This window comes from Corvus brachyrhynchos, unplaced genomic scaffold, assembly GCF_000691975.1.
Source record: "Corvus brachyrhynchos isolate BGI_N302 unplaced genomic scaffold, ASM69197v1 scaffold94, whole genome shotgun sequence".
Lineage (NCBI taxonomy): Eukaryota > Metazoa > Chordata > Aves > Passeriformes > Corvidae > Corvus > Corvus brachyrhynchos.
In genome coordinates this window covers 11,552,509-11,624,597 of record NW_008238330.1, presented here as the reverse complement: position 1 = coordinate 11,624,597, position 72,089 = coordinate 11,552,509, and the positions used below count along the sequence as shown (strand labels likewise).

Here is a 72,089-nt window from a genome sequence, read left to right as displayed (position 1 = left end):
AAAATTTTCTAAATGCAAAGTGTTCCTCCTCACACTTTTAAAACACTGGTTCTCAGCTTTTTAGGCTGTACTTAGTGGCATATGTTTAGAAACAACAGTCATAGTGACAGGGACTGTAATCCTTACTATGGAAAGAGGTAAGAAAAGAGAGAAATATATCTTGATAACAATATATCAAAATATTTAGCATAGCCCTAGTTAATTTTCTCAGTTTCAAGGACAGAAAAGTTATATAATAGATGCTCAAGTGTGTCCCTGTCATCTGTTGAAAAACATTTTTGTAAAGAAAGCCTTATTCTCTATAGGATACCAAATTTGTTACCAGAAGCAACCCCTAAAGGGCTAGTATTGGCTGATTTTTAATTTCCTTTTGAAGAAAAATTAAAATTCAGACTCTATGGATTGGGTGAGAAGGGCCTTTTTTTAAAGTGTTCCTTTGGTGCTATTTATTTTCTCATTTCTGATGAAGGCATTTTAATTAGCATGAATGATGTTATTTGCAAGAAACTTGAATTTAATCAACCAAGTCCTTTACTGAAACAGCCTGTTATGCTGTCAAATCTGTACTCCCAGGTAACAAAACATTTAAAACTCCAGACACATTCCTCGTTGTGATGGGTTGGCTTCAGCTGGCAGCCAAGCTCTCACACTTCTACCTCCACATCAGGGCAGGGCTGGGGGAGGAACAGAGAAAACAGAAGAACAGGAGTGAGAAGACTCATGAATCAAAATAAAGTCAAGGAAATCATTCACCAGTCACTGTTTACAAACAGACTCCAGCTGGGGAATTTAAATTAATTTATTGTCCATTAACATAAACATTTAGTTAGTGATTTGGGCACTGGGAAACAAAGATAACAAGCATTTCAACACTTTGTGAAAACACTTCTTTTCCCCCTTTTCCAGGCTTCACTTCAGACACCTCTCCTCCCCTCTTGTTACTGGTACAAGTTAAGAGAGGGTGATGTATGATGCAGGAGTTAGGGGTCAGTATGTAGCAGTTTCTCTTTGCTGCTCCTTGTTTCTCTATTCTTCTGCTGCATTTACTTGTGGGCTTTGCTCAGGTGTGGGTTCTCCACTGATTGTAGTCCCTTTGGGGTTGTACCTCCTCCAGCATGGAGTGCCTCCTACTGTGACCCTGTTGCTCTTTTGATACCATACACTGGTCCTCTCAGTCTTCGTTTTTTTGCCCTTTCTTGCGCTTATTTTCAGAGAGGTTTGACAAACTTTGGCTGGCTCAGCTTTAGGCTGTGGTGGGTCCATTGCTGGGTCAGCTGTGTTTGACACAGAGCAGCCCCAAACCTCTTTTCACTGAGGCCACTTCTGCAACCCCACCACCACTACCACAACCCTGTTCTTTATACCCAGTGTACACATAGAGGGATCAGCTTGAAGAGAAATAAGAGATCATTACAAATAAGGATTTTTCCTCCTCAGATTTGTTAACAGGCAACTCAGTAAAATTAAGGCAGTCAGTTGGACTGGATTAGTTACTGCTTGATATTACATATGTAAGGCACAACTGAAAACCTGTTGGAGGGTAACAAGACCCATATAGAGGATACATGGACTTCAAGTTCCCTTTCTAGGGTTACCCTCTTCTATTTGCAGAGGGTGTACCCTGGAGTGCAGTTTATGAGCTGAACTAAAGCCACAGCTGCAGAAGGAAACAATCCCTGCTGCCTCAGCTGATATTGCTGAAGCTGGCAGGGAAGACCTTTGTTGAAGACCCTTGTTGGTGAACAAGGGGACATAGGTCAGAAACTGCTGATACCTCCTGTGGGTTGTCCTTCATGTACAGCTGGTATGTTCTTGTGGCTGCTGTTCTCATGAAGGTTTGGGTATTAGGAGTGCTGCCTTCTCCTGTTGGAAGGAGGTTCGTGTAAGAATGTATTTTTGCCATTTTGCCAGCAAAACTAAGGTTCCAAACTTGATGTATATCAGCTGCACTGTGCCAAGTACTGTGTGACAGCAATTCTAGATAGTGAGATCAGTGAGAAGGTAAAACTGCTTTGTGCATTTTGTCTTTTAGAGGGTAATGTACACGGGGCAACTGTTCATTGAGTTTGCACTTGACCTTCCCAAACAGGAATTTTGATTGCATATTGCACTCTTAATTGAGACTGTACCTTTCAGGTGCTTGATTGGTCACTCTTGACTACCTTTTTCATGCCCTCCCCCACCCCCCCCAAATCTCACATTGTACTCAGGTTCTGATTGCTCTCTCTGATTTGTTAGCAAGTTTAGCACTTCTAATAAATATAGATCTAAATGGGTTAAATTTCAACTTTTGTCTAAGTATGGAAATGGAATGGGGAAAGTTTGAAGAACATTCACATCAGTTGGACTTGATTAAAAAGGTCAGCTCAGTGGACTGTGGGGAGGCTGAGTTTTTTGGCAAATCCTTGGGATCGCAGTAATGGTTTCTGTGGATTATAACTAAGATGGTTTGATACAGGACTGGGTAGTTTATCCTCCTGCCAATACCACTAATAAAATTGGTCTGTAAACATTCTGATTATTTTGCTTGATGTGCTTACTCTAATTAAAAACTAAAATATTGTTTTAATTAAAGTAACGCTTCTCCATTAAAGTACATTCTTGCAGGATTTCATCAAATAACCACACTCTTTATAACTGTCTTCCAGGGTGAGCAAGATATTGGATGCTTGAAGAACCTTTTCCTTCACAAATGAACTTCATTACTGTACTAATGACATCTGACTGAATTTTGGAGATAGCTTTGTGGTAAAAATATTTTCATGTCCTTAAGCTATAAAATCTAGGTGAAAAGAACAAATGTTTATGAAGGAATGTGGAAATGTATATGAAAGGATGAGGAAAAACTGCTCAGAAGAATTGTAATGGGAGGATGGAGTGCAATTGCTCCAAGAGTGTTTAGACCCACCTTGGTAATTGTCACTTTTCTGAGAAAGTTTTTCCTCATGAATTGACACAGAGAACTAATCTGATAGCATTTGAAGTAGATACCAAGTGTTCAGCTTTCCCTATCTTTCCCTGTGTGCATAAATACACTTGTGCTCAGCCAAGACAGTTTTTACTACAGATTTTTTCCATTTTTAAGTCAAATGACATGATTTCATCAATCATCAAATTACATGATTTGTTTTTGTTTTTGAAGGAGGCCAGACACATTATTGTAAGCAGTAAGTAGGCAGGCAGCAGACAGATTCCCCGATGAGTGCTAAAATAATGTCATTTATATTGCATAGGAATGCAGCAGGAAAAAAAGATGACATTGAAGTCCTGAGCACACCAATGTGTATGTAATGGTGGACCTCATTCAGTTATTGCAGATCCTAAATTTTTACTTTACCCTTGAAAATTTCACTAGGATTAAGTTGTTCATGGGCATAAGTGTTTGTACAGCTGGAACAAGAGAAATTATAGGTACACTACATTTGAATCCCTTAACCTAACCATAACTCTCCAGCTATTAATAAAAAAAAAGCATGCAAAAAAAATCTAGTCCGTTTTTCAAATGAAAAACCAACTATTATTTTTTTCTCCTGCAAGTAACCAGAGTCTTCCTTTAGTCCTGTGGGATGGGACCATTATGCAGTATTTAACGGTGTGATAAAATAACACTGAATAAAGTCTAGTATGTAGTAGGTTTTGTAATCTGCATTGTTACAGCATGTCTGCTCTGAGCTAAATGGCCAAGTACAATCAGAAGGAATTAAGAACAGAAAACCATGACCTGGAAATGCCACTTCCGATCTGGCTGTCATATCCTACAACCTTTCCACATGGTAGTGGCTTTGCATGTGACGGTCTCATTTTCATTATGTTTTTACTTATACATTGAATGTTTTAAAGTTAAAAGGAAATAAGGCATTTGATTTTCAAAGAAATTGTGTCTGCCTCAGACAAGTAAACAGAATGATGATATGAAAATGTCCCTCAGAACTAAGACAATTCCTGTGCTTTGTTTATTTTTAAAGTACTGCAGGCAAGGAAGTTGGCAGTGAACACGGTCTGGAAAACAGAACTTGGACCTCCAACAGTATTGGTGAATGAACATTTCTTTGACTGTTTTGCTGCCTAAAAACAAAGAAGCAGTTTAGAACTGGAACTGGAGCAGCCTGGAAGTTATAACCGTTTTGGGCAAAAATCCCCAGTGTTTCTTGCAGGAAATAGTTTTTCTGCTGTGTTTTACAAGTGACATGTGCATATGCTTTTTTTAAAGTGGATCCTGTTGTTAGAGCTGAACTTCAGGCCCTCTGCAACAATCTTTAACTTGAGTTCTAAGAGGAATCCTTGTGTTCTGTATGATGATAAATTTTTCAGATCCTTGGTTTATCAAAATTTTTTCAAATAATTTTTCCACCCTCCCTGGAAGTCTGTGTGAGAGAAGAGTAAAAGGTCACAGCAGAAATGTAGTAATGCTCTAGGATCAGAGAGCTGGGAGCTAAAAGGTGGATTTTTAATGCCTTATGATTTATTTACTATCAATTCATTGCCTCTTTGTGCTTATCTCAAGTCTTAGCAATCCCAAAATCCTGCTGCAAAGCTTTCCACAACTTAAGCACCCAATGCTTGAGCCTCCATTTTGCTTGCTGTGAATCTGCCAGCATCTAGCTTCAGTTGATATCCCGTCCTTTTGTTTAAGAGCCATTGTCTCCAACTTGTTCATGGCTTTATAAACACCCATCATATCTTTACTTAGCCATCTATTTTTTTCCACTAGTCTGGGTAGTCACTTTATACTTAGATGTCTTTCCATACCTTTTATTTATCTTCTTTAGCCTGCTTTGTACTTGGATGAATCTGCAGAGTTATTGCTGATTTCTGAAATCACTATTACTTTACTTCAGTGGGGACATGGGAATTTGATCATATGAGGGAAAAAAGTGCAGGAAAAGAAACACATGGGCTTGAAGGATCTGAGTTGTCCAGTCAAATGCAAACATTGCTTCTTCTTTATGTGTCTCATGTGACACCCTGCAATAAAGTTATGCTCAAAATCTTCAAAATAAAACATTATGGCACAAGAACAGAAGTAAAAACCAAAGAAAATTAATGTTTAGGTGAGAGTAATATGTGTTATGAAGCAATAAAGGGAAATCAAGAGAAATAGTAAAGTTGTGCAACTGTGCGTGTTTTATTAACCTGATCTCATCTTTATGTAGCAGTCAAGTGGAAAGTATTCCAGTTTATAATAGATCTCAATAAACCCTCTATTCTTATGAACATAGCAAAGTTCACTTTGCCAGATGTTCTAATTTCCTTTCTTTTGTATGAAAACTGGTGATTGCCAGAGGAGGAAAGCATATTTCCGTAGAAGATGGGTGTATCTTTGAGGATTTTCTTTATGCGTCGTCTAGTTGAAATCCCAGTAATTGTTGCTAAATATCAAAATTGCCACAGCAAGGTTTGACTTCAGCGATGACCTGTGTCAAAAGCCAGGAGTGTAGAGTTCATGCAGATGCATGAAAAACATGTAAAGTTTATACTATTTCTTTTCAGTGTTAAAGCTTTTGAGGTTTTACTTTTTGCATTTCCTGGTTTGAAATACTCAGACTTTTCAGTATCTGTAGTAGGAAACAAAATTAATCAGTTGGGAGTAGAGCCTATTTAGAGCTCACTGTGTGTTCTTCTAGACAGTGCATGCGTATTCAGATCAATACCCTGAAGACATGATGAAGATTTAAGCCACTGGAGTAAAAAATTAATGATGCAAGGGTGGCATGCTGGGACAGTGGAATTTTTACCATAAGCCTGAGTTTGATCCCTTTAAAAATAATCACACAAAAAATGTATTGTGCTCAAAAACTACCCTCAGCTACAATGAGGTAAGCCTGCCTGTTTCTTTCCCTCCATCTCCCCAGTTTGCTTCCATCTATGAAGTACCTTAATGTTCCCAGCAATGCGAAAATAAAACCAAAACAGGTTCCCAAGAGACCTAGCTTTGCTATTGATAATAAGAAAATAAATTATATAGTAGTTTTCTTTCGACCTGGAGAATTATATTGTGCTCTGAGTTTATTAAGGAATAAAGACTGATCTTGCGTTAAATTCTGAAAAGGTATAGTGATGCAGTGATTGGTTAGACTGGAATGGGTTTAGTCCTCAGTTTTGACTGAGCATTTTTGTTACAGCGGGGATTACTGTAACATGCATATATCAAACCAGGAGTCCCGTGGAAAAGAAATATATATGGATGGATTCTTGGTAGATGTTTCAGAGATGTTTATTTCTCCAGCCGCATGGCCGGAGCTCTGCTGAGGAACTGAGGCAATCACGCGACCCGAGGGTCCTTCCCCAGGCAGGGGAACACAAACCAACCAATGGGGAATGAGGCTGACCAGGGGCAGGGAAACCTCGTGTCTCCCCTCAGGGCCCCTCTCCCAGGTCTACACGGCGGGGGAGGAGACCCCAACACATTTTAGTAGTTTTTCTTCATAAGAAAATCTCAACTTTATTAAGACATGGTATTATTTCACTTCTTGCTGGCTTCTGCAATGCAGGTGTAACGCTCCCTGAAAGGATATTCATGTGGTGGCTCCAGGCTTCATAACGTAAGAGACTGTCTGACTTTTTTTTTTTTTTGCTTGACACAGGTGGCTACCTAAGGCATCAACCTCTTGGCATGATAGCTTGTCTGTGTTAGGAAGGGTAGGAATCAATTTTTCCAGCATCTGCTGCTGCTCCTCTGACCCTGCTCCTTAGCTTCACTAACCCCTGCCTAGTTTCTTGTTCTTTTATTTTCCACATCCATTCCATCCTTTTATTTAAAATGGCATCCTTGACATGGGATGCCAACCTGTGTACAAACAGACATAGGTACCCTTGTTGCTTCCAAGGAGGCCGGGGGTAGACAACCCGGTGTGCCACGACCTTCCAGTAGAGAGACAGGAGCCTTGTATAGCAGTTCCCCAGAGGTAGCCTTCATTGTCCAGCAATCCCTGTGAAGGGGTGGCCAGGGACAAGGCTCCCTGCATCAGGGCTAGGGGGCAGAGGTTATATGGGGTAGGCAGGGGGTGGGGTAGAAACCAACTAGCCAACGGGTATTACCATATAGAAACAAGGCATGCTGGGGGTGGTTCACTTTCTCGACAAGACCCAGAGGAAGGTTGCTTATCTCTGGGGAAGATCGTCTTGCCCTCAGGCCTCTCTTCTCCAAGGGAGAGCAGAGGGCTCCTGTGTCAAGGGTTCCCAGCCCTCTACATGCCCTGTAACAAGCAGCATTTTGTATTAGCTTTATTTGGCAGGATAAATGAATCTGGTGTTACCAACTAATGGGGTTAGATCGTCCCACAGCAATGCCAGCTAGCCAGTTTTCTACATGTAGATACTTGTATTCCTCAGTGTTGTCTGTTTTCTTTGACAGCATGTGTTCGCTTCTGGAGCTACCATGGAGCCATGAGATGTCACTGCAGGGTTGTAAACTGAGCCAAAGATATTTGTAAGAAGTTTAAAAAGTCAGGTTTTTAAAATGTGTTTTTATGAAGAATTCTCACCTTCCTAGGGTGTGAGGATTTTTTATCTGTACAGGGTTAAATACACTACCTGTGTACTGTCATCATGTGAATGTGCTACAGGATCAGGATGATCCAGAAACTTTTTCAGGTATTCTGAAAGTAGGTTTAGTCTGACTGTTGGATCAGGCAAACATTCAGCAGTGTCCATCTCATACTCTGACCAATGGGATCCCTAACCCCCAAATTCAGGAGAGACTAGCAAAACATTACAGTATTTGATGCCTGAAATCAGTTTTTCAATAAAAGGTACAACAAAATAGAATTAAAGCCACTACATCCCTGAAAGCATCCCAAACAGTGCAATTGCCCCATTAGTTGGTGTGATGCAGTCCATACTGTGTAGAGTGCCTTGTAATTGGAGCAGGGATAGATTTGCAGGAATCGTCACTCATGTTATCTCTGTTACAGCATTAGCCTTGCTTATGGTGGCATTATTAGCTCATCCTTCTTTTAGCTTTTACACCTTGCTCAGTTACTGTATTCAGAAGGGATGGACTTTCCTACTAAATTTCTCTTTCACTGGAAATAAAGCAAAAGATCTCTTGTATCTTGAAGCAGTGTGACCTGCAGAGTCACTCTTGCAACAGCTGGTCATTGCCAGTGCTGGACAGTCTAAAGTTCAATAGCTTTCCCTTTTCCTTCTAAGGGAAGAGGGAGAGGTTGGAATGAAAGAGGTTGGAGATGAAAGCCCCATCTGTACACCAGATCCTTATCTACTCTAACCTGTGCTATTGAAGTTGTTGGTACTTTGCTATTTGTATCCCAAGGGATATGTTGAATAGGAAATAAATTGGAAAAAAAAGCAAAGTTGCTGCCTGTCTTTTCTGAGACAGCTGATTGCTATAAAACAGAACAAAAAGCGTGGGGGTTTTTGAGACTGTATGATACATAGAAGATGTTTCCTGGGGAAACAAAAAAAAAAAGGATGACACAGCTGTAGGTTAAAGCAAATTGAAGATAAAATGAAATACTGAAGAGAAAAAGTCAGGGTGCAGGGAGGGAATCAGGAAAGCCAAGGCTCACCTGGGGCTGAACCTGGCTAGAGAAATAAAAAATAACAAACAGGTTTTCTTCAGGTACTTAGGACAACAAAGGAAGAGAAAAAAACTGTACCCTCCCTGATCGGTGGGAAACGGGGGACCTGTCTGCGACTGACATGTACAAGACTGAGATACTCAACAACAATTTTTTGCTTTGGTCTTCACCAGCAAGTGCTCCAGTCATGTTGCCCAGTTCAGAGTCCAAAGGCAGGGACTGGGAAAATGCCCATTTAATACCCATTTAGAGAAGATCAGGTTCAAGACCACCTAAGGGACCTGAATGTGCACAAGTTCCACCTTTGCCAGGTGTCCTTGCCTTCTGTCCCTACCTTCCCAGGTGCCCTTGCACAATAGGTGTGAGGCTCTGCAAGTGGAAGCAAACAAATACAAAGACGATGATTCATCTTGCATGGGGGTGTCACTGAGGTTAAGTCGCTCTACTCCCTGCATCAAAACTGCTTCCATAAAGAAAAGAATATAGGTGAGACTCCCTTCTGAAGGGAACAGAAAAGCCAATATCTCTGATATGGGCAAATGAACTTTCAGCATTTTCTTTCCCATTTAAGTTTGAAACATTTCAAACATTTCTGCGGCATGAAGAAGCATTTTTCTTACCTACAATGACTCCAGATAAATTTGGTAACGTAGTGGTTGCTGTCTCCCTTTCATTGAAGGGAACTTAACTGTCTGTTGAGGCCAGTGTCTCTGGGTGGTGCTTCAACCCAGTTCTCAATTTTCAGACAATCCCAGGAGCTCTGCTTGCAGTGTTTGGAAATAATTAGCATGTTTTAAAAAAGGGACTGAACTGCAGTTAAATTATCTGTATGTCAGCATGTTGTGCAGGACGGCATGCAAGATTCAACTTCTTTTTAGCTTTCCTGACATCAGATGACATAAAAGCATTTGTTTAGAAGCCCTTTTACAGCTGAACGGAACCTACAACCTTTCACAGCAAAATTAGAATGTAGAAACATAATGGCTCATGCAAGAATTCTAATCAGTAAATAATTAGAGGCATATGGTAGTCTTGAACTGAAACATTGTCCAGGAAATGTTAGTAGTGCTCAGGGAGAAAACATTGATACTATACTTGTTTTCTTTTGTATGGTCCTAGAAAAACAGAGGATTCTTTTTGTAGATGATGCTGTAGAGGCCAAATTCTATGAATATTATTAATTGTATATTATCTCAAAATACATTTTCTACATAGGCTATTCAGTGTGCATGAAGTAGATTTCAGTGTGCTTTGTCAATATAAAAAAATGTGGTGAAGGAGTTTATGTGCACAATTCTTGCTGGATTGGAACATCAGGGACAAGGCTTTGAAGGAAGAGAATGCAACACTTTCAGCAGTAGTCTGGAGACCCTCAAGTGATATTCTTTCATCTGCCTAGATAGTCCTATGTAATAATGACTAATCATGTATGACAAAACCTCATTTTGGAGCTCATTTCAGTGTTTAAAAGCTTGGTATTTTAGTATTAAAAAAAAAAAATCAGAGAAAAATTTTTTTTTAGAAAATGCAGCACTTGAGAGATGCCAAATTGTATTCAAATTAATTTACCTTAAGGGAAAAATTGAAATTTTTGGCTTATTTTGGTTCAGTATAAAGCTACATTTTAAAGTTTCTTAGCTCCTCACAAAACTGTTTTTCAAGATCTGCTATAGTGGGATACCATTTCTGAGGATTATTGATGAATGCTTGCATATGCATTGACTTACATTTTATCTAGTGCATTGTGACTTTAGTGCATGGTGAGTGTCACAAAATGTGTTGTCTAAGCTACCTGCATAGGCACACAGACACCTGAGAAAGTGTCAGATTTCCACATGTACTTTCCAGAATTTATTCTGGATTCTTCTCACGATGTGGCAATATATAAAACATGCTGTTTAATTTTCGTTGGTTTCACAACAACTGCAGTTGTAAACTTGATTGCCACAAAGTTACTCAGCTCTAATTCGCCTGCATACAATCATTTACATAATTCTTCCACACATTCAAATCCAAATACAGTATCATTCAGTCAAACAAATATCCTTCATGTCAATGAATAAGAAAAGAGCCTTTGGATAAACAAAATGTATTCCAAATGATTCAAAGTAAAACATGCACCTAGTAATAATATTAGGATGCTTCAGAAATGTATATGTCTCTTTGTTTTGTTCATATTACAAAGATGTTTCATTTGACAAGACGAGGCTTGAACTAATTATGGGCGATACTGTAGTCTTGTGCAGATATTCACAAGCAAAAGTCTTGATTCTTCCTAGCCTCATATTTTCCTGACACCAAAAGTGATAGATTCTGGTAAAAATGCATGACTTTCAGCACTTGAAATGAGAGGATAATTAGGTGGGGTTTTTTAAGCAAGTATGTTAGCAGAAGTTTTACTTCTATTGACTATTGCAAGGTAAGTTTTTCTAACATTAAGTTTTTATAAAGCAAGAATTTGCGTCTTGCCACCACCAGTGAGCTCATATTCTCAGTCTTATCTCAAAGGTATGTCTAGCATATGTTAGTGAATAATTGATGGTTTAAAATTTGTGTCCTCAGTTTTAAATACCCCACTTTGTGGTAGTTCAACATGAGGTGACTTACACTATTTTTATTCTAAACCAAGACTTTTTATAAAATTAATTTGTTCCAGATGAGTTTGAGTACTCCTGTGGACAGGATGATTTCCCACTCAATATTCCTGGAAGTAGGAGAGTCACATCTGCTGGTTTTCTTAAGAACTTTTGGCTTTGAGAAGCTGCTTTCATGAATGAAATGTTTGTGTTTAGTTCACTTAATATCCTTTACTGAATGAGTCAGTGAAGCACATGTGGGTAAGGTTTAGCCTTTATGCTGTTGACATTTGTCTACTTTTCAGTCAAAGGGACTGGCAAGGATATGAAAAATTACTTATATCATCCTCCAGGTTTAGCTGGCCCATTTTACAAGGTCTGTCAAATGGTTTTGATTTCCTGCTTCAATGCTTTTTATTGATCACTTTTACACTGTTTTCTTCATGTAAACAAACTTGATCTGTGGCACTGCCATGATATTTCTTTGATACTGACATGATGCTACAGCAAAGTAGGTCTGAAGCCAGGACAGATAGGAAAGAGAGAGAGGAACAATAACAAATGCATCTCTAGTTCCGTAAGAACTTTCTGATGTGGGAAAACTGCTCCTCCGTATGAAGGATCTCTTTTGGCTTCCTTTACTCCTTCTTAACAAATCCCTTAGTAAAATACATATATGCAGGTTATTGATTACAGTACCAAGTTGTCATATGAGGTCCCCTTCTGCTCTTCTTTTATTGAGGCCAAAGAACAGAGTGTTTAAGAGTTTGAAAGTGAACTAGTTCTGGGTCAAAATGAGTCATTGCTAGGTAAGAACTCATTTAACAAGTAGACTTACTTGTTAGACTCTTCAGTTTCACAGCTCCATTTACCAGGTTCGGTTTTAAAAATTCTTTCCCCCATATGCGATGAAAGGTGAAACGTAACCTTCACCTTGACTTCTTTTTTGAGGAAACTAAACCAGAAGTAAAGTCTAAAGCCATAGTAATGTGCATAGTTATGTTCATGTTTTAATGACAACATGGGATAGTCTAGTTGAATTCATACACATAGAGGAAGATTTAATTAATTTCAACAGAGTATAGCAGTTTAGATTAGGGTGTAATTAGTAAACAGCTAATTACAGAATGTGCAAAGTGAAGAAGTGAAAGCTTTTCAGGCTCTCAGAATAGCTAGCTGTGGTCTTAGGTAGATGTTGTAAGTATTCCAGTTAGATTTAATTTTCAACTAATGAGGTTTTCAGCTGTTTCTTTTATTTTATTCTGTGTTAGAAAATAGCTTTTTGAGGAAAAAACCCCAGACTTTTCACTGAAGATTTCCTGAAAGCAAAGTATTGGGAGTTGGTGCAGGCAACAGAGCAGTGTCAGAAAATTTGTTGCCTGAGTCCTATGGAATTTTTACTTCTGACACCTGGCAGGCAGCAAGGACAGCTCTGCTTGTCTTGCTACCATGCATTATGGAGTTGCAGGCTGGTCATGCTGAGCTAAGGGAAGGTATGTAAAACAGAGAACGTTTTTTAAAGGATGCTGAGAACTTCAGAAGGAATTGTCCTGATCCTGAGGGAATATACATATGTACTTGATACATTCAACGCATTTCACTTCAAGAGAGACTAAAAGGGTATGGTGACTTCAGATACAGAGATGTCATAAATAGTTGGGCTCTCTGACAGAAGATTGGTTTTTGAGGGATCTTCTGGACTGAAGAGAGAAACTACAATTTTTTTTATTAATTTCATGATAGGTTAAGAACTGTTTGTGGCTGCGAGGATACCAGGGTCCATTTATAATTTTTTTTAAATGTGTACTTATAGCTATTTGTGCTGTATAAGCCATCAGGAAGATAGAAGTGTGAATAGTAATGAATGTTTACTTACAGGATCATAACATGCTAATTATTAAGCTTTACTCAGAAATGGAAAACAGCCAATAAGCTTATAAAAGGTGCACCAAATACTGAAATGGAAAATCATTATGTCTCTTCATTCTTTAAAATGAAGTCAGCAAGTAAACATCCATCCATCCCATTTGCTCACAGGTGGGCAGACACTGATTTTAACAGTAAATGAAACTGATTTTTACTGTCAGTCAGTTTTTCCTTGTAAGACTGGGTGTAGACTCCTCATGGGCTGGTTGTGCGCTTGTATGTACTTAGGTCTGACTGTGGGGGTGTTCCTATCCTGGTGGCCACGCCCTTTCCAGCTGTGTCTGCATGCCGTCTAAACAAAACCACTCCTTAAAACATATTGAACCTCATGTTGATCACACTGACTTCGTAAGTCAGGTAAGTCATCCAGGGTCTCCTTGCTTGAATCAGTGCCTGGCCCTGTGATTACACCTGGAATCACTAGGAAACTCCTTTTTTCTCTGAGAAACCTGCAATGAGTAAAGCAGCAACTTTCTTCCTGAGACATTTCAGTGCTAACAAAAAGATAATGTAATTGTAGGAAAAAATAAGTGCCTGTAGAGAAGAGATAACTAACAAAAATATTCCTTCCTTTGTGTAAAGAGCTGACACCTAGAAAGTATTTTGCATTATTTTTACAGCAACATTTATCTCTCTTTTGGTACTCTGATTCTCAGTGTTTGAATTTCAATACATGGATGTATGAGTAGAGTGGTAAGGTGGGAGGGTGGGGATGGACTTCTTCTGTTTTACTGTTTGATGAAACCATAAAATTCCACAGTTGAAAACCAGGCTTTAACTTTGCTTTAGTGAGAGAAAAGGGGATGGTGGAGGAAAGGAATAACCAACTGGGGCATGTAAGCTGAAGCTTTGTGTCTGCTGTATTCCAGGACATGAGCTTATATCAGAAGGAATGAAATCAGCCTGTAGAAGCTGAAGTAATCTAACTGGGGTTCTTCAGTAGGTAGGAGAAAACTACGTGGTCACATTTATTTGCACTGGTAGAGATGGGATTTTAAGTTGTAACAAGAAAGATTGCGTTCCTTCTGTTAGTATATACCAACACGAGAAGGAAAATATCCCCAAATCAGGTGTGCAGGGAGATCCTGTATGCAAGATGGTTATAAATCATAGGTGAAAAAGAGATGTTGCTTCAAGATCTCTGAGCTTTTGACAGTGTGCTTAAGAAGTATATTATCATTAGAGAATGCATTTTGCTCTGGCAGCAAAAATCTACAGAATTACTTTTTTACCTACCTGAAACACTGAAGCAGCTGAAGATAAGATTGGGACATTAATTGGTTAAAAAAAGAAAAGCAGTGGCAAGTAGTTTTTGTCAAGCATTTAAAGGATTCAGGAGTACTGTTGATCTTTTTCTTCCTTTGAGATGTATATTCATATAGGTGTATCTCTGGGAACAGCCAGCATAAGTAAAAATGCTGGCAGTAAAATCAGCTTTAAAATATGTATTATTTTATACTGTTTTCTAAGGACTTCTAATAATTTTCATACTGTTGTCTCCTAAAATAGAATTAAAGTGGAAAGATGTCTTAGGTTTTTGAGAATTGCTGCTTTAGCATCTTGCATAATTATGCTTATATATATATATTTATATAAACAACTACAGATAGTAAGTACCTTATGCTAAGATCTTGTATATACTATTTTATGTTCAAATAAATTTTAGAATTAAGATATTGCTAGTGTAATGCTCTGTAGCACTGCATGTTTCTGAGTGAGTTTATTTAGGCTTTGGTAGTATCTAAGAGCTGCATGACATGAATTTTCCATTAAATTTCTTCTCATTTTGGGTTAGTAAATAATGAAGAATACACATAGAAGGCCTAAAGTACCTCTGTCTATGCAGCTTGTAGTGCATGATTGGAATTTTGTATGTGAAGGCAAAATAAATAGTACAAGTAGGAAAATTAGTCTGCACATATTTCTAAATTGCAGTGTTTCTGTGTATTTGAAGAAGCTGCCTGATGTCAGTAGGGACTAATTAAGGGAAAATCAAAGCAAGTGGTAAATAGGTTCTCATCTACACTCATTGTTTAGGAAGAGTGGGAGAGATTTTTCAGGTCTCGGGTATCTGACCCGATGAGCAGGGAACATTCTTGGGGAATATTCTTGAGTCATGGGGCAGAAAGAAGCTAAAGGAGGCAAACAGAGACCACAGTTGTTAGGAGGCATGGAAATAGTTGCATAGCTAAACAGTCACAGATTATTTTTTATATTATAACAGTAAGAGCTAGATTTTGGTATGAAATCTGAATATTTACATAATTGAGGAAAGTCTAGCCCCCTGCTAAAACACCAGCTGTATTTTACTCATCTGACTGTGGGCAGCTTGGAAGCTTGCTGCTATTGGCCTTGAGTTTTTCACATACTCAGTCATGGAAATTTCTAGAGTGAAACACTGATTAGAGGCTTTGGAAATACTGGCAGCAATCTACTTATCTGCCTTTGAATATGTACATGTCTAGCTGGGTCTATAGATCTGTGAGCAATTTATTAAAACAAGAGAGTTCAAGATGTTAATGCTGCTCTGGCATAATAACTGTGCTATCAAAGCAGAAACTGTGTAACACTGTAATGAAAATTAGTAATCATTATTATTTTTGGGGAGTACCATTAAAATACTTCTCTCAGTATAAAGTTTTAGCTTATTAACATCTAAAAAAGAGGCTCATATAATGAGGTATAAGAGTGAAAATAGATAACAAGATTAAGTCTCTGTCAAAGTGATCAAGGGGAACTCTTAAGAGATTCATTAACTCTCAGGAATATATGCAGAAAAATTAATTAAATCCAAGACAAAATTTAATTGTGAAGATGGCATGTAAAATGGTTGCAAAACAGTTTCCTTTATGTTAGTAATGCTTATTAAAGAAAATTGTTATGTGCAGAGGCATGAAGGAGGTTTCCTCAGTGCACCAACTCCAGCATTGCTTTCTGTCCTTGTTGAGGACTACATAATACCTGGAACCTCTTTGGTTGCGTAGGGACCTCAGTTGCATCTGGAATTTTTGTGTTACTGCAGTTCTAATAAAAGTGAAAAGTACCTGTGTCTGATAAATGTCTTCAAATATAGAAAATGTGGTGCTTTTTCCCCCCAAAGAACTCTTCGAGAGCTTCAGTGCAGCTTGGTGTGGTGATACTTGGAAATGAAATTTTGCTGTTGCCTGAGGTTAGAACATAGATTCAATCATATAATTTCTATTCACTGCCTTTTGTTACTTACAAGACCTAGGGTAATATTACATGGTGTTACCCTAAGAACCTGGAACTGAACCCTGTGCTATAATGTTAGACCAGCTGTAGCCTTTCTACTAAGTTGTCTTTGCCGATCCAAGATACAGAATAAACAGTGTAATGAGTTGTTAAAGGCAGCATCAAGGGTACTTGTATCCTACCATAGAAAGTTATTCAAAACTGCTTTGTTCTCATTTGTTTAGTGTGCTTAAGCTCAATATGCCTTAATTTCATACTTTCTGAGAGATTTTCATTCTCATTATCCACAGCATTGAGTTTTGGCTTTTGGGAAATTTTTATACTTTATTCCATTTTTCTATGACAAGTGTCTTTATTACTGGCCCACTGGCATATTTCATTTGTAAATGAATGCTTGTTCTTATCCATGTGTATCACATATAGATACCACCACCAAACTTTTCTTTTAAATCGATGTGTAGGTGGGAAATTTCAAGGCTAGAAGGGAATCTTAAAAGCATAACTCCCAATAATCTTACGCTGTGAATAGCTTGCTTTTAGCTGAATTTTAGATCATGGTAAATATAGCTGTGTGAATCAGAATAAAGCATGATTGTGAGAGCAAAGCATTGTATAGTTCCTTTTGGTTATATCCTGTACATCAGTGTCAAACTCTAACAGCTCTGCGTTCAAAGCCTGTATGTTAAAAACTGAGGGAAAAAAATGAATTTAAAGTTCTGGTTTAAATTGCATACAGCTAGAAAGCCTCCATGTTGTTAATAAAATGCACTTACCCAGTTCCCCCACAATTAAAAACCTCTTTTTTAGGGAATTATTCTCTGTATTTCTTATATATTTGGTTTTGATTTTTTTTCCCTAGGAAGGTTTTCAGCATGGTTGCCTGGAAACCACTTCTTCTTCTCTACATTTTCACCTTCTCTACAGAGGCACAGGAGACTGGTAATACACTAAAGAAATGACGCTTCAAGTTGATAGCAAAATTGGTTTTTTACATTTATACCCAATGTGAGAGAGAGATGAAGAATTGATGACATTTTTTTCTAACTAGGAATTATAATTAGGGATAATACAGTATGTTTTTATGAAACTTATATTTATAACTACAATAGGAGAGTTTTCCTAAAAAAATGCAAAATTTAATGCAGCAGCTCATTAAATTTGGGTTTGTTCATGCATTCTGAGGTTTCATATGTGCAAAAGCAACGTAAAGCTCTTAAAATTGTAAGACTGCCAAAAGCAAGGTAAGTTACAGTATTTAGCAGTTCCATTTTGGTAGTCAGGTCTTTTGGAAGATCTGTTTAAGAAGTGTTCTGCCCAGTTGCAGGGTATTTTCTGCATGACTGTTGATTTGAGGAAATAATAACTGTTCCATCCATGCTCTGCTAGCTTCTGGAATTTGTGGAAACACATATGTTTAATACTTATAACAGAGAAATATGCTTAGTACTCTTTAAGTTGGAACTGATTTTTTTTCCCCTCAGAAAATAAATATTAATTAGTAATCTATGCATGCAGAATGGAGCTCAAAGGGCATGACTAAATTTTCCTTTGCTCTCTTGAGAGCAGGCCAACACATTCCTATGGTTGTGTTTCACATACAGAAATGTTTAATATGCATTTACTACAGATAAGTTCTGAGCAGACTGTGAATGAAAATTGTGTTGTAGATTTCAGCATCTCTCATTTTCCTATGAATGGTGTTGCAGAAAGATGTATCTTCTGATCCTCTGTATGATAAACAGGGGAAAAGAAGGAACTAGTGGGTGATGACAATTTAGCAGGATAGATGGAAGGGATTTTCTGGAACAGGCCAATAGGTCTTGGATTCTGAAAAGCAATTAGGATTTAAAATTGCTTTTCTATTAGATTACACAACTTTTAGGGGAAAAGTTGCAACATATTCCTTCAGTCTGCAGGAAAGCTTCCATGACAGACATAGTTTTCCTGGTAGATGGATCCTGGAGTACAGGGACAAAGAACTTCAACATCATGCACAATGATCAACGGCAAGACAAAATCTCTGGGTTTTGTGATTCAGCACAACAATGTGACATACACTGAATTCCTGTTGAACACTTGTTATAACAAGAATGACTCCTTACAGAAGATAGAAAAAATTACATTACAAAGAAGGAGGCACCAAAACAGGGCAGAGACTCCAGTTTATACTAGAGAATCACTTAGTAGCAAAAGAGGCTTGTCCAGAGCCTTTTTCAGTGAGTACTCTGCTGACAGGGTACAGGATGTAGCAATGGCTTTGAGGAACAATGGGATCCATGTCTTTGAAGCTGACATAGGGATGATAAAATCCCCTTTGAGAGCTGTTTTTAATAGCTGATGACACAGGGAGAGTTCACAGTGGAAACCTTGATGCACTGAAAATCATCAAAAAGAATGTCAATCGGGTCTGTTAATCCAAACATCTCCCTGGTCAGGGTAAGGAACAAACTTTTTGTTGAGTGTATAATGACAAATATCCACATGGCTTTCTGCAGTCGCTGATAAAAGTACCTGAGCTGGCTGGACTGCAGTGCAATTGTTTTACTAGAGAATACTGCCCATGTTACTCAGTTTGTGACTCACAATTTGTACTTTGCTTCAGTCAAGAGCCACTACAGTCTTTGCTATGGTAAATAGCTTCTGAGGTAAGACAATGCTTCACATCAAGCCTTCATATGCATAGTTCCTCAGTGTCTGAAAGGAACCACAGCAGATACTCCATCAGGTATCTTAATAAAAAGAGGGAAACAGACAATTCAGTGATATTTTAAAAAGAACCTCCTAGAAACATAACTTTGCCATCTCCAGCTGACCATTCTGCTTCAGTGGGACTGTCAGCACCCACTGTCTGTCAACAAGACTGAAGAGTCACAGAGGCACTGTGCAGAGGGGGGGTGTAAGGAAATCCATCCTTGGATATGTGGGAGGTATTGGCAAGATGTGAACAGCAATTCTGAAGTAATTCTGAAGTGCTACCCAAAAGCTTTTCCTAGATGAGAAACAGAAAGTGCTATCCCTTACTATATCTTTTGGATGTCAACAGTGGCTTGAATGCCACACAGCCTGAGAGGCTGCCAACCCCAAAGAAAATAAACATTCAGTAATGCTTTTAGTTAGCATAGCAACTTTTATCAGATGTCACATGCTGGTTTTGGGTCTGTTTTTTCTGACTTGATGCTGCATTATCAGTTGCCTTATCATGGGGGAATAGTGACGTACAGAGCATACACAGTTGCTCTTTAACATTGCGTATTCATGCCAGCTATGCATTTAGGTAATACTGTAGATGTGGTTCTTAAGTTGCAAAAAGAAAAATGGAGTGCATGACAAATCAAAAAGCTGATATCTTCTGACTGTGGTGTAAGTGCATGGCATTGATTGGGGATGGCAGGAAGAGACGGTTCTGGAGCGTTTCTTCTCTCTGTGCTTATCCTTATAGGGACTGTGACTGTCCTTTAAAGCTCCTTGTTGTCTTCCTGGTATTTTCACCATAGAGGTGGTATTTTACATGTGTTGGATACATGCTCTTTGTTCTGCCATAAAACTGATCCAATGCAGTTCTCCAGGGTTCATTCCCTTTGTGATCAGAAACCTTCTGAGAGAAAGGAACACCAGGATGACCACACTACTTTTTGTAACAACCGCTGAGCCTCTCATGCATCCTAGGCTAGTGAGATCTTGAACACCCCAAAACTGGCTGGTGTTTGCCAGGGTGTTGGGGGCCAAAATGAAGAGCTGAGCCTTTCTTCCCTGAGACAGAAGCAATTCTGTGTGAATTATATCCGCTCAGGTAATTTGCAGGGAGAACAGCTGGGCCTGATTCAGTATGAGCTCTGCACTCCCACCCACTCTTTTTCCCATCAAGAGCTGAGCAGAGTCCCAGATGAAAAAACATTCCTCGGCTTCTGCAAGCAGAGAGAGAGGGCTGCTGTGGAAGTGGAGTGCACTGCCATGGAGCAGCGTGACCATGGCTGATGCAGTAGCACCTCCTGGTGTTTTATGGCAGGGAACAGGGAGATGTAGTGGGAGATACAGCAGTGACCTTTATATATACTACAGGCACACTTGTTTAGAGAGAGAGAAGTCAAGGAAAGCATATTTGTTTTCATCTCAGTGATGCATATATTTATTACTAAGCTCTGCATAAATTTGTCTCATAAAATGAATATCAATTTTCTGCGAAGCCTGTTTTATCTTGTCCTGTCATCTTTTTTTATATATACACTGACCTTCTTTCCTGTAATAAATCTATTATTTCCCTTTACTCCAGTAACCTTCTCTTAAACTGCCAGATTTTTCAATTTAAAAAATTTCATTTCAGGGACAGCATGTTGACAGGAGAAAAAAGGTACCTTTACAGCAGTAAGATAGGGCAGTTTAACAATGTGGATGTTTGTAGGAGAACAGGTGGTGAGAAAGAGTTTGGCAACACAGAGGTGTTTGCTCCTGCAAATAAATAGAGATTAACAACAGGGTATAGAATACCTACCAGTAAATGTTTTACACATTCTCATGCACAACATAGTAGCACAAAAAGTGAACTATTTACTGCTGTTCTGTTATTATTGCTGGTACACTGAGGACTTGACAGAGAACATTTTAAGAGCTGAACAGTGTGGATGACCAACTGTCAGGGCAAAATTTCTGAGTTCATGCTTACCCTTCACACTGCCTCCAAACTATGTGACTTAAAAGACCCAGGTCTTAGAAGAATCTCATTGTGAACACATACTCTCTGTATGCTCTACAAGAACACATACTGGAAGAAACATCCATTAGATTTTGTGTTCACGTGTGTGTAGACATGCATGCATATAAGGATATATTTAACTGATTGCTTTTTGTGAGCTAAAAAGATAAGTGGCATAGATTTTTGATGTTGCTCTGAGGTCTGAATGTCAGATTTTTTTAGCCATATAATCTCATTCAATGTGACCTTTTACATTCAAAGATTTTCATGCTACTTTCCAGCAGATCATACCCTCTAGGGGGCAGTTTGTACCACAAGTGAAAATATTAAACCATAATGATGGTCCCTCTGAGATGAAATTATTTCTAGAAGTTTTTGACTAAAGAACTGAACACATTTATCTCTTCCGTGAGAGAAGGAAAACTCAGGAAACTTATGTGGAATAATGGGAACAAGCCCAAACTAGCAAACACAGAAAACAATCTTGTGATTGCTAAGTGTTTCAGAGTCAATGAGTGAAAAGAGAATAAAATTAGGTAGAGTGCTGTTTTACAGCTAAAATTGCACGCCTCTGACTTCCTTGCAGAGGTACAATAACGAGTAATAATGCATCTAGGATCACAGAATAAAATTCAAAGTGAGAAATGAATAATCAAGGTAGAGAAGAAACAAACGTTTAATGAGGGCGAGATGATTGGGGAGGGAGAAGGAATTAACCACATCACACTATTTGTTATTATTACAAGGAGCAATGCAAGCACTTCCATCACTGAGGTAGCCATCACCTTACAACAGCTGTTTTTCACAATGGTTATGACATTTCATGTAGGCAGTGCTGCCTCTTTCTCATGCTTGTTTCTTTGGCCTATTGTTCTGCATTTATATGTATCACCTGGTCTTGTGACAAAGTGACAAAGTCAGTCATCAGGGTTCCCTTTGCAATTGGAATTTGTGTTGTACATTCTCAGTTGGCAGCAAAGCCTATGGAGACATTTTCAAGATTAGGCCCTTTGAGGATACTGGGCAGCTGGAGAACAGACATGTTTTGCAGTTTGGGTATGTGCAGATGTCGAGTAATTTAGTTCTTAGTATTTGCAAGTTCACATGGCCACACTGAAACCTGTGGGCTGAGGTATTTTATGTTTACGGAAAACCAAACTTACTGATTCTTACTTCTGGCTTTAAATCTACCATGTTGAATTTTGTTCCACTCCCATGATTCTGACAAAAACCAGGATCACAGAGTGTATGCTCATAGTTTCCTGTTTCCTAGATATATTTTTTTTTTCAGAATGCAACATAGATCTTTCTATAGCAATTGATATTTCAAGGCGCACGCAGCCAGTACCCACAATGCTTCTGAAACAGAGACTGCAAGCATTCCTCCCCAGACTTCTACTACAGATGAAATCACTGCCAAATACCAGCTGTAATGCTCCAGTTGACATTGGGTTCAAGTTCCAAGTATTGGCACAGAACAAACAATTAATCTTTGACTCTGGTTTTGAAGACTATAATGAAGAGATCATCCAGAAGTTCTTAGAGGCACAGACCACTGTGGACACCTACCTGAATGCAGACTTCTTGCAGGCACTTGAGGAGAACTTCTTTAACGTGACCTCTGCTAAAGTTAAGGTAACTTAATGGTATGATCTTGGAAAAATTAGACAGTTTGGTATTTACAGACTCTGATGCTGAGTACTCCAGGAAGACAAATAAGTAGCTCAGGAATAGATGATGCTAGTAAACAGAATCACAGAATGGTAGAGATTAGAAGGAATCCCTGGAAGTCACCTTCTTCAACCCATCTGCTCAAGGAGGGTCAACTAGAGCAGGCCATCCAGGGCCATGTCCAGATGGCTTTTGTGTATCTCCAGGAATGGAGACTCCTCAGCAGCTCCAGGCAACCGGTGCCAGTGCTCAGTCACCCTTGTGTTTTCTTAAGTTTATATAGAACTTCCTGGTTTTCGTTGACCTAATATAACCTGATATATCAGTTCCAATTTTCTAGGCACTCCTGTAGTGAGGTGGTACCCAGAACACTTGGCTTAATACATGTGATGATGAGTATTCACACAGACAACCTTCTTAGATCTACCATGGAATGATTTTACTTTGGGTAGTGGAAAGTAGTTTTCTTTCAGGGACTCTTATTCCTGAAAGGAAACTCCTTTCTTATTCCTGAATCTGCATCTTAGTCTAGAATAGTGACAGCTCGAAGCAGAAGTCACAGAAAAAGGTCATCTGACAAATTTGTTTACAGAAGTTTGTTCATGTCATTAACTTGTCAAATAATTTCAAATAACAAAGCTGAGTTCTACTTACAGATAACAGATGATCAGGAAAATCTGCCTAGATGCTGCAGTTAATTCATCCATCTTGAAGTGAGGTGAAGGAAAAAGCATAAAGCTTCATCTAATCTGTTCGGAAATGAATAGGGATTCTTTCAACCTGGGTTCCAGAAATTCAGATCGCATTGAAGTGTTTCAGAATCAGTGCCTTGACAATTTATTCTAAATGAGGCACTGACTCTGTAAAGCACTGAGCAAGTCCTGTAGTAGCTGTTTGAATATTAGCGCTTACTAAGGTCTTCATGCAGGAAGACCTTCCTACTAAGGAAGGACTGGTTAGTTCTTGCAAAATACATAAGGGGTTTCCTCTTCCAAATTTATTTTCACTTTTGTAAAACACCGATTTTAATCTGACATGGAGTGAGGAAGCCATATTACAAATTCCCCTGCTTTCAGATGAAAGTTGGCATTCTATTTTTTACAGTATTTGCATAGGTATGTGTGTCTTATCAATTTAAGTTGTCATTTGGTGTATATTTAATGGAGTTTTTTTCCAAAGATTGCTTAAAATGTCTGAACAGGGAACATGACCACACAAGATTTTGCTGCTTCTGAGTCTCAGAGAAAGAATTTGTTTGACATAAAAGTAAAAGCAGTGCTTTTTCCCTCCTAATTGCCAATTCTGGAGATCAGCATCAAGCAAGGCTTCTTTCTGCTTAGGCATTATTACTATAAATAAACATGCTGCATATCTCAGCATTTTACCAGTGGATTAATATTCCTCCCTGAAACTGCTTAGGTACAAATTGAGAGTACAAGGCTTTAGAATGCACATGAAATCACAATTTAATCTTCCTAGGATCCTGAGCAATAACATGCTTATTCTGTAAAGATTATTAGTTATAAACCTCATCAGGGACCATGATTCTCTGTTGGTTGAATTTCTTCTTTTCTTTGTTATTTGTTTGCTTAGCAGCAAAAAAGCTGGACCTAGTTCCAGCATTTTTAACAAAACATGACTTGGATGTGTTCCAACAAGAGCTTGATATAAACAAATGTTTTGTAAACATAGTAATATATCTTTACATATATTTACATATAATGCCCAAAGTAACACCCCACATTCCCTCTTCCCCATGTTTTTAAACTGGAGATCATAGGAAAAACAATCAAACCCAGGCCTACAGTGTTGTCTCTAACAACCTGGGATGTGTTTGCCCGTCCATGGTCCAGGTGTCCGCTGCTATCACACAGTGCTTGAACAAGTGTAGTATTTGTACCAGTGCCTCCATAGTGTATGCTTGGGAACTTACCAGTTAGGTCTAGCTTAAATTCTTGTCTCCTAGCTGCTTTAGTACAGAAGTGGGATGTTTGGTGTGGCAGTCACTTCATTTGCTTTTGTCATCTGTGGAAAAATTTACCTTAACAAAAGTAACGGAGTTTGCATTGGTAAAAGCTGTGCCTTGCATAGGGAATGTAAAATATGAAGGGTGGGAGGGAAGAAGCTCTAACTGTGCTTGTCCACTTGTTGGTCAGAGAGCTTAGGAGGATTTTAAGTCATTACCATTGGGGAAAGGACACAGTTTACCTGTGCAGCTTCTTTTTGGGCAAACGAACCCACTCTGTGAGTGGGACCTGAGAAGTCTTCTGTTGAAGAGGGAGGAGAGAAATGAGAAAAGACTGATAGGTTGAAGGGGAACGGTAAGAAGTTGTGCTTTCCTCCATCCTGGAAGAGACTTAGTTATAGTTGTTTGGCCTGAAAAGATGGAAATGTAGACAATACAAATTATTAGCATCCTGAGGTGAGTGAAACCTCATGTCTTAAGAAGGAAACACAGGGCAGAGAATGGAGCAGGGTGATGTACTGCCTGTGTGGAAAGGGCAAAAGGACATAAATATCTGCATGGGGTGAGGATTAGACCCAGAGAGGATGCACTTCCTGGTGTTGCTCAGTTGACAGCCAACAGGAGCTGCTCTTGCAGATACGGGAAAATTTGTTCACTCTAAATTCTTCTCCACATTCACATGTATGAGAACTCTTCAGACATAAGAGAAAGTTTTTCAGTAGGTAAGTTGTAAAAGAATTTTTCTTTTACCTCGCATGCTAAGAAGATGACACATATAATAGCCATTCTATGTTCAGCAAGAAAAATCCCTCAAATGGAGGTGCTCTCAGGGAAGAGCAGCTTTTGTGTTTTGTTCTCGTTGTTCCTCACTACCATTTTCCAGCACACATTTCAGATCTACCACAGTGTAGTGCAATTTGACCATCTCATAGCCATTTCTCCATGTGAACTGTATTTTTTACAAAGGCTGAACTTTCAGTCCCTTTGCAATTGACTTGGCATTACTCCCTTTCCTGACAGGTTCTGTTAGTATTTTCAGATGGGCTGGATGGTTCACTGGAAGACCTGAAGAAAGCAGCAGACTCACTTCGCTTTAGAGGTATTATTACAGTACTACGTTGATGCTCCAGCCTCCTACTGCCAAAGGCCTGATTTACAGCTCCCTCATTGCAACTTTTCCATGTAACACTGCCTCTCCATGCTCATGTGGCATTGCCCAGGAGTCCCTGGCAGAGTATTCCCTTCTCCATGTGAAGCAGTGTACATGATGATATGTCACTATTTGGCAGATGACACCAGAAACATGCCTAGGGGGCAGAGGTTCTAGTTTCTGGAGTCCAGCTCCAACAGCTGGAGCAATTCAGGACAGACCCCTTTCACTGGTGGGAACAGCACCAGAGGTTAGATACAACTCCGACTTCTCTAGGAAAAAGCAGGTTTAAGCTTGTGTTTGGGCACTGAGTAGCAGGCTGGTCTGACAGCTGGGGAGAGAAGTCAGTTGGAAAATTACTGGTCTGGATTTTTCTCTTACACATTTTTCTCAAGAGATTGCTTTCTTTTAACATACTGTGTTGAAGTCACGAAATGTAAGTCCTTTAGGGAATTGCTGTTATTCAAGTTTATATTGTTAGTTAATAGTATGTTTCAGGTATTCACTAATTTAAATCTGTGCTTATGTCGAAGGTCTTGATGCACTTCTATTAGTTGGCCTGGACAATACACAGAACTTGACTGAATTTTGGGAAATAGAGTTCGGCAGAGGGTTTGGATACAATGAACCTCTGAGTGTTGGGTTTGCAGATATTGCAAACATCTTGCAGAGAAACCTTGTAAGTCCTTCTGTGATATTAAAAAAAGGGGGGGAGGGGGGAGGAATCAGTCTTTGTTTTATTATTAATATATGTAAACAAAATGTTTCTTGTAATTTTTCAGGATACTGTTGCAGAAAGAAAATGCTGTAAGGTTATTTGTAAGTGTCTTGGAGAAAATGGTGATCATGGTGTCCGGGGAAGTCCTGGAAGGAAGGTAGGAGGTCTAAGATAGACATTACATAAGAATTGCTTCATTTTTCAAAGTGTTTCTGTTTTTTGTAGTATTTCAGAGCATGCATGCATGTCTCCATAACATTTAATGTTAGGACAGATAAAGGAGTAACATGAAATGGGAACCTTTCTCTGCTGCATGCTTCTATGCGAAAGTATTTTTGTAATGAAAATTATTTGTGCATATAAAAATCATTAAGCACTCCTCTGCACGAATTCATCAGAAAATGAGGGGGATTAAAAAAATTAAGTGTAACTAATCAAGAGGCTTATTATCTATTGGGAACGAGTGACTTCCAAATGACAAGCTGAGAGTAGAAAATAATCCTTTTTCACTAGGTATGTGCCTTATCCTTTTGTGACTGGTTATTCCAAATATCTTTTTCTGTAAGTCTGTTTTCATCCAAAAGGATTGCTTCTTTTAAGATTTTAAATTGTTTAAGTATTTTTGAATATTACAGATATCACTTCTTCTACAGCATGCTAGTAGAATTCCTTATTAAGGTTTTTAATATGTGTAATCTCTATTTGACTGCTATTCATTCCATTCTTTCTACTTATTTCAGGAGCATGTGAGATAAACGGTATCTGTAGTTCGCACTCTTCAGTTATGTGGTTGCAGTTAAATGAAGTTTTGGTTATCTCTTAACAAAAGTATAGTTTTCTAATACTTCTTCATAAACCAATTTACCAATTTCTTCCATTACTCTTGTTGATTTTCTTACACCTTTCTGTTTAACTAAAAGGCTAGATTAAGGTGCTTAGACAGTGTTCAGAATGTAGACATAGTTGTTTTGCAACTAGAAATTCCCTTTGTTCCAGTTTCTCTCTGCTCAAGTTTTTGCCCTAAAGGTATGATATTTGCATGACTTCCAACACAAAGTTGAAACGTTCCTATGTGTTTGCAAAGCATTGCAATAACTTTGTCCTAACAAGTTTCCAACTCCTTATATTTTTCATTTCACCTTAGAATTTCATTACTGTGTAATGCTTCCTTTTCCAAATCACTACAAAGATGTTTAATTTGACCAAGTATCCCAATGAGCTTTGTTAAGCTATCAGAGAGTTTCCTGAAATAAAAACCTGATATTTTATATTAAACACTGTTGTTTCCTTGGGTTTGGGGTTTTTTTCACAGCCGTGTCAAATACATAGGACTGTACAGAGTGTCTGTGTAAATGCAGGGAGCCTGCCCTCCTCGGCATAACCACATCTAATATTCAGGGAATGTTTCTATCTCTAAGTGCAGAATAATCTGATAGAGATGAACCCAGTGTGTTTGGAGAACAGTGTTACTTATCTTTTAAATTTTCGTTTTTCAGGGAAGTACAGGTTATAGAGGATCTCCTGGCCATCCTGGTGAGGAAGGTGGGATTGTAAGTAAACATTTATCTTCCTTCTATGATGATGTTAGTTGGTGCCTGAACCTGTCTACGCTTGTTCACTGAGTACCCATCAATGTTAACCCAAAATGTGTTAAAGGAGCAGGTAAATACACAGATCTGTTTCTCTGTGACTCTGCACCTCACCACACATAGTTACTCACTTAAAAAAACAACTCACCAAATGTGGGCCAGTTATTCAGTTAAAAAAACTAACCCACCTTCAAGTACAGACATTTTAGCTGGAGATTGGTAATGCAGTATAAACATGGCATGATAGTGAGAGTGAAGAACCAGGTGCAACTCAAATTAGTAACTGATGTTCTCTTATGGCCTATATGAAAATTTCCATGTGACTTGTATTTGTGTCCTTAGTGCACTGAATGGTGATATAGGTCTGTCTTTCTTTAGTCTTATGTGATGAATTTACCAGTAATTATCATTGTATGGATGACATTGAACATTTTCTTTTGTTTCTTAGGGGGAGAGAGGCCCAGCTGGTTTCAGTGGGACTCAAGGAGACAGGGGATGTCCAGGTGTCAGAGGCCGTAAGGCAAGTATTTAACTTTGAAACATTTCCTGATGTTGTTTCCCACAAACCTGTTTTTCTGTGCTGGGAACAAATCCCTGTGCTGTCTTCCTGAAGCATGGATGGACAGCAAGGTCCAGCTGTAAGAATGGCAGACTTTGTTTGCTGTCTCATTTTGAAAGGTATTTTGTGTAACCCAGGCGTGGTTGAGTGGTTCAGGATTTTGCTGACTAAGCAACTTGATGGTGATTTTTCACCACCAGCTCCCAGCTGGCCTTAGTTAAAGCTATAAAGCTTTATGGAATGGGAATGAAAATGAAGCCTGTACTGTCTTCCCAGAGGAAAGGAGTAAATCCTATATGTGGCAGTAGGGGGTTTTACAGTAGGGACTACCAATACTGAGCCCAGCATACCTCTGCACATCAAGCTATTTTGCCCTGCTTCTCAAGCTCAATAAAAATACTTTTACCAAATTTCATCTGTATTTATTTTCAATTCCAGGGGGCAAGAGGCTATAGAGGAAGTCAGGTATGTGTTTTTGTGTGTGATCAATTTTCTTTGGGAGCAATGTTCTGCTTCCTTTTAAGTCCATGTTACTCTGTAAAATGAAATTATCAACAAAGAAGGAAAATAGTGTAAAAATTTCACAGCACTTAATATACTTTTGCTATGGTTCTGTAAGAATGGATTTAAGATTCCTATCACATTAATCAAAATCAGCAGTCATAATTGTATTTTTATATGACTGCAGTCATAATCGATTTAGTCTAACTGATGGGAAAAGGATTTATTTACTGACTAGTTTGATAATCTGTTAAAGTGGTAATTCTGGTCAGCTGAATTTCATTCTAATTGTTGAGGAAGAGGAGCAGAGGGAAAAAAAGGTTGTGAATAATATTTATTGGGGATCAGACAGCATTTTCACTAGATCATTACTGACATATTTTCAATATCCAAACTTCTCTTCAAACTGTTTTTCATCTCATCTGCTAATATTGCAAGTCTGCTTGTTTAACCTTTCAAACATACCTGTTCATCAAGGAGATATGGTCACCAACTCGTTAATAAAATGTGAAGCCTGGAAGACAATGATCTATAACAGTAATCCTTTCCAAGCTACAGTGATTAAAATGAAATTAACATGTATTGAATGCTTTGATACAAAACCACTTCTGAAAAAGACTTGTGAGCCTCCAACACTCAGAAGATGTTTGCCTCCATAACTGAGCAGCTGCGAGAAAGTTCAGAGAGTGTTTCTGAAACCTCAGCTCTATTTAAAGTACTGCTCTGTACTAACTTTTTAATCTTCTCATGTATTTCTCTTTCCTTTTCAATTTTCTCCTGTGTTCTCTGAAGTAATTTGCCCTCCTTCAAATATCCAAAACATCTGATTATAGAAGAGGGAGACTACTTGCTGATGATTTCGATCTGTCGAAGTTAAAAAGTGCAGTAGGAGATACCAGGCACACAAACCATACTGAAATCCAGTGAATATGTAAATATCTTCATTGTTGTGTCATTATTTCCACAAACTTTATTTTAGCTAAAAGTATGAAACTTTCAACACACAAAAAATGTGATTCAATTGTGCTAACTCAGTAAGGCTGAGGCAGTTTATTGAAGTTATTGAAGTCTGCAAGGCATTTTACTATAGCTATTTGGAGAAAAGGCAATACTGAATATTTAATGGTATGAAGTTTGGCTCAGGTTTTCTGAGGTAGGAAATGACTGATGGAAAAAATAACACTTCAATAAAAGTCATGATTACTTAGTGTTCAAAATTTTTCTGGAATGCTTATTAAAGAAATTCTTGTTTGTGATGTATTAATCTTATCGAAGTGTACAGCCAGCTGTTTTTTCTTGTAGTAGATATAGAACTGTTTTAAATGAAAGAAGTTCTTCCTCAGGAATTTTAGCTTGGTAGTTTTGCAAAGTCAATTTACAATCAAAACCTACAAAGCAATTGTATCTGTTGCCTCTATCAGAGTGAGACTCCTGATGGTTTTAACTTGTTCTTGTGCCACTTACAGTATTTATTGAATATTATTTCAGCTTTCTGTCTAGTTGTCTCTGCTAAGTTAATTTCTTACTACAAATCAAAACACCACAGTTAATTCCTTCATTTCTGTCCTAAAAAAAAAAAATGGAAGAAATTTCAAAATATCCTTTAAAAATTGAATGTGTTGTTTGGCTGGGTCTGAAACATTGAGGAGCATACATAAATGAAATAAAATTCTCACAGTTATAACTTTATTTAGATGCCTCACACAAGCTAACACTGCAAACTCCTTAAATATTTATTAATTTTATTATAATTTTTAAATCATGGTTATTCTTCCTGGTTTTTCATTCCACTGTTCATGTTATAAAACTATGCAAAAAAGAAAAAAAGCACAAAACAAACACATATGATGGTTCAAATCAGCATTACAAGGTTATCAGCATGATAGATCAAATACTAGTAGTTATATTTTGGAATATATTTGGATTTTGAAGGTGCTGCAGTTGGGAAAAGATCTGAAAGCTAAAAGAAGGAAAAGCAGAATTTAAATCTATATAAATAGATTCTATATAATAGATTTCTATATAGAAATCTATAATTTAGATTTCTATTTAGGTTTCTCTTATTAAGGGTCCTTAACCATTAGTTGTTTTATACATTCTTAATTCATTAAAATATGAATTATTAATTCAAATTTATAGTTATTATTCTTAATTATTCTTGCTAACTGTTAAAGACCACAGATCTTCAAGTTTCCAAATGCAGGTTGAGCGTTTCTTTCCTCAAAGAGACAAGTGGACTAATGCTAACTGTTTTTTTTTTTTTTCCTTATTACTACAGGGTGAACATGGTGAGAGTGGATTTGATGGCACTGACGGAGAGCAGGTAATCATTAGTTTAAATGTGCAGTGCTATTAAAGACACCAACCTCAGGGTTCAAAGGTACAGATTTTGTGCCTTGAATGGGTTTTAATGCTGAACAGAAATTCTGTTGTTGGGTGTTTAGAATTCCATATCTGATTGAAGCGGGATTCTGCCAGACAAAACTTGAGAACCCGATTTAGCAGAAAGAACAACCATTAATTTTTTTCTTCTTTCTTTCCTCTTTCTGAGTCTAGGGAGAACATGGATTTCCTGGACCTTCTGGAGACAAAGGCAGCAGAGGAAAATGGGTGAAGTACCGTTTACAGTAATGCTTACATTTTATTGAAACATCTTTCCAAAGTGTAATGCTGTCTGTAAAGCCTGTGAGTTGTTTTTAATAGCTGCCTGTTCTCTAATAAGCTGTCACTCCTGCTCTAAATCAGCATAGCTCCACTGACTTCAACAGATCTGGCCCTCCACCGCCACAGATACTCTTTATACTTGTACCTGAATTGTTTGTGCTCTTTTTATGAATTTAGGGCATAAAAGGCCCCAGAGGAGAACCAGGTGAACGAGGAGAATCTGGTCTAAGAGGAGATCATGTAAGTGCATTCCTTTATTTTTGTTATATTTCACTGATTTGCACCTCGATTTTGGGATGGAGATGTCTGAAATGTGATTTGAAGAGTTTTTCACAGTCCTAGACAATGCAGTACTTTGCAAGGAGAATGGTGTATTCTAGGAGTTCTGAACTTTTTAGATGTGGGTGGACTGATGTGTTTTGATATGTTGCTTGGAAGGAGGTTTTTAAGCCTCAGGTCCCACGCTTGTTTCATGAATTTTTGGTTGGTTGGTTTGTTTGTTTGTTTTTACCAGAGGCAACATAACTCCTTCTGAGGCTATTTATCATCGAATCATAGAATGGTTTGGGCTGAAAGGGACCTTAAAGATCATCTAGTTCCACCCCCCTGCCATGGGCAGGGACACCTCACACTAGACTAGATTATCTGGTGAAAAGACCAGGTGGACTAGGTCAGTCTTCCCTGTTGGTTCCCACCCTGCAGAGGAATTTTAGATCACTTGAAAACCCTGTGCACTGACTCTTGGTTAGCAATTTATAATGATGCAAAGGCAAGTTACTTCTTCATGTTCACATTTTTTCCTTGCATGCTCAAGAGACCTATATAAATGCACTCCCTGAGGACTAAAATTCCAGTGCAGACAGCACACTTCTTGTGTCACAACTTTGTCTTTTCACATATATTTCAAAGACTTTGTTCCAAACAATCATACACTGTGCTAACTCCTGTCTTTAATGCTTATATTGAAATGTTGAGGTGTCATGGTAATTTGCCTCTTTGAGAGATAGAATTTCACCTGATCTAGTATTAAGTGGCTAAATGGAACTCCATTCTAGTGTAACCCCCCATCTGAAATTCATGAGTTATTACCTTAACTCTATTAACTATATTGAATCAACCAGAACAGTTTCACATTTTCAGTTTAATTTGTTGCCCATTAGTAATTTTGCTTTTAATCTCTGAGGAAAAGAACTTTGTGGACTTTGCAGAACTTCCTATATAGTGTTCTTACAAGCAGCTTCATTTAAAATAGCCTTTTTAGTTCTTGCTGTCTGCAATTACAAATCTAATTAATTCTATTTCTGTATCCTGCCTCTGTAGCCAAAGTAATAAAGGTGTGGTAACTGAAAATGCTGAGGTTTCCGTTGATCTTTCTCAGGGAGATCCTGGAGCTAACAATAATGTTACTGGTCCAAAGGGTGAAAAGGGAAACCTAGCACCACAGGTAAGCATGTTGTTCTATTTTGTGGGGAGAGGATTTGCATAATTGCTAATTTCTATTGGCTGTCCAGTGACCCAGGAGGTTTTTGTTTGTTTGCATTTTGCCTTTAGTGTTTGTCTGCAACACAGAAAGCCTCAGGAACTGCTTGATACAGTAAAAAAAGAAAAAAAAAAATTAAAAATGTTTACAAAGACTATGGAAATATTCTCATAATGTAGAGCTAAGGGAAAATATGAATTTCGTATAAATATATTATTCTACCACAAATTTACATCAGTAACCTGAGAGGCTTCAAGATATGGGTTGTAAGGATACTGTTGAGAATCGTGCTGGGAAAAATGCACAGGGTACTAACAGGCTGTACTCATTTTGTTACAGAACTGCTATTGCCTCAGGGTGGTGGGTAAACTTCATTTTGATCTGTAAATAGAGTGTAAGAGCTGGGATATGTCCTTTTATAGTGATGTTTGAGTTTTTAGCAGGTGTTTGAGCAAAACTGCAAGAAAAGAAGCATAAGAGAGAAGTGCAGCTTGCGTTGCCATTACACTTTGTTTGGAAAGAATAAGAAAATCTGTTAAGTAGTTGGACAGTAGTACATAAATGGTGGTGAATGAGAGCTTAAGTGGGTGGCAAACATGTGAGAAAAATCCCCTATTTTAGAAGTCTGATTCTCTCTGAAAAAGTAGGGTTGTACGCACACATGTATGTCTATGTAGAGTGTGCTGAAAGCAGTAGAAAAACTCTGAGGGTTACTTTTTGGAGAGTAATTGGGTTTTGATGACTCTTTGGAAGCAAATCTCATCTTATGTAGTCCAGCTGAAAGGCTGAAGTCAACAAAAAAGATTTCAAGGAAGCCTTGACTTAATATTGGCTGTTAGTAATTGGAAATCCAAAGCAGACATGATCTGTGTGGTTTATAATTTTTGAATGGAAATGATTTGCAGAAAGCAAGAGTCAGCATTAGTATGACACAACTGATTGCAATGAAAATACTTAGAAGAAGAAACAAAGAAGGAATGTATAAAGAAGAATGTGTATGTACAAGAAAAAGGAAAGTGTTTAAAGAGCTTGGTAATTACTTTGTTTTGCAGGGAGACCCAGGCCCACATGGAGTCCAAGGAGAGCAGGGTGATGCTGGCCTAGATGTAAGAATAGTAATCAATATGGGGTGAAAATAACTGATAAAAGATACAGTGGGGTTCCCACTGTAAAACCCATTTTTGTCCTCTTCCTGTTATCCCACCCTTCAAACTCCTGCAAGGAGAGGGAACAAAAATCCTCTTAAGTTTTCATAGTGAAACATATTTGGCTTCAAGTTTAGTAGCTTATATATATTGCAATGTGTTTTCTTCTCTTTAAAATCAGGAATTTGCATTCCTGTTAATTTCAGGTCTGATTCGTATGAAGTCACAAGACTTAAACTCCATTTCTTTTTCAGTGAACCTTAATTGCTTCATGATTCCACCCTGGATAAATATATCTCTTCTTTCTGCCCATGACTACAAGTTTTCTGTGTCTGTTCAAGCATACAGATAAGCTCACTGGCAGCTGAGCTGCTCATTTTTAGTTCACTGGAGACTAGAAATTGTGAAGGCCCCTCTTCTAGGCTGTCAGAACGGTTGCCTAATGCCAAAGTCTGGCATGATCACTCCTCAGTCAGGCTGCAAAAACATCCTAAAGGCCTGCGGTGATGTGAGGTTTAGCAGTAGCATTCACTAGAGCTGCTGAGCAGTGTGCAGCAGGAAGTGGTGCAAACCTCTGGTCTCACAGGGAGAGAAGAGGGCTTTTGTTCTCTTCTTACAGAAAAAAAGCCGAAGGGCAGCTGACTAGGAAGATGTTTTCCAGAATTTTGTTGAAATGTCTTCCCTCTGCACTCATTAAGGATCTAAAATCTTTTTGCATTTTGGAAAGACTTACTCGTGTAAGAATTTCTGTCCCAAATCCACCCTTTTCTCATTTTTTTACCTTAAATCTTTCTGTGAAAATAATCTCTTCTTTCTTTAAGCTGTGTTTGATTTTATTGTATATATAATGTGTTTTATGATAAACAGCTGTTTTACATATTGCTCAGTATTCTGGATGTAATCTCTCATGCCACTCCTTCCTAGGGTGCAGCAGGTCGAAGAGGCCCTCCAGGTATAAAGGTGAGTGGCTGACACTGCAGCTACCTCTTCATATGCAGCTACATGGCCAGCCAGAGTGTTTGTTCCTCTTAAAGGAAAAATTTCATTGTGAGCCAACGCACAAGTGTTTAACAATCAAAAGTCTATTTCAAGCCAAGACAGCCTTTGACTCTAAGGTGGATATATTAGAGGCTCTCCTGACTTGAAGGATTTAGAATTGGAAAGGAGTTTTCATCAAAATAAAAGGACAGTTACTTTTACTATTAGGGCAAGTATGGGAACGTAGCTAGAGAAAAGACTTTCACTAAACATGACAGGAATGAGTAGTCAGGCTGCAAAGTCTGACAGTTTATTCCTCCTTTGCTGCATGCACACAGAGATATGCATGATACACACATTCAGCACAGATAAAATTAGGGCAAGTTCTACATGATGCTTTGCTCAAAGTAAACTTAACAGTGTTAACTGCAGCTCTGAAAGTTGGCTCAAAGCATATAATGTAATCAAGATTTTAGAAATAATAAGTCAATATCTAAAAGAATATAGGATGTACAGAATGGGTCAAACCCACTGCATGCTGACTGATCATTCCAGGAAGATCCTCTGGTGGAAAAAGGTCTCATGTCATTGAGAGATGACAATCTCTCTCTCACTGTTACGTAGTAGCCTTGGTTCTCCTAGGCTTATACCCCACAGAGTCACAATGAAAGAAAACTTTCCTGAGACGTACTTAGTAAAGACATCCCTGCAATTCTCTTAAATGATGATTCAAATAATGTTCTTGGAAAAGAAAACTTGTTTGTTCCAGAGTATGAATTACAAAATACAGTTATCAAAGCAAATCTAAAAGCAGCTATATTCAAGGGCAGGTTAGTGCAAGTAAAAATTAAATTCTGGGTATTCTCAAGTATAGATTACATGATCATTCTAGAAAATCTTGCTTTAGCACAAGTGGTTCGCATTTACCCAATCTCTCTGCAAAGTTGCTGACACAGATAAAGAAGATGGTATATGCCATGGTATAGCATTTCCCCTTTATCTTAGTGCATATAAACCCAAGGAAACATTACAATTTTGTGTATAACACTGTCAGTACCAGCAGGACGGAATATACCTTGAAGTCCTACCCTGTGTTGGAGTCTGGGGAATAGGTAGAGTTGTAGCTTCTGAATGAAACTGCAAACCAGCATTTTGAGTAGGCCAAGTGTAAAATGTTAATAAATAATAGAAAGAACAACCACAGTGGTGCAATATAGAACATAAATTTCAGCAAAGGAAAAAGACTACTGGGAGGGGGTAGTCTCTTTTATGGCAGTAGTATTTCTTCAGCAGCACAATGTTTGATTTGTCTCTAATTTCTGGTCTTCCTGTTCCTCTCCTGTTGAGAGGTTTTGCTATACCTTTATTACTTTTTTTCCTGTGTTTGGCAGCCAGGTAACACAGATTTTTTTACATTTAGAATTATTCAAATTAATATTTCACTGGGAAATGTCAATCAGAAGTGAGAGTTCTGCAAGTTCCCTAAACTACAGTCTGGTCACTTCCCAGCTTTTTGCAATGCACATGTATGTCTCGTGCCAAAACCCCTGTCTCCACCTGGTTTCTGAAAGCCCCAATTTGGATTTCACTTTGAGAATCTAGAATTTTCACTGAGGCATTGCAGATAGGAATATACTGGAAGATTTTGATACTGTCTGCCAGCAGGGAGAAAGCACCATGCTTTGCCTATTTCCAGAATCAGCATAACTTGAAAGAATATGAGCTTTTTACAGTTGTTTCCTATTTCTATCTCAGAAATTCTTTATAGGGTTTATGAAGATGTTTTAAATTAAAATATTGAAGAATCTTCAGCAATTCTGCCTCTTAATTATTCCAATCCTTGCTTGATCACTCAGAAATTCATTTCTTAGGTAGTTATGAAACTTGGTGCCTTTTTTTCTTCTCCCCATTGGATTGCAGCTGAACTCTGATGAATGTTTGCATTATTCTGTCAGGTTACAATAAAAAGAAATAATCCAAGTAACCTATGGGCGTTACAGGACCAAAACTGAAGTCAGTGGAAATCGATCTGTACCATATCTTGGTTGTACTGACAAGCACAAGAACTCTCATGTGGCTAGAAAATAAGAATGTTTAAATTGTTTAGTAAATTCACAGAGTACAGAATTAGTTGAACCTTTTCAACTAATTGAATGTTAGTTGAGACAACCCTCTTCATCTCACTGGAAGCCCCCTCAGCCAGTGGTGAAGCCACCCTTTTGTAAAATGGCAGGGAACAAGAGAAATGACTGAAACTCAGAGCAACAGAGAACTTTTAAACTGTTTTCATTCAGGTACTTGATGATGAGCTTTGACTTCCAAAAGCATAATAAAAAAATACTTTTCTGGGTCAGTAGGCATTGAAAGGTAGGTCTCAACTAATGATCAAATGCGTGTAAATGTCCTTCACTGAAAAGGTGTAAGAAAGGAATGGCAAAGAGAATTGCACACTTCTGTCTTCCACATCCCCTGGAGAAGCAAGATGGAACAGGAAACCCTGCAATATGACAGTGGCATCCATCCTTGGGTGAGATTGTGGGTGTTGTGTCTTCCCACTGAGATCTCTTGCATGGCAGGATGTTACAAAGCTGCCACAGGGCACAGCTCTATCAGCAGAAGTTATGAGAGCTTCACTGTGAATCTTTGCTGATGTCTCTGGGCCAGGAAGCAGAACTATTTAGTCCTGATGTTTGTGGGGTCTTCAAGGACCCTTCCGTGGACCACAGCATCCTGCTTTGTAAGGAAATATGATATGGCCAGTCCCTCTGGAAGAGGAAGATTTTGTGCTGAAATGGAATAAAGAGGAATCTCTCAGGTAGATAGATATTGGTGGTGATGTACTTAGGGACAAATAATCAAATTAGAGACAGTGAGACAGATTTACCCACCTAAGGGCTTGTTTTGGGTTTAGCTCTTAATAAAAGGCACTGAAATAATACCCTCATCAACAAAGTCATTAACTTCCCTTGCAGTCTGCATGGACACACTGCTGTTCACCATATCCTGAGAAGGACTCCTCCCAGGACTTGTAGTTCCAATTATCTGTACCTTTTTGTAATAAAAGGAGGGTACCTTTTGCAATTAGTTGAAACAACATAAAGAAGCACAGCTAGCCATACTTAACAGTCAGAAGTAGTCAGCGGGCAGAAGGAACAGGTGTGGTGTGGTATCAGAGACGTGTTTGTCACAGACAAGAACAACACTACAGTCTGTGTGCTGGAAACAAAGCAAAATAGTGAAGAGCAAAAGGAGAATAAATTAAAGGAAGGCAAGAGAGAGAAGAAAAGAGAGAGGAGAAAAAAGGGCAACCACTTTCCTGAGTTTTGATTAAAAGTAAATTTAAGTAGCTGAAAACTTTATATTGGTTTTGGATTCTAGTAGAGTGTGCCAAGTAATGTATCCATTTTCATTATAGTCAAAATGATTTTTGTGGAAATCTATTGCTACATGATTTTTTTTGCATCTGGAAGTAACATTTACTTACTGATGTTCCATTTTAGAGTGTTCTTACTCTGGCTATAAATTAGCTTTCTTTTTTGCTTTTGGCTTTTTTTTTTTCCTGTTGTTATCTTTTGTTTCGTTCATATGGTGGAGAATGAAAGTTCAGCCTTTAAATTCATTTTTGCTCAGAAGATTCTTTCCAGAACCATCTGTTTCCCAAGAATCTTCAGACACATGTTTATGATTTCTCCAGTGAAAGGGGTTCTGCAAGGCCTGGAATATCTTGGTGCTAGTTGTCACCATTTTACTCAATCCAGAAGACAGTGAGTATTTCTTATGGATGTCAGCTAAACTGACTCATCCTCAGATGGCAGCCTTATGGAGATGGGAGCTGGAAGAGGTTTTTTCCCATCATCAAGGCAGATTTGATTTGCCTCACTGAATAACCAGAGTGAAAGATGGGGAGTAAAAATGGGTCTAATTCTAGTGTGATTGTGAAGTCACGATTCCCCCTCAGAGCCATTCTCCACGGGTAATGGGAAAGAAGATCTGCCCTTGTGGCTTGGCTTTATGACTTCTGGTCTTTGCAGTGGACAAGGGTAATGCACAAATATTGCTGACACATGGTGTAAAATATATTCAGCAAAATAAAACTGACCTCTTCTGCTGCAGCTTTTATATTCATCACACCCCCTAGAAAACCAAGGAAAAGCTACTCTTCTGCTTTTTGAGTTTTCTTCAACAGGAATTTGAAGCTGTTGGAAAGCTGTTTGAGAGCATTGGAAAAGTTTCTATCAACTGATACTCTGTACAGAGATGAAATTATTATATTTTGATGCGCAAATGACAAGTACTAATTTGTCTGGGTTTGTTGTTGTTTTCTCGGGTTTTGTTTGGCAGGGTGAGCAAGGAGATCCGGGGGAAACAGGTTACTCAGGAGAAACTGGTCTTCCAGGCCCACAGGTAACTAACAGAATTTCTGAGTTGTTTTTATGTTAGTTATGGAGAAAATAAATTGTCAGTCTTGGTATTTTGTTTGTATTTTGGAAAGCTTTGTTGACTTCGGCTAATGAATATTATGAGTAAGACTTCTCCTTGGTAAATCTCTTCTGTAACCCCGAGGAATTAAATGTGGCAAGTTACATGGGTGCAACTTCTAGTGAAACTAGAAGAGGAACATGAGTAGCAAAAATAAGTAATTTAGCCAACACATCTCCAATTTACATGATATTATCAAGCAGATATCTTCAAAATGAATTAATTAGAAATTGCTAGCAATAAATACGTAAAATCTATTGCATTGACAAAACCAGTGAGAAAAGCTTTGTTTAAAAACTTTTCTAGGTGGAGTAATTTTGAAGAGAATTATCATGGTAGACTTACAGTAGCTTCTAGCTTAAAGATGCTCTTAAATTCTCTAGAGATGCTTTTAACTTTACATTTTAGGATGGAGAAGGCATGCCTACTTGATAGTAGGCTGCTTGGTATCTTAGACACCTCAGTGAGTCTCTGAATCAGGCTGGCAGGCAGTGACTGTCTCAGCTGCTTAACCCAGGCAAATTCATACAATGAAACAGCCAGAAGTTTCACCTGTAAAATAAGGCTTGTGAAACAGGCACTGGGATTCTGATTGTTGCAGCAATCTGATTGTCTTTGAAAGGCTGTTAACACTGAACTGACTTCTTGTTTCAATGGCTTCTTTACATCAGGGCCCAAGAGGACCACAAGGCATCAGAGGACCTCCAGGACCACAAGGCATGTCAGGCCCTCTGGTTAGCATTAAATAATATATTCCAGCTGTGCACGTTAGGCCTTTTCATTCTCGGTGTTGATGTTGTTCTTATAAAGAGTTTTCAAAAAGCTCATAAAAAGTAGAAACCAAGGGCTTTTTGGTGTAATACTTAAGGAAACTGATTTGCAGTCTCATATGATAAAATAACAGCCCTGAAAATAGATTTAGGTGCGTGAATAGCAAGTGCCAGAGTGTAATGAGGTTGTAACTATTGAGCACTGTCTGCTGAACTTCTCACTTGTGTGATGCTGTTGATTTTGTGGATTCGTGTTCTGGAATTACACCATTGTAACTCAAGACTGGAATGTCCTATGTCGTCAGCCTTGGTCATCTGTTTCAGTCAAGTAATGATGCTCATGCTTACATACCCAATTATATATGTGCATTAATATATCTGTGTATATATGCATGTATTAACTAGGTATCTATGTAGATGGAAAATAACATTTATGTCATACTTGATAACATTTTGAGAATTTTATGGCAGTTGTACAGATGGCAGGAAATAAGTGGAATGATAGCTTGACCAGTAACTTACTTGGGGCCCTCAAAAGCCTGTTATTTTTACTGATTCCATAGTAATTTCAAGCGGCAATGAATCTTTGAGTGCAGTGAGCCCTTGATTTTGTCATTGTGCACCTTTTAACTGATTCTTCTTATTACAGGGTAGTCTGGGAACTCCAGGTTCACCTGGCTCTGTTGGAAAGTTAGGTGCAAGAGGAGCAAAGGTAAAAATTTTTAAAGTATCTAATTGCAGCAATCTAACAGTGTCATTCATTCAAGAATCTGACCAAAGAAGCATGGACTAACAAGGGGCAGTTCCGTACTGTGAAACGTGCAGAATGTTAAGTTTTTAAGATATTTTTAGCTTGCATGGCAAGACAAGTGATGTGCTCAAGGTAATCTTACACATATCAGTGCTATACTAAGAAGGTTTTAGTGTTGCCACGACCACTGTTGTAATTGCTCTTGAGGTAATGGTTCTGAATGGGACCTGGCTTCTCACAAAATGGAGCAGAAGGCAGTACTGACCCTTGAATTTGTTTTATGATTCCTAGAATTTGCCCAATCCATTGAAAATACTCACCAGTGAATCGTAGAATATCTTGTAGATAATGGTTGGAGGGGATCCATGAGAATCATCAAGTCCAACTCCCTGCTTCTTGCGGGACTACTTAAAACTAAACCATAAAGAGCATCATTCATGCTGCTTGAACTCTGACAGGCTTTGTGCCATGATCACTTTTTTGGGGAGCCTGTTCCAGTGATTAACACTGGATCAGTGACTTCACCCTTGGGCGAAGAACTTTTTCCTAACCTCCAATCTGACCTTCCCAGTTCAAAGAAGCTGCTTATGTTAACCTTGTTTTTCTAAAGATTCCAAACAAGTCCAAGGAAGCTTGACTGTTATGATGTCTATTTTAGAGGAATGCGCATGTTGAGATGAACTGCATAAGCATGAAGTCAAACAGAAAGGCTAATACTAACAGCTTGTTCATGTTAGAGTTTACTTACTTATAATAAATGTTATCCTTACTTTCCTTTCATTTATGTGTGTTGATATGTGAGATTTTATTTAATAAAAATAACTCAATTTAGGTGTTGTTGCATCTTTGAATCTAAAAATCACAAATAACACCAGTTAGCTAAGCCTTTCAGCCTCTTTGAAGGGTTGTAGCATTTAGTGACAGAGAGGTACCAGAAGGTCAAAGTGCTACTATGAAAAACATCACTGTGTGGAAACATATTAAAACAGTGACAAAAATTGGGAAGATATATAGGAATCTCCATCATACATTCCATTTTCTCAGTCTGGTCTCGTGCTGTTTAATATTAAGGTCTTTGTTAGAAGAATGTTCAATAAGAAAGTGAAAACAAAAATGGAATTGAAGAAAAGAAACCTTGCAAGAGGACTAAGAACACAATGCAGACAGCCTGCCTGGGAAATATAATTTGCTATCAACAGATGCTTCAGGCTGGTAGAATTCCAGAATATATCCTGCTACCATTAATATATATTTTTTCAAACTCCACTTTTTTTCGCTTGTAATTCTTTATAACAATGGGAGTTGTATTGAACAAAGGCCTTTGGGGTTTAGCGGCATGAGTGCTCAGCATGTTCTGATTTGCCAAGTCCGTTCCAGTTCCACCACCAGGAACAGTCCATGAAACATGGTCTGTAATGGAAGGCTTTTGCCCAGCATCAAGTAATCTATAAAATATATAGGCACACTTCAGTTTAAGAGACAAGTTTGTGTTTCAGAGAGAAGAACTCTCCTGAATGAGCCAAACCTAATGGCTTTTGTGTTTCAATTGTAACAGGGTGAACCTGGTGACCCTGGAGAGAATTCTGTATTTTAATACCTATCCATCTGAATCAGTACCGTTCATTCCCTTCTATTTTCTCTATTTGATACCATTAAAATTATTTCACCTTTGGTTCTCAGTTTCCTTATGGACACCAGATTTCTTGTGGGCTAGAGAGAATAGCTTTCCCCTCAAACTCTCTAGAAGTGAGACAGTATGATAAATGTGGGGCACACAGTGGAAAGGAACTATGACCTCTGTCCTTGTTTTCCCTCTACAGTTTTTGCCATCATTTGCTAGGTTTTAGATTGTGTTTTGGTAGCTTGTCCTACTTCATCAGTCTTAACGGCGTGGGCACCTCATTGAAATGGGACATCTTTATTCCAAAATGAAATTGGATATAAACCTAATCCTCTATTAAAAGCTAACTCATAGTATATTTAACCTACACAGGGCATGGATGGCAGAGATGCCTATGGTCCTGAAGGAAGCAAAGGAGCAAAGGTGAGTGCTTCAAGTCAGAGAGTCAGTCTCCATTCTACTGTGCCATCAAACATGACCATCCATATTTAATTAAAAAGAATGCCAAGTGCATTTCTATGGTTCGGTGAGAGGCTCAGGATTACCACAATCCTTGTGAGATATTTTTCCATAGGATATTGTTTTGAGTTACTTGGAGTACACAGTCCTTTCTTCACACTTCAGCCTGCCTGACCAGACACTGTTATTGGCAAGTATTGTTAGGCCAGCCACTAAGGGATTTTTTAATTTTTCTTCTTTCAGAGGAGGGATTCCTCAACTACGAAGTTGGGGATGATACGCTTCAAACACCCTTGCTGTTTTAATGTGAAATATTCTTCTTTGTTCTCCTAAGGTCAGCAGTAAAATCTGAGGATTAACTTCTGGATTGCTAAGAAATTCTTATCATTCCACTCACAGTGCTGAAAAAAAAAAGTAATTAAATGGCTACTTCCCTAAAATTGTGTAAGAATTCAGCTAAAATAAAAAGTATACAGAAAGTATGAGGTCAAAATCACGGCACCAGTGGATCAGTGCATGAACAAAGTGGTTAGGATGTTGGAAACAGCTGCAGTTCTCCTTTCAAAGAGTTTGTGCAGTATTGCAACTAGTCCTTTCTTGTTGCTTGTGAAACAGAAAGGGTCCAGTGAATCTCACTGGTAGGCCCATCTGTTTCACTCTCTCTTTTTGTGGGAGAGCCAGAGTGTTGCAGAAAGCTGCAGAAAAGATATGAAAGGCCTTCTAGGAGCCTCTCCAATAGATAAACTCCTTTTTCAAAAATGGCTTTTTGGTAAAATGACTCTTGATATTTCTTATTTTCCAATCTCTTTTCTTACCGTCTTAGCTCTACCAATTTCCTTTGATGGCAGGGTTTCGTGGGTTACACATACTTTGTATGCAAGAGGACAAGGACATATATAGGTAGTGTGAATTCTGGTGTTTAGGAAAGGTACACTTCACTTCTGATTGGTTTTTGTGAGAGCTTCTGTATTTCTCATGGATGAACAAAGAACACACTAAAAACTGAAGTAACTGAAAACAGCTGATGACTTGACTTCTAGTAAGCCAAGAAAATATTATGGTATCATTTTTTAGTCTGGGTGGTACAAAATTTTGAAACTACATTCAAACACTGAGTTCTGAATGTTATACTTTACTCATAATTGCTCCACATGAATTCCTCTACATGTTATTAGGAGGCACGAATAAGTTTTAATAAAACACTTACTTGAGAAATGGAATATTCTCAAAAATTTAGAAACTATTGGAAATTCTTAAAATGCTCTTGTTTTAGATGAGCAAGGTATTAATCTAAAATGGTGTCATTTGAGACCAGACTAGCAGCCACTATTACTCGGATGGGTTCTAAAGCTGAGAATAATTTTGAAATTGTTTCTGGTTTAATGACATCAAACTCTAAGCAGATTACGACATTCCAGATTCTTATGAAATCTTTGTCCTTTCTTTTCATAGGGAGAGTCTGGATTCATAGGACATCCTGGTCCACAGGTATGATTACATGGGCGTGTTTGTGTGCTTTTTGTCTTGTTTTACATTATTCTTATTTGGAAGAAGTTACCTGTGTTTCTATCTGTCTTCTTTCCAACAAATTCTGGATTTCATTAATTTTCAGGGAGAAGAAGGAGATCCGGGCATTCCAGGAGCTGAAGGACCCAAAGGAATTAGGGGTAGAAGAGTAAGAATGATAAATCTGCTAACTCTGTGAGAGTTCTAAAAGTAAAACCCTTACACCCAAAGTGTTTCTTACCAAAAGTTTTTTAAATTGGTTCCCACACTAACCTTTTATTGCCATAAGTTGGGCAAGAGGTCTTCAGAGAATGCAGGTCTAAATCTTCATAAGTGATAGTTGCTAATAATTCTTAGGAGTGGTAGTCTATGAAAATGCAGGATCCAACTCACAGTATTATTACAGTTTATCTGCCTGATAAAATTTGGTACTAGTGCATGCAATTATAAAGAATAAAACTTGGATTTCTATTTTTAGGGTAATGCTGGCACACCAGGTTCCCTGGGAGATCCAGGTGACCAAGGGCCATCAGGACCTATGGTAATTTTATTTTATTTTTTTTAAAATAAAATTTTTATTTTTAAAAATCACCCTTGAATTGCTCTTGAACTTACTATTAGATTGATGGAATATCTAATAGTGTTTCACATGGTAAACTATGCTTAATCGGCCTGGCAGTTGCACAGAGTTATGTCTTGCTTGTGGGTGTGTGTGCGCAGGAGCACCTGGTGGAAATGGAACTGCAACAATACAATGCTGGCCTGAATTTCTTCCACAGTACCTGGTATTGTCTTTAGGCTGGGTAAATATCTAATTAAAAGAACAGAAAATACTGAAATGTAGAACTGAATAGATCTGCTGAAAGCCAATGCATTTTTTTTTAATTTAAAAAGAAAAGCCATTTAAAATCAAACTTGAAGTTAAAGGCACTTATTTAAAGCTTAAATTGACTATAACCTGTTAATCCATAATACAAGTAGATGCCTTGATGTACTTTTCCAGTGTCTGTGTTCTGCATTTTATACAACAAAATGTTTTATTCTCTATCTAAGCAGATGAAAGGATTGTGGATTTCAGTAGGATTTAGGACTAGCCCTTTAGGTAGTTAGGAAAATCTCTGTATGTGTCTGTCTTTACCCTGTGGCAATTCTGAAAATCAGCTCCACAGTGACCAGAGACAATCCCTAGTGTTAGTGACTTTCTTGTTTATTTTCTTAAGCTTACTCTTTCAGTTTAAATGTGGAACATTACTGGTAACAGTATCTTTACCTGTAAAACATGGCCCACAGGATGTGTGCAACTTAGAAAACATTTTTTTTCCCTTCTCATTACACTGTGTTGGTTAATGAATGTACCTGTCCCACTTTATTCTATGATGCTGGGCACAGAATGGCTAAGAGTGCCTGCTGGAGTACATTGCCCTCTCTGCTGCTTGGCCACTCACAAAATTCACGGATAGACAGATCTTGTGAGCTGATGATCCACAGCTGTAGGCCTTGCCAGTCCATGGTACAAGAAGTCTTCAGAGATATTTCAAGTTCAAGATCTCCTCTTCAAGTGTAGAAATGAGAATAGAGCTTGGGATGTATGGGCTTGGTGGGACTACTGCAGTAGCAGTGAATCAGTGAAGTGAGAAAGTGGGAACACTATAAGAAGTGGAAGAGATAGGAATGCAGGAAGAGGTACAGGTAGTAGGCAGGGCCAGCCAAGACAGGCTTGTTTCACCCATCCTTGGTGATTTGATTATCCAATGTGTCAAGTCTGCACAGCTCAGTCACCACCACTGTAGTGGTACGGTAGAGAGAGGGTAAGGAAAAGGAAGTGCGATGTGGAGTTCAAATTGTTTGCTGTATCTCAGTGCAGCTCCCTGGGACTAAGTGAAATTTTTCAGTAGTCTTCTTACGTATCTGAAATGCACACATGATGAATACTCTCAGACTCCCTTGAAAATTAGTTATTTTTCCTGTATTTTATTCCTGTTATGAAGATTAAACAATACTTTTATTTTGAAAAAAAGATGCTTGGAGTGCTGTTATTTTCCCAAAGCTCCCAAGGAGAAGGTTGCAGAGTAGACAAAGCTGTCATGATGTGTATATGGTCTGCACGATCTTCCAGGGTAGAACTGTGGGGTTTGTACTGTACAAGAGGAGAGGGAAAGCTTGTCACACACCAGATGTTGGAAAGTATGTGAAGTGCAAATAACAGAACCATAGCAGAGAAACTTCTGTTTATAAAGGAACCCAGTTCTGAATTATGCTGGTCCTCAAGGGCAACAAGTATTGAAAATTTAAAAACCATTAAGGAAAATGGACTGAGAAATAAATATTAAAGAAATAAAGTAGACTGCAACTCCAAGCAGGTCCACAGAAATCTATGCTGGGAACCACTGTCTCCTCGTATTTCAAATTCATAAACAGTTGTTGGGAAACACTGTTTGCCTGCATTTTCTTTGGGCTACAGAGTAATGGAAATGCATTATCAGGGTCTGATTTCTTCGACCTGTGTTTAATTTGTTTCAGGGTGCCAAGGGACCAGTGGGCACCATTTTAATGGAAGTAAGTAATCACCTTACAGCTAACTGTATACTACATGGAATTATCTTTAGTCCTCCGTTTGTAATCACTGACAGCAATGAGCACAATTAGCTGTTTTAAACCAGTATCTTTTCCATGTGCTTGTCAGAGTGTGCAGTGGGTTCTTCCATTCTGCAAGCAGCCAAGGAATGAGAAACAATTATGCGTGTGGATTAACACCATGTGCTAGCTTTTGCAAACTGTTGGACCATTAATATTCATTTATCAGTTTCTTCATATCAGTTGACATACCAGCTCATGTTAGGGTTGCTTTTTCCCCTCTTGTAAAGGAAGGCATTTCTTCAGCAACAGTTATTTTCACTGGGAATAGAAGTGCAGAATTTCTTCACAGTCCTAATCCCACGTAAAATGAACACTTCTGAGTAAAGGCTTCATTAATCCTTGCATGGGTGACTACCTGCAGGCAATACTGTTGCAGGTGTGTTCTATGTCCAGATGGCATCCTCCTCTCCTTCATGGACCTCTCTCTTCCTATGTGAGTCACTACTGGAATGCCCATTGTTTATGGAAGTGCCATTGACTGGTGACATCCTAGATCAATTTATTAAACAAAATGAAGAATGGATAGATGTTGGGGTCCCTCCCCTGCCGTGTAGCCCTGGGAGAGGGGCCCTGAGGGCACAGACACGGGGCTTCCCTGCCCCTGCTCAGCCTCGTTCCCATTGGTGGGTTTGTGTTCCCTGCGCGGGCAGAAGGACCCTTGGTCCCGTGACTGGAACAGTTCCTGGGCAGAGCTCCGGCCATGCGGCTGGAGAAATAAACATCTCTGAAACATCTAGCAAGAATCTGTCTGTCCATATATATTTCCTTTCCACGGGACTCCTGGTTTGATATATGCGTGTTGCAGTATCCCCACTGCAACATAATGGTGGAGATTTGTGAGCAGAACGATCCCCGATCCCTAAGCGACTGATTTGTGTGAGTAAACCCTGGAAACTTTGGATTCCTCTTCTTGGTTTTGCTTTGCTATTCCATATCTAAACCATGGAGGAACGGTGGGAAGACTCTTGGCTCTCAGAGCCGCATATGGACATTTATCTTAAACTTAAAATGATTCTTGAACAACGATTTGTAAATTTTAGCTTGATTCAAGCTCAAAAAGAACTGAAACACTTCCTGGCATGGTTGTTTAAGAACTTTTTCTATGTTTCTTGGGATTTAATTCTTACCAAGGGCTTTTGGAAAACCATTTGGACACAGTTAATACTGGAGTCAAAATATATGCCGATGGAAGAATATTTTCGTGAATATTATTTCGTTACCGAGACTGTTGAGCAATGTCAGCTGTGTCCTGGCGAAGGGAAGCCTGGCGCAGGGACAAACTGTTCTTGTTATGTTTATCCAGTTGTTTTCATTCTCCTTTTAATAAAATAAAACGGGTGAGGTGTTGGGGTCCCTCCCCTGCCATGGAGCCCTGGGAGAGGGGCCCTGAGGGCACAGACACGGGGTTTCCCTGCCCCTGCTCAGCCTCGTTCCCATGGGTTGGTTTGTGTTCCCTGCACGGGCAGAAGGACCCTTGGTCCCGTGACTGGAACAGTTCCTGGGCAGAGCTCCGGCCATGCGGCTGGAGAAATAAACATCTCTGAAACATCTAGCAAGAATCTGTCTGTCCATATATATTTCCTTTCCACGGGACTCCTGGTTTGATATATGCGTGTTGCAGTATCCCCACTGCAACAGATAGATGATTTCTTAATACTTCAGAACATCATTAAATGCCAACAGAATATGTCTAAAAAATGTGCCTAGTTTCTTCAGCAAGAGGGGAGAGTCCCTGTACTACCTATTATTAAAAGGAACTGGACTCTGTGATTCTGGATTTACTGTAATGAAAATTATTTTAGGACCTGGGATACAACCTTCAGCTCAAACCAATAGTGAGTTTCCCAGTCTGGGCTGGTCTGGGGTTTGCCATTAATTCCTTTTTTCATTTTGATCCTGCAGCCTTGTGAACTTGTGAATTTTACCCGAAAAAACTGCCGTAAGTGGGGAACTTCTTTTACCTCTGATTCTGCCTAGTCACTCTTCTTAAATGGAATAGCCTTCACTGAGAACCCTAAAACTGGTAATTTGTATCTGGGTTCAGTTTGACTGGTAGTTGTTAATTGTGAAGGGGTTTCAGCAGGTGTATGAAGCAGATTTACACTTCTTGCTCATTTTTCCTATGTGTTTATTACAAAAACACTAACAAATATCTCTTTTCCTCATTAAAGAGTAAATTAATCTTTGGCATTGTGCCAATACCCTTTGGGGAGTTCTCTTAGCGAAGACAGTATTTGTATATCAGCTGTCCTCCAGATTACGTGTGTGCATTCTCAGACGTGTGCTCAGCAGAACCCAGGACAATTTTTAAAAATTCTTATCCAGTAAAATTGCACTGTTTCACGTATTTGATTGTAAAAGAGGAATGTGGTCTTGCACTGACAGACTCTGTCAGTTGTCTGAACTTTTAGTCAGGCTCTTTATTGAAAGCAAATGAATATTTGAAATTATTTTAATATGAAATTATATGAAATTATTTTAATGCATATGAGTCCAAAATAATTTAATTGCTCTCCCTCTCTTCCTTCCAGCATGCGCATCAGGTAAGCCCACCTGGTCTCTGCACATCAATTCTTTTATAGACTTGAAGAAAAAACTAACAATGTTTGAGTTGTGGAAAGGTTCTCACACAACTTTCCTGCTTCGATATACAGACGCATGTCCAGCTTATCCAACTGAAGTGGTATTTGCCTTGGATATGTCTGATGACGTTACACCAGCTGCATTTGAAAGAATGAGGAACATTGTTATCTTATTGCTGAAGACTGTTAAGATCAGTGAAAGCAATTGCCCAACAGGTGCTCGTGTCTCTGTTGTTTCTTTCAATACCAACATGCACTACCTCATCCGATTCTCAGAATTCCAAAAAAGCAACTTGCTGCTACAAGCAGTCCAGAGAATCCCTCTAGAGAGATCCACTGGAAAACGAAATATTGGGGCGGCCATGAGATTTGTTGCAAGAAATGTCTTCAAACGTGTTCGTCAGGGCATCCTCACAAGGAAAGTTGCCCTGTTTTTTACCAATGGTCCATCACAGGATGATGTTGCCATCAGCACAGCTGTGCTTGAGTTGAGTGCCTTGGATATCACTCCAGTGGTTATTGCCTTCAGTGAAGTGCCAAATGTCAGACGCGCCTTCTCTGTAAGTATTGGAAACTGAGTCCGTCACCTGTTTGCTGAGTATCTGCTTGATATTTGAGCGAATCCTGTCCTCAAGCCACTAAGTTCTACAGGAACTATCCAATCACTTATTAGAAAGGTATACAGTAAATGTTACTGTTTTAACAAAGAAACAGTGTTTCACTGCACTATAATGATCACCATCTGACCTCTTTCTGCACATGAATTATAAATCACTTCTGCTTTTAGGGCAAATCAGAGAATTTTCATAATGCTGTGTTAATTTCACTTACTTACCTATGCCATTATACTCCTGAAGTTGTGACACGTAATAACTATGTAACTAACAAACTCTGGCCCTAGTTTCTAGAAAAAGTAGTAGAAGGCTTCAAGCACACTAGGTTCTTTCAAAAGAACATTAAGTTAGCAAAGCTCCTTTTGATGTCTTTAGTGCCATTAGTACAGGAGAAAATGATGAAATTTTGTTTTAAAATATGACTTCCTATGAAAGATAGCAAACAAAAATAAGCAGTCTATTTTACAAGGTACAAAAGGAAGGCAATTCTGAATTTATTTAAGGTTTCATAATATAGATTCTATGTTCTCTGTCTTTTCAATTTGTTTAATATCATCTGTGCTCAGTTTTAATTTTAAATAAAATCCTTTCCAGCTGTTATTTCCTCAAAATTTTCCTTCTAAAAGGAAATATGTTCACTTGTACATGATGAAAAGTGCAAAACTTGGAGTCTAAGCTCTGATCTAGCAACATCCAAGTCAGCCCTTTATTATTCATATTATATTTGTTCTCATGCAGCCTCATATTTCTTAGTTGATTCTTGTATTTTTCTGGCTGAATGATAATTTAGCAGAATAAAAAATTTCTGCTGACATATGAGAAGGAAGCTTATAGTTTATTGCCTGGGTTGCTTCACAGGATAAGCAGGAGCAAGAATCAGTATTTTCTTTACTTAGTATAAGCAGATTGAAACTCTGAATGCATGTGATGACATCTGGTGACTTTACATAAATCAGCCGTCAGAGTAGAAAAGTTTAAAAGAGCTGCTTAGCAGGGGGAAAGGCAAAATATTCTCTGCCCAGCACTCCCTTAAATTTGAAATGATGGCAAGGCAATCAGCCTCACCACCACCCCCCAAGTAAATACAACTTCCCTTTTTCTTTCAGATGGATTTCTGCCCTTGCAGTTGAGAGTTGGTGCAATCTTTATGATCCTACAAGTCTGTAGCCGCAGATACTTACTGGCTTTACTTTGCTTTAGGAACTTCAGTTTAGAGATCACTCACACAGTCATTGCCAATTCTAATTCTTTTGAAGAGTTCTATGTATAACATTCTTTACAGATGTTAATAAGAATTTGTGTTGTGTATAACACACAAAGCTGAAGTTTAATGCAAAGAAGTAATTATTTCTTTGCTCACCATTATATCCTGTAATACTGTGATATTTTAGAGCCATTTTTATTTATCTTAGTCCACAAGGAAATGTTTTTCCATTGGATCACATTTGCATGAGGTTGGGTGGTGGTCAGTGAAATTGTAGAATTCTGGAGCTTCTTCAGGGTTCCTCAAGCAATCCTGTGTTCAAATCTTCTACTGTAAAGATTGTCTTTCTTCAGATGATCACAGGAAACACATAGGTTGTTCTCATGCTAGAACTTTCTAATGCTAGAATTTTCTCTCCCAAGAAATCATCTTCACTCTTTGTCCCAGAAAGAGCTGAGATATCCTGCCCTTTTCTCTGTAGAAAAATAGCACCCATTAAGAAAAGGTGATAATCCTTCACTGGCAGAAAAAACAAAATGAAAAAAGAAAAAGTTTTAATACATTTTGCCCATCTTCTAATGTTACTTTTGTGCCTGCTTTAAAACACAGATTGATGACACTAGAAGATTTCAATTATTTGTTTGGGAAAGACAAGAGGATGAAAATTTGGAGGGCATCACATATTGTACACTTTGCTTTGGTAAGACATTTTACTAATTGCATCTGTTGTATTGGTCTATTTACCATTTCAATGACAAATTCTATAGCTTTTATTTTGCAAAGTAGTGATGGGGATTTTTTATGGTACACCTTAAACATGTCTGTGCTGAAATATAAAAGAAAAATATTAATGAACAACACATTGGTCAGAATCCTACTGCCATAAATGGTTCTACAAGGAGTTTGCAGAGATGTGTTAAGAACAGTATAGTTGGTTGCATGGAGCAGCTCAGCCCATGGAGGTGTCTGAGTGTTCCCATTACAGGTTGGCTACAAGACAGTGCTGTGGCTGTTTCTTGTCATCTCCAAGAGAAACTTCACTCCTTTACAGTGGAAACTTCACTCCCTTTTCTGTCTCTGACATTCCAGCTTCCAGCCAGTTGAACCCTTCTGCAGCTGGGCCTTCTTGCCCTCTGTGACAGATCATTTTGTGTTTACAGAATACCACTGCTGAGGAGTTACAATTCTAACTTCCTCTTCAGTGGATGGTAAGAATTAGAATCTCAAAACCACAAAAGCTGTATAATTAATTTCTGTCTCAGCCATGTGAAATGAATTACTGTGTTTAGCATTTCCTTTTTAACAGAAATGCACTTAAAATAGCAGTATGATTTTGGGAAACCAGGCTCATTTGCTATAAATTCTACACTGTGAGAGGGAAAGAAGCTACTAAATGATAATATGTCAAAATGTTAACCAATGACCTGAGATGAAAATTAGAGTTTGATTCTGTGCCCTTTACAATGTTTAGATTTGAACAGAAGAAAATTTCTCCAGGGAACTGTTATCCATGAAGTTTTACTTTATGAATCTTTTTCTGCTCTTAGGCATGAATAATTTCCCACGGTATCTCAAAAACTTCTTCATCTGTCGTTCCTTGCTAGAACAAAAAAATTTCAAGCTCCCATGTTGTTGGCTGGTGGTTTTTTGTTTGTTGTTTGTTTGGGGTTTTTTTTGTTGTTTGGTTTTTCTGGATCAAAGTTTAAGAATAATAAAAAAGATTCTTTTGTAGTGGGCTGACCCTGTCTGGATGCCAGGCACTCACCAAAGCCTCTCTATCTTTCCCCTCAACAGCTGGGCAGGGGATAGAAAATATAATGAAGGGTTGATGAGTTGAGATAAGGACAGAGAGAGATCACTCATCAAATACTGCCATGGGCAAAACAAACTCTAATTAGAAATATTAATTGAATTTATTACTAACAAAATCAGAGCAGGATAATTAAAAGTAAAATTAGACCTTAAAAGCACCTTCCCCCCACCCCTCCCTCCTTCCCAGCTCTACCTTCTCCCCACCAGCAGCACATGGAGATGGGGAATGGGGGTCATGGTCAGTTCATCACACTTTGTTTCTGCCATTGCTCAGGGAGAGTGTGGGGTCCCACCCATGGGACGTAGTTCTTCATGAACTTCTCCAACAGGAGATGGGAGTCCATCCCACGAGTAACAGTTTTCTGCAAACTGCTGCAATGTGAGTTCATCCCACGGGCAACAGTCCTCCCCAGACTGCTGCAGCATGGGTCACTCTTCCATGGGGTGCAGTCTTTCAGGCACAGGGTCACAAGTCTTGCCAGAAAACCTGCTCCAGCCTGGGCTCCTCTCTCCATGGGTCTGCAGGTCCCTGCCAGGAACCTATTCCAGCATGCGCTTCCCACAGGTTCACAGCCTCCTCTCAGGCATCCACCTGCTCCAGCATGGGGTTCAGCCATAGGCTGCAGCTGGATCTCTGCATCCCCATGGATCTCCATGGGCTGCGGAGGCACAGCTGCCTCGCCATGGTCTTCACCACAGGCTGAAGGGGAATGTCTGCTCTGGTACTTGGAGCACCTCCTCCCCGGCCTTCTCCGCTAACCTTAATGTCTGCAGAGTTGTTCCTGTCACATATTTCCACTCTGATTTTCTCTGGCCACAATTAAATCTGCACAATAGCTTTTTTCCTTCTTCTTGTTCTTAAATATGTTATCACAGAGGCATTTCCACCATTTCTAATTGGCCTTGGCCAGTGGCATGTCTCTCTTGGAGCTGGCTGGCATTGGCTCTGCGGGACATGGAGGAAGCTTCCATCAGCTTCTTACAGAAGCCACCCCTGTAGCCCCCCCACTACCAAAACCTGGCCACACAAATGTTATACAGATCTACAGGACTGTGTGAATTTTTTTATAAATCATTGGTTTTGTTGTATTGCTAAATAATTCAATGCCTATTGGCTCTTCCTCTCTAGATAAATGCAATCCAAGAACCAACTGTGAGGTGCCTTTTTCTCCCCTGGTTCAGATGGATATGGATATCACTTACATCATGGACAGCTCTCGCAGCATTAGCAGTGAAGAGTTTCAGAGAGCCAAAGACTTTGTGAGCAACATGTTGGATCAGTTTGTCATTTCCTCACAGCCAAATGAATCATATGGAGGCATCAGAGTGGCACTGGTGCAGCAGGCTCCCAGGGGCTTCCTGCCTGACAGAAACCAGACACCTGTGGCCTTGGAGTTTGATCTAGTCACATACAGCAATAAAGATTTGATGAAGAAACACATCCAAGAGTCTGTTCACCAACTGGAAGGGCCATCAGCCATTGCTTCTGCTCTACAGTGGACAGTTGAAAACGTGTTCTTTAAAGCCCCCAGACAAAGAACTCACAGGGTCATATTTACAATAGTTGGAAGCAAAACAAGCACATGGGACAGAGAAAAGCTGAGAGAGATTTCACTCGGAGCCAAGTGCCAAGGATTCACCTTGTTCACTCTTGCACTTGGCAGAGATGTGAGTGACAATCAGCTGGTGGAGATGTCAAGCTCCCCCACAGACCAGCACTTACTGACAGTGGGCAGGCTTTCCACACCAGAGATGGTGTATGCTCAGAGGTTTAGCCGGGCATTCCTAAATCTTCTACAACGTAAGTATCACACAGTGGCATTTGCTTAAGTTATGGGATGAAAGACAAATGCTGTGTAGAAAAAGGTAGTCAGTATGTATATGTTACCATTCAGTTCCTGGTCATACTTAGCTGCTTATCTTTCATTATTAGTTTACCTTAGATGCTGGACATTAATGATAGTGCCAGTAATGACAGAACAGCATTCTATTCTAGTCTTAAGTAGTCTTTTCCCCTTAAGGTTTTACTTAATGTGTGGCTTTGTGGACTCCACTTTCACTAAAGATGGACCATTCTTCAGCTAAGAGAACATCATATTCCTGATTTAGGCCCACATTTCTCCTCAGACCATTGGCAAATCCAGATTTACTGAGCTGTTTATGCCTATTTAGGCTTTTGGACAGGTACAGGATAAATATTTAGCACATTTGACCTTAACCTCTATACGGAGCAGAGAGAGGACTCACTTTTCAAGACACATTCACGAAGATTAGAAGGTCTTAGATGCTTTGACATGGAAACAAGAGAATATCAAAAAGGAAATCGCCATTTATTTAAAATCCTCATCAGAAGCATATGCTTGGAGACGTCAAATTTTCTATAGAAGGATAAATAGTGTATTACAGAGCAAGACAAAAGTACAAAAGATTGGTTTAGGAGTCATTCTCATCTAGCTGATCTCTATTATAATTTTCATTTTCCTGGACATGGTGTCTGTCACTCGGGATGTAGTGTGTTACTTAATGAAAGATGCAAATTCCGGTTCACAAAAACAGCCATGTAGTGGTTTTTTATTAACGGTATTGGGGTTTCATGGACTTTAAAACTCACCTATGTTACCTGTGCTTTCTCACAGAAGAAATGAACAGTTATCCTTCACCTGAACTTCAAGAAGAGTGTGAAAACTTAGATCGGGGAGATGTACAACAGGAGGCATCTACGACAGAAAGGTTGGAAATCGCCTATTTAACTTCTTGAGTGTGTACCTCTGAATGTAAGATTTCTCCCTTTGGGTTAGTAGTTACATTCAAAGTAGTTATAATAGAAATGGGATCGGGGTCAAAATTTTTTCACGTTTTTCAGAAGGAATGAACCAGATGCATTTTTCAAGGTCATATTGGTGCTTAAATATATTTTTCCCCCCCTATCCCTGGAAGGATGCCTTTTCCTGGAATGGCTGAAACTGGTTCCAGTCAAGTTTTGGAAGACGTGGAAAAAAATAAAAGTATAGTCATGAAGAGTATGAAAGAGAATGCCAAAGAACCTGTATACACAATGCCAGAAATGAGAGATGATTTTGAGGAGAATGAACATTTCACAGAGGAAGATCCTAAAAGAGAAAAGCCTCAAGAGTGTGGAAAAGCTCAGGAGAAGAACAAGAAAAACTTAAAGACAACAGTAGAAACTAGAGGTGCCTGTAATGATTATGGTATGATTCTAGAATATGAAAATCTCTTTTAATTCAGTAAAAAGACTAAATTGTGAAGGACTCAATTGAATATTTTTACAAGAGGAAGAATTCCCAGTTACATTTTTCCAAAGCTTTTAGTCACCATATATTAGTATTCAGTCCAAATCTATATAGTAGTTAAAGACTGAATTACAGGTGTCATTATAACTTCAGTTTTGATTTATAACTTTTTGTAATAATATCATATAAAGTTCTAATCCACCTTACTAAAACAGTCAATCATTTTAAAATCCCTAAGTTGCACTGCAATTAGTGAGTTACTCCTGCTGTTAATTTAGCTGAACGTGGAGGAGCTAAATATATCTCTGCTACAGTCTGTTCCTGTAGGAAGAACAGGATCCATCAGCAGAGGTATCAAAATATATATACTTCATGGTTTTGACTTTGTTTCCTAATGATGCATTTTTCATTGCAGATTTGCCATTAGATATAGGTATGGGAAGCTGATTGTGAGATTATTTGTCACTGATATTCTTTTAACACTATTGAGTGTTTTTCTTTTTTAAACTACAATTAGAGAGAATTTATGTGAAAATAAATGAAAAGGTATCTGGACAGTTTGGGGTGTGGTTGCTCATTTTTACAGCTGTTATCCATTTGTTTTTCATCTCTCTCCACTCAAGAATGGTTCTGGAAATGTCTGGTAGCCTCATTCATGATGAGAGAGGATTAGTAACAGGAAGATATAAATGAATATATAAATAAAATATTTCCTTTGAGGAAGTAGTCATGGTCACTGCATTTAAGTGAGAAATGACCCAAGTCAGTTATGAGAGATGTATGAACTGCCTTTCCCAATCCCGTGCTGTAGTTAGTGACCCAACAGTTTACTTCTAAAAACATGTTCCAGAACTTGCCTTTTGAGAGATGTACTTTGTGCTCATCTCTTGCTTGAAATTTTTGCTTTTCAGTTGGTTAGGAGAAGGTTATGTCATTTTAAATCTTTAAAATGTATTGTTATTGGTATATTTCTTTATTTCTCAGTTCTTCCTCTTTAGTGTTGTACTGGCACCAAAGTCTAGAGCTGCCTTTCTGTCTTCTTTTGAGTAACTCCAAATTTACATCGGTGAAAGATGATTTGATCTGTTCTTACTGAATACCAGATTGCTACAAACTATGCTTCTCTCACCTGCTTTGCTAATTTATGCAGTTTGAATCTGTAATACTCTTGGATTTGGCTAAGAGACTATCATGGATAGTTTAACAACCTATGTATATTAATTTACGAAATTTTATTGATGGATACCAGTATAAGAAGTTGGAATAAAGAAGAGGGGAATTATTAAAAAGCTTATTCTACTAATCCCTATGGACCAGGTATAGTTATTTTAGAATCATTTAAATAAAAATTTTATGTTAGAAAAGTAAACACCTTTTAGCATTCCTTCTGTTTATGGCAATGAAAATCTTCTTGTTTCAGAAATTCTTTCGGGGTAAAGATATCATGAAAAGAGGGTGTTCACGCTGACACTGTGGGGTTATAGATGAATACTTAGTGAATCTTTATAAGACCTTGAAGACTGGCTACTTTTGTCTGACAGTTTGCACTGAACATTGCTTTTCCCTGAATTTACAATTCTGAGAAGGGTAGACTTTTCTTTCATTAAATCTGTCTCTTATTTCCCTTTTCCAGATGCATGTGACCTTGTTCAAGATAGCGGAGAATGTCAGAATTACATTTTGAAGTGGTACTACGACAAAGAGCAGAAAATGTGTGGTCAGTTCTGGTATGGGGGCTGTGGAGGCAATAAAAATAGATTTGAAACACAAGAAGAATGTGGATTCTTGTGTATAGAGTCTTCCTAGTGCAGAGACACTTAAATTACATTAATTCGTCAGTTAGACTATCAGGTTGATGTGGAAAAGGCATTCAAAGAGGAAGCTTTACATAACCACTTGGCTCCCATATTTCAGTTGAAAGAAATACTTGATTATAAAGTTATTATCTGGTAACGTAACTGTGAAAATAAAATTTAGGCTATTTCTCCATTGATCTAACATGTTGAGTATTGAGAAACTCTTGTTAGCCAACAGTGCATTGTTTAAAAGGCGTAAGAGTATTGAAACTTGACTTTCTTCCATAAATACAAAAATATGCACTTTCTGAATATACTGCATAAAATAAAGCAGTGCCTCAGAGAATTACACAAAATAATATTAGATGCAAGACACTAACATCAAAATATTTTGATGTGTTTGCTTACATTTATCCTCCTTATAGAAAATACCAGAAAGCATTTGGATCTCAAATGACAGAATTCCTAGAACTTAATTCACTTAACAGGGTTTAAGAGATTTATTACCATAGAGTCATTCTTGGCTTCTTTTTTTTTTTTTTTTTTTCCTTCTGAATAATCCAATATGTGAATAAAATCAATCATTCTCAAATGTTTTACTTCTGTTGTTAGTTCTTGAAACAGGTGTAAGCATATTCTCATGGTGTGGCTTTCCATTGGTAAATAAGCATTGGTCCCCTTTCCTAGTTACCAGATGTTAGACAAGTGCTTTTATTTTAGAACATTAGATTTTCATGGCTGCTCTCGAGTGAAAGAAAAAATCCTGAGACATCTGATTGAGGACAGTAAATGCAGTGCCCTGCAGAAGGGTAGGACTTAGCTGAAATCTCATACTCTGATGACTTACCCAAACTCTGTTGTTGCCCACTTTATGGCTGTAGATGTCACGGTGCATTTAACTTTGTCACCACAGGGCATTCTGCAGAGGTGGCTGTACTCACCTGGAATTTTATTCTTCTCTGGATTCACTTACAAGATACAAGAATAGATCTAGCAGCATCTTTCTATATGCTCCCTTGAAAGAAAGAAAAAAGATTAAACTGGAAGAAGAGCTGTAAAAATTTTGCAGAAAATGTTTCTTACTTAAGAAATAAAGTGAAATAATGACATATATTCCATACATGAAGATGGATGTCACTGGATATAAAACAATATGTGCCAGCTTTCCTTATACAAAATTTTAACACTCCCTTTAAAAATACTGTGTTTGCTCTGATTCAGAGAAATCCCATGCATGACAGCGAGCTCTTCTTAGCAGAATGGGAGGGCTGGTTACACTACTGACTCTATGGAAAGAAGTTCTTGTCCACTTGCAGAAGAAGCTAGCAGGGAATTCTATGATCAGTATTAGAGGGGCCCTGCCTCCAGCCGCGTGAAGGAGAGGGATAACTGGGTTTGCTGAACTGTGTGGGTTTGATGGCCTGACATATCAGACCCACAGGAGTACAAGGCTTTAGTAGACACTGGTGCACAGTGTGTCCTAATGCCATCAAGCTATGGAGGAGCACAAGTCATTTGTGTTCCTGGAGAGACGGGAGGATCCCAGCAGCTGACTCTGTTGGAGTCTGAGATTAGCCTTAGATCCTGGAGAGACGGGAGGATCCCAGCAGCTGACTGTTGGAGTCTGAGATTAGCCTTAGCCTGGGAATGAGTGGTGAAAGCATCCCATTGTGACTAGACCAGTGGGTCCATACATCCCTGGCATAGACTGTCTCAGGAGAGGGTATTCCAAGGACCCAAGAAGGTATTGGTGAGCTTTCAGTGTAGCTGTCCTGGAGACAGAGGAAATTAAACAGCAGTCTGCCTTACCTGGTCTCTTAGACGGCACATGTCATGTTGCTGAAGGCTGGAGAACAATAGGTGCCAATCACTACCACAGCAGTGCACCAGAAGCAATATTGCATCAACTAAGACTCCATGATTTCCACCGATAAACTGATTTGTTGACTGAAGAGCCCAGGAGTGATCAGCAGGACCTGCTCGCCCTTTAACAGCCCCATGTGTCCAGTGAGAAAGCTTAATGGAGGATGGAGGCTGACAGCAGACTACTGTGGCTTGAATAAAGTCATGCCACTGCTCAGCACCACTGGACCAGACATGCTGAACTTCCATATGAACAGCAGTCAAAGGCAGCCAAGTGCTGTGCCAAAATTAACATTTGCTAATGCCTTTTTTTCAGTCCCTTTGGCGGCAGAGTGCAGGGCACACTTTGCTTTCACTTGGAGGTATTATTGTATACCTGAAATCAACTGCCCCAGGGGTAGAAAAAAGCCCTACTGCCATGGACTGATGCAGACTGCACTGGAGCAGGGTGAAGCTCCAGAACACCTGCAGTACATTGATGATACCATTGTGTGGGGCAATACAGCAGAAAAAGTTTTTGCGAAAGGGAAAAAAATAGTCCAAATCCTTTCGAAATCCAGTTTTGCCATAAAACAAAGTAGAGTGAAGGGACCTGCACAGGAGATCCAGATTTTTAGGTGCTTCTCCTGACACCCTGATTACCCATGTTGGATTGGATGTTCTGAGGGAGGCTTTCCTGGGCACATCATGCAACTAATGCTACATGGAGTAAGCGGGTCACATTGATCACATAATGAGTTCAAATAAGGAACCCCAGTCATCCAGGAATTTTGGAAGTGATCATGGACTGGCCAGAAGGCAAAGATTTTGGAATGTCACCTGAGGAGGTAATACATGCTGAAAAGGCCTCACTATAGAATAAGTTAGCAGAATATGAGAAGCAATATGCCTTCTTTACTGGGTGGAACCTGCCATCCTGTGAGAAGGCATCAGATATGGAAAGCCACTGCATGGAGTCCCTTACTACAAGTCACAGAAACTGCTGAAGGAGAAGGTGAATCGAGTCAATTTGCAGAGGTCAAAGCCATCCAGCTGGATTTAGACTCTGCTGAATAGGAAAAGTGGTCAATCCTTTATACTGATTCCTGGATGCTGGCAAGTGCCCTGTGGGCCTGGCTGCAGCAGTGGAAGCAAAATAACTGGCACTATAGGGCTAAGCCCATCTGGGCTGCCACATTGTGGCAAAGTACTGCTGCCTGGGTGGAGAATCTGGTTGTGCAGGTACATCATGTAGATGCTCATGCACCCAAGAGTCGGGCCACTGAAAAACGTAGGAACAACCAGCAGCTGCCAAGACTGAAGTGTGTCTCAGGTGGATTTGGATTTGCAGGATAAGCATGAATTATTTCTATCTCAGTGGGCCCATGACACCTCGGGACATCAAGGAAGAGATAGGTGGGCTTGTGACTGAGGAGTGGACTTAACCACAGACATTATCCATGGATGTGAAAAACGCAATTAAGCAAGCCAGGCTGTTAAAACCTCTTTGGTACAGAGGACAATGACTGAAATACAAGTATGGGGAGGCCTGGCAGATTGACTATGTCACTCTCCCTAACCCATGACGGCAAGTGCCATGTGCTTACAATGGTAGAAACAACCACCAGATGGCTGGAAACATACCCTGTGCCCCATGCCGCTGCCCAGGACACTATCATGGGCCTTGAAAAGCAAATCTTAGGGCAACACAGTACTCCAGAAAGAAATGAATCAGTGGAACTCATTTCCAAAACCATCTCATAGACACTTGGGCCAAAGAACATGGCATTTGAGTGGGTGTATCACATTCCCTATTGTACAGCAACCCCTAGAAAGATCAAACAATGTAATGGACTGTTAAAGACTGCACGGAGAGCAGTGGGTGGTGGGACCTTCAAATACTGGTATTTAGCGTTTAGTGAAGGCTGCCTGGTTAGTGAACACCAGGGAATCTGCCAATCAGACTGGCCCTGACCAGTCAAAAATTTACATACTGTAGAAGGGGATAGAATTCCTGTAGTGCACATTAAAAATGTGATGAGGAAAACTGAGTTATTCCTACCTTAGGCAAGGCAAACCCTTTCTACACTAGTCCCAGCAGCTAGAAAGGACTGCCATGGTTTAACCCCAGCCAGCAACTAAGCCCCACGCAGCCAAGGAAGAGAACTGAGAATGTAAAAGGGAGAAAACTCAAGGGTTGGAACAAAGGCAGTTTAATAGGTGAAGCAAAAGCCATGCACGCAAGGAAAGCAAAACAAGGCATTCATTCAACACTTCTCATGCCATCCTCAGGAAGGCAGAACTACCTCATGTGTAATGGTTACTTGGGAAGATAAATGCCATCACTCTGAACATCTCCCTTTTTGTTCTTCCCCAGCTTTAGATGCTGAGCATGTTGCCATGTGGTATAGAATATCCCTTGGATCAGTGTGGATTGGCTGTCCCAGCTGTGTCCCCTCCCAACTTCTTGTGCCTCTCCAGCTTTCTTTATGGCGTGGTGGGGTGAGAAACAGAAAAGGCCTTGACTCTGTGCAAGCACTGTTCTGCAATAACCAAAACATCCCTGACTTATCAACAGTGTTTTCATCACTACCCCAAAACCAACCTCTATACCAGCTACTGTGAAGAAAATCAGCTTTACCCCAGCCAACAAATACCAGCACGTGCTCCACCCCTATAAGCACTGGGTTGACCATGACATGATTCCTTCCCATGCATTTTAGTTCTTCATGTACTGCTCCAGTGTGGGGTCCTTCCCACAGGGTGCAGTCCTTTGGAAAGAGGCTGCTCCAGCATGGGACCCCTGCAGGGTCACCAGTCCTGCCAGCAAATCTGCTCCAACATGGACTCTTCTCTCCAAGGGACCAGCTTTCTAGACGTTCAAATTTTTGGTCTATTTCTAGACCAAATAAAGTCTCTGTGCCCTTTTTATAGCCCTACATAAAACTGCACTTCTCTAGATGAATTACGTTATAGTTGTCATCGGCCATTCTTGCCTGTCTCACCTCTTCCCCTCAACAAGGCCAAATCCCTGAGCAAAGCTTTAGTTACTGTAGAATTCTAGTAGCAGTCTTTGATAAGAATTTTGTAACAGCTGATCATTTCATGCCTGGATAGTTACAGTCCAGATGTCTGTCAGGCCTGTCAGCTGAAGAAACTGTCCAAGCGCTTGAAGGTGTTTTTAATGTTGTATCAGGCTGTCCATCAATGAAAAATCCAAGAGTTTACACAAGCCAAGAAACTAATTTGTCAGAGTAACATCACTCTGGGGTCTTTAGTCAAAGGAGGTTTCTCTGAGGATATGAGTTCTTCTAGGTGACACCTTCTGCTCATTTGTATCACCTTTGCTTTGTCAAGGTCAATGTTCCCTGACGGTTTTACCCTCACAGAGTGGTCTTTGTGCTCTTTTCCACATGGTATGTCTTCTGCTCTTGGGACCTGGCCTTTTTCAGGAGGTGAAAGAAGAGAGAAAGAAGTTTCCAACAGTCTCTGAACCTCTGGGGCAATTATTCTGCAGCCTCATGACAGTGCTTCTCTCCAACAACTCTGCAGGACAGCCTGTTAGCAGGTGTACATCACTATGTCTCTCACAGGAAGCAAAAAAAAATTATTCAAATGACTTCAGAGGCAACTGGCATAAGTCCAACTCCCATCAAATATGAATGCACCTTCTGGACAATAGACAACTCTGCCATGTCCATCTACTGTTTCCCGAGTCAAGCAGTGTAGTGAAGCATTTTGTATGACCCATTTCTGCCCAGATTGCTTTCTTTCTGGGTGAGTGCATGTTTCATGTTCCAGGGATGTCTGTCTGCAGATTTTAAGATCTTAGGGAAAATCTTTTTACTTCCAAATCCCCTTCTTGCTTTTTGAAAAAAACAAAGTAAATAAATAAGAAATATAAAAATCTTATTGTTAGCTCTTAAGTGTGTCTAATGGAAGATCATATCAGTTTCATCTGAGAAATATGGTATTTGATTGTGAAAACCAGGGACTGCTTGCTGATTTCTTCAAATTAAAACACTTGTTAGGAGGAAGCTGTGTATTACGCCTTTCCAGATATTTATTGCTAACCCACAGAAATAGCTGAGAACACAGCTATTGGAAAACCAATTAACTGTGATCTACAGCATGGGAGGTCAAGGGTTTACTGTAACAGAGTTGTGAAGGACAATGTTCTCTAGTGGGATCTAAGTGGGAAATACCATATAATTTCTCTTCTTTAATTAGTTTTCTTGTCTAATTTAATCCACAGCTTTAAGTTCTGAGATTCTCTTATCTTTACACTTTCTGTGACAAGAAATCTCTGAGTTGCTACAGAATTCCCAAGGCAAGGCAGAGGTAGCAGCCACAGCCACAAGAAAGGGCACATCTGAAGGGCCCTCAAGAGCCAAATCTGTAACTGCTAAAACTGAAATTGCAAGTCAGAACTGCCAGCACTGGCAAAAAAAAAAAAAAAAAAAATTCTAGTAGTTGAAGACCATGTTGCAATTATCTTATCCCTGTTCTGTTCCTGCCTCCCTATCTCAGCTGTGCCTAGATAACCCCCAGTATCTGTAATGGAGTGCAGGAGACTCTTCCGGAGTCCTTAGATCAGCAGAGCCTGAGCTCATGAGGAAGTTAAGTCCTTGGCTGTAGCCTTGCTGAGGTTTTAAAAGAGCTATCAGCTTTATGTCCAGAAATATTGCATTGCAGTAGTTTGCACTGACAATTGTTTCCTAATGACTTGGATACACATATATGTGTTTTATACACATATCTTTATGAAATATTATACTAATAATCCTGCAAAATAAATGTTTTGTTGTAGCAAGTGTTCTGTCATCAGTAGACTCATAGGAATCGATTCTTCTCAACTAAAATAAATTCACATAAATCAAAACTCAGAGCACAGTCTTGCCCACTAAAATGAGTGGAACTAAAATCACCACTCAATATTTTGTAAAAAGATTTTCACCACATATTACTTTAAAAAACAAGATGAAAACCTTTTATGGAAAATAGTGGTATATCAATATAAGATACCCAACCTTCTTGAAATCACAAACATGCCCATTTATTAAGGATTAATAACTGTTCAAAACACTTTTTTTCTTAAATAGTTACCATTTGATTAATAGGTGGCTAGTTAAGTGTTTTCCACTTGCCTCCAAATTGGAAAAAAAAAAAAAGCAGGATGCATCTGGAGTTCAATAGAGCCAGCTTTTCCTGGTACACATGCATGTTAAAATCCAGTTTCTTCAACTTTCTGACTGTGGCCATTCTTTTCACCTCCCTCAGAGAGAACCACCAGGACCAAAAGGAAGACAAGGGAACATGGGATGACCAGTTAAAAAAGGTTTAAAGGTTAAACAAAAATTCTGAAAATACTATGTAATTATGATTTAAAATAATTCTTCAGTGTTTTTATGACATGTTTTTCTAACTTTTGCCATCATTTTTCTTTTCATGGGTGTAAGGATTTTTTGGGAAAAGGGTACAGTGTTACTCTAGATAGTCTAAATTTGTCCATGCAATATTTTTTAGGGTTTTCTCTTGCAATAATTGAAGATTTTGAGAGTTTTGCAGAGATGTCAGTGAGTGTTAAGTCAATGTTACTTTTTTAAAGCTGTGTGCAGATATCTGCTGCAGTGCCCACTTTGTGGTTTTGCCTAGGAAACACATGGGAAATCTAACTGCAAGCATTAATTCCTGTGTTTAGGGTTTTTTTCTTCCTTTTTTTTCTGGTTGGTTGGTTATGTGAAAAATTCATGCACATTTTTATTATTTCAGGAACAATGGGGAGGATGGGAGTGATGGAATTAGAGGAGAAGAGATACATTATTGTCTTTCTTTTGCCTTCTTGACCTCAAAGTTACTGAGTGGTAAAAATGAAATAATGTACTATATTTTGTCTCTAAGAGATCTCTTGGGGTTCCTGGAAAGAAAGGAGAAAAGGGTGACTTTGTATATCAGTAACACTTAGTCATCTTTTATTGGTTAGGATTTGGATTTAAGAACAACAGTATGGCTATTTCATGAAACTGTCCCTGTGAGAAATGTCTTTAATAAACTCTCAAGCACAAGGCACAACTTTTTACCACGAAGTTATTTGCGCTTCCTTTTGTTTGAATTTCTATCAGAAGAGATATTACAGGACTTAAAATACTTTTTTGCTCTTCTGAAAAAGGGCGAACTACTGATGAATAGCCAGTGGGTAGTTTTGAAAACAGGGTATATATTCAGTAGAAGAGGACAGTGTAGGACAGGGGAAAAAACAGACAAGATTGTCACAGTAGACTTTATCAGAAGGCGATTATTAACACATGTGCAATGCTCTATAATAACTACTTGGTACCTCACTTCCAGATAAAACTTTTGTGCCCTTTCTGTCCTTACAGAGGTGCTGAAGGATACACAGAGCTATATATGTTCCAAGTATTGCACAGATAAAACTGCAAGTTTTAGGTATTTATAGCTTGCATGTAAGTATTGTTAGATATATAACATTTCTTTTTTCATTTATTTGTGTCATCTTCCACCCCCAGGCCTAGTGCTCAGCAAGTCTTTCCCAGTGATTACAGTAGTAAATGATTTTTTAGTGTCCATACACAAGATTTTATTTCAAGACCATTACCACTGCATGGTTTCAGGAGGACTGTCTTTGAGTTGTTTTTGCTGTGTTGATTGCTAGTTCTTTCTCTGTCTGCAGTGTTCAATGATGAAATCAGACTGAATAGATAGTTCCTCTGGAATCTTCATTGCCATCTGTAAATGCAAGGAAGTATGATATACATAAGAGGAAGATGTAAAGAAAAAGTTAAACCTTTTCAATAACATGAACTGCTGAACAGCATGGCTTGGTGACACTGTGGGCAGACCTCTGACCCAAAGCTTTCTAGTAACTTGTCATTTGTATATTGAGTAAAGAAGAGTAAGAAGTACTTCATGTTCCCACAGTTTAGTGACTGATATACATTCCCCCATAGATGTAGAAAATCTGCCAGAGGCTTGTTCTTGTTGATATCACTGGACATTTTCAATGTTCTGTGCACAGAAATTGCCTTTAATATTTTCTCCAATATTTTTACTTACACAGAAATTAAGGAGCAATTAGAAGTTTTGTTAAATAAATTGAACTGACAGCTCTTCCCTGTTCTCATGGGAAATCAGTGTGCGCTTCAGTAAACAAGTAGATAAATCACACTTTGGAAGCAGCCCACTTCTGCCACAGACAATATTACTTGGAGAAAATACACCACAGTCAAAAGGATAGTTGAGCAGATTAAAAAGAGGAGTACTTTCAGTTGTATGAAACAAGATGTTGCAAGTCTTTTGTTATCTTATGATGCTGCAGCAAAGGAACAGCTGCACCTCATTTTCCTTTTTGCAGTAAAAAATTGTTGACTGGTCATTGTGCAAGTTTGATTTGGGGTTTTTATGCAAATCTATGACTAATATTTTGTGTTCCGTATCCTTGTGTTTCTGGGGGAAAAAACTGTCATAATTTCTTGAGAAGCTTGCATTTTTTATCAGAAGAACTTCTTGTCACATTTTAATTGCATTTTTTCCAACTAATTAGGGTAAACCTGGAGACAAGGGACTTGCAGGAGAACGTGCAGTAAAAATATATAGAGGCAGAATGACAAGTACGTCATCATTGATATTCTTTAATGGATTTTTTTTTAACAGGTTCCTCCTTTATGTGTGCTGATTGCACATTTGTATTGATTTTTAAATGTTATGTCTGTCATTTGCAAAAGCTATTAATGCTCTGTCCCTGTGTAAGTCACACTAAGCAGAAGCAATGACCATCTCTGGATATCCTACTATATGTGTTCCAGTTCACCTTCCTTTTTTGCCTTTTTTTGCCTTGGATAAAAAACTGCTGTAGAAGAAATTATCTGGTTTAAGAGCAGTGTGATGGTCACTTTCATTCCCCATTAACTTCTTTGTCCTGTTTTTTTCTAGCTTCATTTCTCTCTCCTTTTTCTTCACAAGCTTTTCCACGGCTGAATAGTAACTTCAGATGTTCTCTGCTATGACAGGGGCTGACAAGGGCTGGCTGCTCCCTGCTGAAGCATGTGCTAATATTATTTTAGGGACTGTATTTTTAAATGGACTTTGAACATATTGGATGAATAACTCAGTTAACAAAAATGAGCTGAACTACTAGAAGAAAATTGGTGCTTTGATGTTATCCATCCAGGTTGTTCATCTCTTAAAAGTGAAAATGGTGTCAGACCTGATGCTCTTCTTTCTTATTTCTCATTTACAATTAATTCAGTGGAACTTAAGCAGGTAGCAAATAAGGGAAGAAGGAAAGAAATCTGTTAATTTCCAATTAAAAAAAAAGTCATGTCACCTCTGTATGTTGTTTGAATACCACATATGTAACATGCCACTATTCATAGGGCTATTCCAGGACCTGCTGCTCTGCAAGACAGTTGAAGTGACAGGGGATCTCCAGGATGCAGGGCAAGACTTAGACTCCAAATATTTTCCCATTAGTGGAACCTATGCTTGTTCTTTTTCATTTTTAAGGGAAAATAAGGAATGAAACAAAACGTTTTCTTCCTGTTGTGGTGGTCTGGAGTGGTAATTTGTGCAATGTCCTGACAACTTCCAATGATGCAAATTGTAAATTGTAATTTACAATATTGTAAATTGCATGATTGTGTTACACTGTGAACTTCAATATTTTATTAAATAAAGAAGGCTGTGAATCCATCTTTATGTAAGCACAAATCAGGTTCTTCTGAATGCAAGTGGGTAATTGTATACCTATAAATGTAATTTTCAGAAGTCACCAGCTAAATGCATGATTTGTGTGTATTTGAAAAGTGTACCTGACTCAGAGCCTTTCCTTTTCACTGATGCAAAGGAGAATGATTACTGTAATTTTTGATTGTCAGTAGCACAGTAAATTTTGCAATTATGTGTTCCTAACAAACACTTTAGGAGTACCATTGTGGGAATTCAACAGTATGTATCTTTAGTCTCAAATGAAAGAGGCTCACTTTAGAAAGGTTTATTTCCTCTTTGACTTTCACTTTGCAAGTTCAACACAGTATAAAAGACAGATTGGGTTCATTTTTCTCTCATTAATTGTTACCATTGTTAAGAAGTCTGCAGCTCTTGCTAAGGTGGTATTTTCCCTGTACATCTTTATACAGATGATATACTGTGAATTTCTTACAGCTTCGAAATAAGACTAAAGGTGAAATGAATTGCAACAGTCATGTTCAAAAATTTCTGTAAGTACTAGAAGTCTGTCCTCACAAACAAAAACCCATATGTTTTCTCAACCTAAATGAAATTAACATATATATGTATGCATATACATATATATGTATGTATATGTGTGTATATATATATATAAACAAAAAATTAAAATAACAAATAACAGGTAGTGAAACCTTCAGTTCTACTGTAGAATTTCAGTATCCCCAAATCATAGTAGACATTAAATAAAATATATAAAAATGTATAATTATAAATGTGTAATTAGCTCTTGGCTTTGATTGGTTTTTTTCACCCATGATTAGTAAAATATCTGAGCAGTTGAGAGAGATGAAGAGAACATAACTATAAATTTTTTCTTTTTTTTTTTTTTAAGGGGAATAAATGACTGAATGGACAAGCCTGATTTTCTGCACGTATCTCAAGCAATGTCCATGTTACAAACACAGACAATGCACCACCTCCCTAAGTAATCATGTGCTGATGTATGGCTTTTTTGTCCACAGCCATGTGAACTCATTACCTACATCTACAAACACAGGTGTAAGAATTCAATCCTGTTTTATATTGTAAACCTGAGTAATCACTTGCTTTCTTCCCTGATTTATTAATATCACATTGATTCTGTGTTCAGCCCACCTGTGAATTTATGGTCTTAGCAGGCAGGTGTTTGAAAAATGATGTTAGGGCTGAGTATTTTATTGAAGTTACTGTAGCATAATTTATTAGAAATGTTAAATGTCTTGGTATCCAGTGGTTCCAGTTGCCATGAGGTAAGTTTGCATTATTTTTCCTAGTCTATCTCTCTTAATTCCTTAGGAGCTGATTTTGCTAAATACTGTGAGTTTCTACAACAAGAAGTATACTTATATTTTTAAACTCTGAGAGAAACCTCTAAATGAAAATGTTTAGTGTGGAGTAGGCCCAGGTCCTACTGGTCCTTTTACTCCGTTCTCCAATAAAACCAAAAGGAATTTAGCAAGCATACATAGCAGTGGAATTCAATAATGCATCTTAAGTCACAGAAAGCTTTATAATCTGTAGAACTATGGAAAATAAATTCAGTGTATGTTCCAACAGTGATTTCAGCTTTTGTTTTGAAAACTCTTTGGATGCAACATTTTTCAATTAAACTTTCCTTTTCTCTTTTTTAACTTCCTGGGATGGTAAGTACTTCTTACTCCTATGTTACTGATACTAATGGTACTGTTTATTTGTCAAATTGACCTAGCAGGATCTGACAAGCTGTGAACTACTTTGCCTGTATAACGGTAGGCCCCACTTAACCAAACATTCTGAGATAGGTGTTTCCTTCACAGGGGTAAAATCCTTCATTGAGTCAGGTGTTTACCGAGCTGCAGGTTCAGTTTGCTCATCCATGTGTAGGTAGGAGAAAATGAAGTGAAAAACAACATTTTAAACTGGATGTAGTTTCTTCAAATCTTTTATGTATCACAAATTTCTATTTACAAGAAAGACTATGGGTCTTCTTAGAGGCTTGTATCTTTTTGTTTCAGTGATAATTTATTTAACCCCATTGGTAAGGGTATTGCTGGCAATAATGAAGTAGTACGAGTTCCTCCTTTGTAATTTCCCCCTGTTCTCTATGTTCCTGTGCTTATTATTTTTTATAATTTCTTTCCGCTTGTCTGTGAGAGATACAGCTTGAGTTATCCTTCTCTGACCTTTCATAATTCTAATTGACTTGCAGCTTCAGCACTGCAGATTGTCTTCCTTGTCCCTTCTCTGACCTTCTTTTCTGTTTAACTTCACTCCCACCAGTTCCTCCACTGCTTCACACTGAGCTGACAAATAATTTTATCACACCTATCATTTAAAACTTTCTCCTCTTTATTTGTTCTGATTTCAATACTGCTCTCCTTTGTTTTGCTTTGTGGGTTTTTTGTTGTTGTTTTTTTCCCCCTAACTATACTCAGTACTTGGTGTGTTCCATGCCCGAATGTGTCTGATACCAGTTATGTATGGGAAAAGATAATGGAACCCCTGTCTTACACTGAATTTGGCTGGAATGGTGAGTCAGTAATCTCTTCCCTTCATGAGTGCTAGATAAATGATCTTATTGTTACTGTAGTTATGATGCCTGCTGTAGCCTGTGATTTTTTGAATTACATTTTTCTTCATGATGCAGCACAGTATTTTCTTCAACACTATATCTG

The 72,089-nt window shown here is 38.6% G+C and overlaps 1 protein-coding gene across 1 annotated transcript; it reads left to right on the top strand.

The window, feature by feature from the left end:
• The first annotated feature begins 17,911 nt into the window (after nucleotides 1-17,911).
• COL6A6 (collagen type VI alpha 6 chain) lies at nucleotides 17,912-59,389 on the top strand. The gene is given in 32 exon segments (XM_017734551.1): nucleotides 17,912-18,569; nucleotides 18,571-18,691; nucleotides 22,237-22,580; nucleotides 25,603-25,681; nucleotides 26,266-26,411; nucleotides 26,515-26,607; nucleotides 27,947-28,000; nucleotides 28,488-28,559; nucleotides 29,037-29,063; nucleotides 31,378-31,422; nucleotides 31,656-31,709; nucleotides 31,941-32,003; nucleotides 33,142-33,207; nucleotides 34,296-34,349; nucleotides 35,313-35,348; nucleotides 39,708-39,770; nucleotides 40,517-40,579; nucleotides 41,265-41,327; nucleotides 42,922-42,951; nucleotides 43,342-43,410; nucleotides 44,899-44,934; nucleotides 45,059-45,121; nucleotides 45,431-45,493; nucleotides 47,473-47,508; nucleotides 49,492-49,528; nucleotides 50,121-50,132; nucleotides 50,244-50,731; nucleotides 52,599-52,689; nucleotides 54,931-55,602; nucleotides 56,438-56,531; nucleotides 56,739-57,010; nucleotides 58,686-59,389. Coding segments are annotated over 32 exon segments (3,942 nt in total). The 5' UTR covers nucleotides 17,912-18,206; the 3' UTR covers nucleotides 58,859-59,389.
• Nucleotides 59,390-72,089: the final 12,700 nt, after the last annotated feature.